The following is a 72089-nucleotide window of genomic DNA, read 5'->3' as shown; positions in this document are numbered from 1 at the left end:
AACTTATGATTTTACAACACCCTTTCCAAGCCAGAGGCTCTAATTTTAAATCCCTGGTAACCCCTCCAGTTTCCATTGCAATCCTCCTTCTGAGGCATTATACAGCTGACATGCTTCTCTAATATTTTGGCTTTCTCTTGATGTAGAGTGGACATTTACAGTTAAGAATAAAATTTGGATAATTTATACTTTAATACAATTTGTCTTGGAAAAATAGATGCTTCACTGTACACCATGCCAGCACAACACAGATAAAGCTGGAACATGCTAGGGTTTGCCTCAGTCCAGTGTCACATTAAGAATCCTAATTTAATATGAACAAACATTTGAAAATTTAACAGGCTATTTAAATCTGCAATTAAGTTTCAAAAAATAAAAATGTGCCAATCATAATACTAAGAAAAAGAGTACCTCCTTAAAATAATTTTTCAAAGTGTATTTTCCTTATACTTCAATGAAGGGTAGCTGCCCAGTAAATATTTTCTTTTCAAAAGTCCCAACCTCTTCAAACTCCAGCCCATGCCAAACTTTCCCACTCTCTTATGAGTCTCCTTTTTTATCCTAAGGGCACCTCCCCTCTCTTTCTTGTTTAAAACAAGTTGATGAACATTTTTTCTTCTTCCATTTCAACATTTTCACTCACTAACCTTTAGAAGGCAGGAAAGAAGGGTCTGAATATTCATGTTTCATTGTCAAACTTTAGTGATATCTTCACAGACTCCACCAAAGAAAGCAATATGTCTATTATGCCATCTGTAGATCCTTATCATCTACCACCTGAACCTCTTCTTCCTGAACGTTCTTCTCATATTTTACAGTGGAATCATGTGGGATCTTCTACAGGCTGAGCTTTGACTGTATCCATTAAAATTACTTCTAATAATCCCAGGTATGAGTAACTGAAACCTAAGTTCAGAGTAGCAATCATGTTGTTTTGGGGTTCAATTACCTCCCAATCCTGGCACTTTACTCCTAAGAAAAAAAAAAAAATTGAAGGTTGGTCGACTTTGTTGCCACACAGTTACAGTGCATGTCTTGATGCTACTCTTCATCTTTACTTTGACCTTGATATTGTCTTTTCCATGCTGGGGCCTAGAGTAGACCAGGGAGTATCTTCCCTTGGGACTGATTTTATCATAGTGAAAGCAACTTAGGAGATGCAGCTTCTGACTGCTCCTGAAGCATCATTTTTGGAGCTGAAATCACTAACCTGTGTCTACCTGGGTCACACGTTGCAGGATCCAGATTCAGGAGGCTGTAACATGCCCTTAGCACCTCATATTCTCATGTCTTACCTGGAGTGTTAGTCTGAGTTTTGCTATTTGATTTGTTACCAGGGAAACATGATAGTCACCTTTTTCCCTTTTTCTCCTTTATCTAATTGGCTTTAGTAACAGCAAGAATTCAGACATCTCCTCATATAGGTGGTGAAGTCTGAAATAGTTTTTTAAACTCTTGGCTATAAATTGCTACTGTACTGACCTGATCTAGGGGTTTCTGATCCTCCAAGCCACCTTCCACCACCTGCTGCCCAATTACCAGTTACGGATCTACCTCCAGTCTGGAAGAGAATGCAGCTTATAAGTTACTTTTCTGTCAACGTGCAGATATCAACTAAATACAGACATTTCAGCCCCTATTCACTATTACTAGGAGGTTCAGTCAGGCAGTTCACCAGCAAAATAGGTCACAAAAAGTTCATAAATAAATCCTAATCTGGGACTCTATAAACTCTTAATTGCCAACATCTCTCCTCTTCCCTGCACTTCTTAGTTCACTGCACGTTTATTTACAACTCAATGTTTCATTTGTCTGTTATTTTATTCCCACATTGTCATTATCATGTTCCCCGCACATTGTCGAGTTTCTTGAAGTAATAGTACACTCAGGGTTATTTTGGTACAGGAATCGTAACTTTACAAACATCCTATAATTAAAGATTAATCTTGACACAGGCTATCAGGTCTCCCATTTAACAGCTGAAGTCATGCTGCTCTTTGGCTCTCTCTAAGACAGTTTATAATTCATTGAGCCAACTTTGAAATTATGAAAATCTTGATGAATTGTTTTTAATTTGGATGAGTAACAGAGTGTTAAACATTGTGCATAAAGTAAGACTTATTGATACTTTATATGATAGTATGTATAATTTGCAGAATTCAAATGTACATAAAATGCCTGTAATGTAGATTCTGCAACGTGGGTGATGGAGCAGCATGGAGCTGGAGCTTAATTCTCAGGGATTTTGTCTCAAAAAGTTGTTCTAGGCAAAAAGCCTTGAGTTAATACATGATGCCTTCTACTGACTATCTCTCTCTTTTAGAAAGATCTATGACTCTTTAAGATATTGAACATCTAGAGCAACCAGGTAAAAATAATAGACACATATAGCCTAAAATTTACTTCAGTAGCCGTGAAAGTGCAAGGCAGAAGTGGGAGTGGAGAAGCAATGTTGATAGATAGCCCCAGTGGTTGTACTAACGAATCTCCAGCACCTCTGAAGCCACGCATTTCACAGGATGCTCTCAGCTGATGACCAAGGTCAGTGAAGGGGCTAACATAGAGTCCATTTCTGTGCATAGCAGGACTCCTCTAACAGGTGATTTGGCTCTTCTTGGAACTTCCTTAAGCCACCTAATCTAAGACTGTTTTTACCCAATCCTCCCAATCCTTTCCTTCTGTTCTCGTGTCAGACCTGCCATCCCAACTGGAAATCTCTCCCGGCCTTCTCTGCTTTTTCCCCTTTACCCTTCCTAGACATTTCTCTTCCAATAAGTCTTTTGCAGATCTAAACTTATCTTTCCTTCTGCTGCTCTACCATCATCTTCTTTCCACTTACTCAGTTTAGTGAACATCCACTTTTTCTTTTCAAAAGTCCCAACCTCCTCAAACTCCAGTCCATGCTAAACTTTCCCACTCTTTTATGAGTCTACCATTTTATCCTTAGTGGTCAACAGTGTCCCTCTAAAACTAATGACCCGCCGATGGACCTATAGCACTCGGACACATCTGAGGATCACTACAGGACCACTGTGGCTCATATTGGATAAATATATATCCATATGCCACACATCCATCAATTTGGCAGTCATGATGAAAACACATTCTTAGCTTCATTTCAGGATGAGGATTTGAGTTGAGTTGAAGCTGAGCATTGCACTTTTTATTCTAATTCCAAGATGAGTTTTCCATGATGAACCCAAATAATGTATTAATACTCCATTTGAATACAATGATATCTTTATAAGAAACTTGGATCTGACCTTTTAAAAATGAAATGTATACCTTATTTTTGTGGTCATTCATAATACTTGAAATGGAGGTATGAATTAAGAAAACACAAACATTTTGAAATAGCAGTTGTTTAACTTTTCCAACAACTGCTACATGCCCTCTCCTCTTTCTCTCCAAACTTTCTGTTGATTTCATACTTACTGACCATGAATGCTTATATTGTTCTCAGTCCCTTCACACATTTTACTAGATCCTTCCTCTCTCCCACAAGAAGCCCTGCTCTTTCCAGTGTAAATAAAGCTAGCATTTTTGTTTTTCATTTCGCACTTTACTCATGGCCTTTTTTTTCCTTAGGAAACAAAAAAAAAATGAGAAAAAAAAGTCAGCATTATATATGAACAATTGTCTTTTTCCTGTCTCTACATAAGTAAATGTTCCCCACGTCTAAGTGCTTTTACTGTAGCATCTTCTCATTCTCCTAGCATCTTTCATGCCTGTGAAAAACTCAGACTGGCGTTTGGTTCCTTCCAAGTGAGGATATCATAAAACTAGCCCAAACATTAGCAATTCAGCACCTTTCATGATGAAAAATCTTTTCATCCAAGCAAATTTAGGAGGCAGCAGAATGTCTGGCCTTGTGGCTAATTTAGCAGTGATCTCACATTCACACTACTGAGGTCTGGCAGCTCAGCTGGGAGTTGGCTAAGGCTAGAGGGAAAGAAGTACATCCCTGCAGCTAGTCATGGTCCCCCTCCTGTCACCCCTCCCTACTTCACACCCCATAATCAATCCTGGCTACCATTGCCAGCTTGCTACCACCTAGCCTGAGTTGGTATTCTTCCTGCCTTACCAGTCTGCACTTAGATTTATGATTTATTTAGAATTGGATTACATCGAGGCTCAAGGCCAAGGCTCCATAATCCGTCACCGCCTCCAATGTGGCCAAACACAAACATTTGTTTTAGCTGCATCAGCATCTCTAAACCCTGCTGAAGGATACCCATGGTTAATTGCTATAGCAACTGCATGCTTTTGTGTTTTTTTTCTTCCCTAACTGCAACCCCTTTGCCTCTCTCCTTTCCTATTCCAAATGAAAGCATTGACTCCATCAAGTAATAGATATTCATAATTTAACAGAATGGTGGCAAGTCTAAGCTATGCTGTTGAAATACATCACACCCAGGGTTGCTTTGCTATTTGTTTTTGTGCTGAATATCAGCAAGTGTTTTAAGTTATGGGTCTTTCACACATATAACGAGGAGGGAGGAGTGTCACCAATACTGATGATGGCTTCTAGCCTGCTGGGTAAAGTTCCAAGCCGCAAAATTAGGATACTTCTTCTTTAACTAGTGTTCATGTCTTTTATATTTTATTATTGTTTATTAATACTAGTAAAACTATTTGATGTATCAGTAGTTCATCAAAGTTAACAGAAAGTAAATATTACCCCACGTAAACTTTACAACGTTTTGTTAAATGAGGATATTTATGTTCTGTTTTATTGATGAGGTAAGAGGCTCAGAAAAGTGAAGTAGTGAACCTAAGCTCACAGAGGGAGAACTGAAGGCTGACCTTCAGATTCTAAGCCGACAGTTTGTTCTGCTACACTATCATTACCTCCTTAACAAAGGAGGCATCTATGTGGACTAATTAGCTCACACATAAATTTAAAATGAATTTCCTGAAGGGCAGCAAGTATGTATCTCAATGAGGTACAGCTCTGTTAAGTTACACAGAAGTGGAAGTACAATGGGTTAAGCAACCAACACTTCTGAGGATCTGAGGCATGCCTAGGCATTGGAAAAACAAATCAAACAACAGATTATATAGAAAATGAAATGGACCGAGGAGGCCCAGCTTCTAGTCAAGCTCTGCTATTAACTCACTGCAAGCTATCTTTCTTCCCTGAGTTTTGGTTTCTTTGTGGGTAAAATGTGGGAGTTGAAATAGATTATCTCTAAGCTTAAAAAGTTTTATGTTGTTTAAGTGTCTCTTAAGCACACATTGCATGCTTAACCTTGAGCTTGTCACCTTCAGGAATAGAAACAGAAGAAAAAAACTGGTGTTTCTATCCTTCATCTCATATAATATAACTAATGTTCACAAGGCTCAGATAGTGTCACAAACACATACCACCAAATAAAGCAACGGAAAGATTTTTTTTAAGTATTATATTTTAAAGTTCATATGTAAACATTGTAGTTGGCCAAAGAAAGGGAGTTCAGAGAGAGCTAGAATGATCAAGAAAAATATTTACGGTATAAAAAAATTCTCAGCTGAATGATGATGGGTAAGAGAAATTTGAAGGATAATGTATTTGTTGGTTCTTGTATTGCTGTAAAGAAATACCTGAGACTGGGAAATGTGTAAAGAAAATGAGTTCAATTGGCTCATGGTTCTATAGGTTATTCAGGGAGCACGATGCCAGCATCTGCTTGGCTCCTGGGGAGGCCTCAGGAAACCTACAATCATGGTGGAAGGGGAAGGGGAAGCAGGCATGTCAGATGGCAAAAGCATGAGCAAGAGGGGAGATGTTACACACTTTTAAATGTCCAGATCTCACAAGACCTCAGTCATCATCATGAGGCTAGTACCAAGGTGGGTGGTGCTAAACCATTTGATGTGGTTTGGCTCTGTGTCCCCACTGAAATCTCACCTTGAATCGTAATAACTCTCATGTGTCAAAAGCAAGACCAGGTGAAGGTAATTTAATCACAGGAGTGCTTTTCCCCATTCTGTTCTCATGACAGTGAATGAGTTTTCACAAGATCTGACTGTTTTATAAGCATCTGGCATTTCTCCTGCTGGCACTCATTCTCTCTTCTGCCACCTGTGAAGAGGTGCCTTCCACCATGATTGTAAGTTTCCTGAAACCTCCCCACCAATGAGGAATGGAGACAATTAAACTTCCTTATAAATTACTCATTCTTGGGTATTTCTTCATAGCAGTATGAGAACAAACTAATATACTATCCATGAGAAATTCACTCCCATGATTCAATCACCTTCCCCCAGGCCTTACCTCTAACATTGTGGATTACATTTCAATATGAGATTTGGACAGGGACACACATTCAAACTATTAATATATCAGGTAGGAAAATGAAAGTCCATACCCAATGAAGGAGATAATGTAAGTGAAAGCTCAGTAAAGGGAGTGAACTAAAACATTTCCATCTAGCTATGAGTATTGACTTTACTGTACCATAGCTTTGCTGTGAACTTTTGAAATTGGACCAAAAGTAGGTATATAGGGGACTAAAATAATCATCCACCATTTACTTAAAATTCAACTTTCAGAAGCTTATACAGGGAGAGGATGTAAAGAAAAGGAAAGAAGAATAGAAAAGAATAAAATAAAAAACATAGCAAACTATGAAATTTTAATATTGTAGGGAGATGTGATCCTATCTAGTCCAATCAACTAAATACATATGGATAAAGGGGGCCACCAAAATGAAGTGACTCTTCAATGGCATACAGTAATCACAACCACAGTGTGCCCCATATACTCTGTGGTCCCCATTCTGGTGTTCCATAACTACTCTATGGAAGTAGTAAAATAAAACCAGAAAGGAAGACAGAAAAAAAAAATAAGTAAAAAGGAATAGAAGCGAGAGGGGAGGACAAGAAAAATATGCCAGTAGGAGTTCCTACAGATGTCTGTGCTCACCCAGACTTAGGAGGTCTGATTCAAAGCCACCCAAAACAACGGAAAACTGGAATAAGGTTCCTGCTCTTTCCTTATGATGTCAAGTTATTCTTCAAGTATTTAGATGACTGACAAGGAGAAGATGTCACCATAGCTAAAACTTCATCTATTCATCTTTCTGCTTCTGTCTGTAACGGGCCCCCTGTTTGGAGAACTTCAGGTGGCTAAGCCCTTGAATCAGAACAAAGCCAATTTCAACAAATGGTGACCTAAACCACTGGTTCTCATTCTGAACATTGAAATACCTCAGGAGATTTTGTTTTAATAATCAGTACAATTTGTTTGTTGGTTGGTTTGTTTTTATTTCTCCAGACTATTATAATGTACACCTAAGTTTGAATGTCTTTGGTTTTAAGGGGAGAAAATGAAACAGAGTAATCTCAGTCAGAACCAATATCTGATTATCCCAGGTAGCTGTATCTGGAACATGAGCCAGGCACTGCCATAAATGGGTATGAGGATTAAGATTAGAGGAGTGTCCTGACAATTTACTTCACGCTGGGAAATTAAGTGGGAGCTATGTATCCACATTCTATGTAATCCTTCTTGTCAGCATTTAAGACCCTTCCAGAGATTATGAGCTTCCTAAGAAGGTGTTTTCCTAAGAAAACACCGTAAGAAATGAACACTAAAGCCTCCAGAAAACAGTGCCCCCAAAGGGACAAAATCTCTATGAAAAGGACTATTGGGCTCAATAATAATCTGTTAGTTAATGTGTGGATTGGGAAATATGTGGCTTGCTAAAGTCACTTAGCCCTGGTGCTGACTGATTTGAACCAAAAATTTGAAATGATTCAAGCAGGAAGTGGAGACCTTGAGTGTCCCTCAGCTGGTCAACCCTTTCACTTTCCCAGGTTGGCCTAGTGGAGCAGGGCTGGCTTTTCTAGAGCCCAGACCGTGTGCCTAAATTGGACCTGTAGAGTGAAAATGAAAAAAGAGAATGACGTTTGTCTCTGAGTCAGAGAGTTAAGTAAGCTCCTGTGGGTTGGTGGAATTCCTCTACCTGTGTTTTGGGCTGAGAACATTAGCACCTTTATAAGAGCTGTCAATGCCTCTGACCTTTCACGCACTCTTAAATCTGGAGTCCCTATCTCTCTTCTGGGGAACAATGATCTCAGCCAGTCTCCTTCTACCTAAAGAAAGCTGCACGGAAACTTTTCCCATGAACTGAACAGAGACATCATTGATGAAGGGAATGAGGACTGTGCTTGAGGACATTCTGAAGGCAAAACATGCCAGCTCCCACCATGGCACACAAGAAGATTCCTTTTCTGAAAAATTCTTAAGTTTTCTTCTGTTGGTCAAATTGATGATGATGATTCTAAACCAGGCATCCCCAAACTTTTTACACAGGGGGCCAGTTCACTGTCCCTCAGACCGTTGGAGGGCCACCACATACTGTGCTCCTCTCACTGACCACCAATGAAAGAGGTGCCCCTTCCTGAAGTGTGGCGGGGGGCCGGATAAATGGCCTCAGGGGGCCACATGCGGCCCACAGGCCGTAGTTTGGGGACGCCTGTACTATTTGTAAATGCTTACTGTTTTCTAAGCACCATGCTGAGTATATATACAACAACTTGGGAACAATGAAAGCTTTACTATTAACGTGAATGTCTTGAGTATTGAACTGGAGAACTGAACAAAATGTTTTAGAAGCATTCATTGTGGGGGGCGGTGACCCATTTTTATAAGAAAGCTGTGGAGGGGGAAAAAAAACACATTCCACAGAGGCAATGATTTCTGCATTAGACTTTGAGGGTGAGGTATTAAGCTGGGCTGGGAATACTAGTAGAAACAAGCTGATTAGAGGTGAGATTAGGAAGATAACTCAAGATTTGTCTGATGACCCAACTAACTTGGAGAGATTTTCTAGCATGGCTTGGGAACACAGCTGGGGCAGCATAAACCACAGTGGTCTCCTCGCTCCCTGAAACCCTTTCATGGCTCTCTGCTATCCTTAGTACAAAGCTCAAACTTCTTAACTTGGAATACAAGGTCTTCGGGATTTTAGTCTGTGTTTCTTTGCCTAGATTCATCTTTTTCCTCATTTATGTTAGCTCCATTTAGGCCCATGCTTTTAGGTATTTCAAACAGTTCGTGTGTTCCTTAATTTCTACAATTTCTAAAAGGCTTTTACATAAAATAATCATCCTCCTCAATCTTCATCTTGTTGATCCTTAGCCCTGATATTTCAGTTTAATCACTTTCTTAAAAGGGCATTCCTAAGTCTTCAGATCAAGCTAGCTTTTCCTTCCACTTCCCCTTTTATAACATGTATCATCTTTAAAATTACTTTTTCAATTCCCACTAGACTTCAAAATAGGCTACGTCTTAGTTACCAATGTGCCCTTGTTACCTGGTATTTTCCCTAGCATCTAGTAGGTTTTCAGTAATACTTGTTTAAAAGAGAGGGTAAGGTAAGATTGCAAAGGTTGTTGAATGTCAGGGTCCGGATATAATCCTACAGCTGGCAGGGATATGCTGCAGATTGGTTTAAACTAGGAAGAATGCACTATTGAAGCCGAGTACTGACAGCCATCACTGTTTACTGTGTAGATGATGCTGGAATGAGTAGAGTCTGAGTGTTCTTGCATAGAGAAATGCCTTGACTGTATCTCTGATTTTAGAAGCCATATTAACCAGTCTATCCCTGGACCAAACCCTGTTGTTATTGTTTTTACTGCAGAAAATGATCCTGCTTCAGCATCCCTATCATGGTCCCAACTGATGAAAAACAGCCAATCAGGTGAAGTAGGGATGAGGAAGGAAAAGGAAAAACCCGTTCTTCAATCACTTTCAAAATCTCCCCTGTGCTTTGATTTGTTTTCAGAGAACACTTTAGCTCAACAAACAATTGCAAAATACCCAGTTGCAAGGTAAAATGAAAAGCCCACAGGCATTAATTATATATAGAGATATTAAAAAAGAAGCTACTGCTTAATTATTGTTTGCAAATCTCGGTATTTAAATTGACTTATTTGCAAATGTCTGTTTAGAAATTGACTTGGTAATTATAAAGTCAGTGCAGGGATGTCTCAGGCCCTGGAGGAGTCTCTAACGAGGAATGATAATGTAACAGCCAGAGTGAGACACAGTGAGCTGCATTTTAATAACTAAAAGTGGTTGGTAGGGGGCTGAGATGCTTAATGTAAAATCCCTAAACTGGCAAATTAAGGGGCCAGGGTCTCTCTCTTTGGTTGGCAAGGGATCATTGGAGGAGACATGAGGGGGAAGGAAGGGAGCAAAGAATTTGAAGGTGGGTGAGGCTGGGGGCAACTGGGAGAGAGAACCACAGTGTGTTGTGTTCTGTGTGAAAAGAAGTCCTCCTTTGAAACCAATTACAGAGGTTTCAGGAAATCATCTAACACCAATAATGCTCTGCCCAATTGTTGAAATCTAGAGGTACTATGGTAATATTTATTTCAAAATGAGCTGTGTCCCTCCAGAGTTCACATGCTCAAGTCCTAACTCTCAGTACTTCAGTTTGTGTCGTTATTTGGAAATAGGGTTCCTGTAGATGTTATTAGTTTAGATGTAGCCATATAGAAATAGGGTGGGCCCTTAATCCAATATGATTATTTTCTTTACAAAAATAAGGAAATGTGAATACAGACACACACACAAGGAGAATACCATGTGAAGATGAAGGCAGATATTAGGCCAATGCTTCTACCAGCCAATAAAGATTGATGGCAAACTACCAGAAGCTAGGGGAAAAGACGTAACACAGAATCTTCCTTACAGCTCTTATGAGGAACCAATTCTGTCAACACCTGGGACTCAGACTTCTAAGCCTCCAGAATTGTGCAACAAGAAATTTCTGTTGTGTGAGCTGCCCAGTTTGTGGTACTTTGTAACCCTAGGAAACTAACAAAGCTGGCAGAGTGGACTCACAGTGGCACTACCTAGCTCTATGAAGAAATGGGGAGATGCACCAATCTGGAGCTAACAAGAAGTTCTTTCAAAATACTAGAGTAGTAGACATGGAAGGGCTTGACCTTGACACCTTCTAGAGTGATCAATGGATCTTGAACATGGTTACATTTTGGAATTACCTGGGGAGTTTAAAAGTACCAGTGCCTATATTCTATACTCAGAGATTCTGATTTAATTAATCTGGGGTACCTCCTGGATATCAGGCTTTTAAAAGCATCCCAGGAGAGCTCATTTGTAGCCAAGGTTGAGAACCAACCTTCTAGATTTTGCATTATCTCCCTCATTTAACAGGAGAGGAAATTAAGGCTCAGAGAGGTGAAGGAATAATTGCCAAGGGTCACATTGTTAATAAGTGGAAGAAATGAGAAGTGACCCAGACACTTGGACTTTCTGTTCACTGTTCTTCCCGATGAGCAGGATTTCTGTCCCCTTGGCTCTGGATACAGAATACATGTACTGATTTCTGTTTCCTTGGGAGTCCTCTCGTCCTAGGCAAATGGTGACCTTGGCCATTAATATTAAAGGAAAGTTGTCAACTGTCCATGTGCACAGTGAGTTTACAAAATATTACACACATACCTCATCCTATTTCTTTATAACAACTTTATGATATTAAATGGGGCAAGTAAGTTCCACCTGTTAAAGAAGATTAAGTATAGAGATGACACTGGCTCTCAGATTCTACTGTTGGTTAAAGACAGAACCAGGATTCAAACTCAGGCCTTTTTGAAATGACTCAATTATTTTTTCTCACCACTTGCCCAGTGAAAGTGAAGTTAAACCATATTGGTCTAATCTTTGTTCAAATATTTCTAAACAACCTTGGCCACATTTCTGCTTTGATTCTACTTATGTCAATGTAATCCATTTACTCTGGAAAGTTAAAAGACTTGCATGAACTTTGGGCCTTCCCTCAAATATATTGCAAGGCTGAGTGGCGACGGAGAATGTGGGCATCACAACATTAGAGAAAGTAGCTTTGAAGAAGGGTAATGTTCTCGTTTTCCATCTAAAGATAGGTCTGTTATCCTGCTTTAAAATGACCACCCTGGACATTCCACGTATCCCCACCACCAATCGACACAGATATCAAATTAGAGCCATTGGATTTCTATCTGTAATCCAAGTTGCACACCAATTTTTTGTACTTATACAGATACAGGTCCAAGGTCCAAGTCTTGAAGCTACTATTCATGAATTATGGGACTGTAGGGAAGTCAAATACTTTTGAGTTTTAATTTTCTCAACTATAGAATGGAGAGAGGAATGCCTATTTCTTGTCTGGTGAGTAAAGCTGAGACAGCCAGGTGTAAAGAGGTCCGTGGTGGACCCATAACTGGCCTGTGTCCTGGGAGAATGGGGTGGAGTCTCAGGAAGTTCACAGCCTTTGGAAGGGGGAGGAGCCTGGCCTCTCCTGTTACTGGGTGGTTACTTGGAATTCAGTCTGTGAGATGGGGGCCTGTTAACAGCAACTTCTCTCGCTTTGTTTAGGGTTTTTTTTTTTTTTTTCCTTTTTACCTAATACATTTCATTTTTCTCATACTTCAAAGTGTCTACGAGCCTGATCTTTCATGGTCGTGTGACAAGGACCCTGTTTTTAGCTGAACTAAGGAGAAAGTCCTACAACAAAGTGACCTTGGGTAAATAATATTTCTTATACAGACACACCTTGAATTATAATGAGATTATATCCAGAAAAAAGCAATCATGAATCAAAACATTATAAGTTAAACCATTGTAACTCAGGGACTATGTATATGTATTATGCCCTCAATGATGTGAGTTTCAAACTTTTCTTCCACATAAGTAGCTAACAACAATGGTTTCAAAACAATCAATGTCTTGCCATGCTTTGGACCATTAGCTGTATTGTTCCTATTCCCAAGTCCTATTTTGCAATTGCACTTTGTTTGTGTCCCAGTTTTAAAGTCTTTGCTTCAGCAAACTAGCCAGGTCTCCATTTATTTGCATTGAGCCCAAGCTTTTTCTTACTAATTCTTCCAGTGACTTACATTTTGCTGATGATCCAGCTCCCGTTTTTAACTTCTGTGTTACTCCTCTGGAACATCACTAAGAAAACTATTCGTACTCTGCCTGCCTTCCATGATTCTGCCTATTGCCTCACAGTAGGTCTCCCTGGTCTTGACAACCTGAAGAGGCTTAGGTTTTAGATATTTCTCAAAGAGCAAGAGCATAAATGGAGTAACAACAGTAGAATGAAAACCCTCATGCTCTTCAGGAAGACTTATCTCTAGAGGGCAAAGAGCAAAGTAAAGAAAGTGGGACACATATTGTTAAGGATCAAGTGCCCAGAATAACACTCTGGGTCCATGTTATAGGTCCAAAGCCCAAGTCTTGGATCCACTATGCATTAATTATGGAATTGTGGGGAAGTCCAATACTTTTAATTTTCTCAACTGTACAATGGAAAGAGTAATGCCTATTCCTTGTCTCGTGAATAAAGTGACCTCATGCAAATAATAGTCCTTATACAGATGCACCTTGATTTACAATGAGATTATACCAGAAAACCAGATCATTAATCAAATCATAAGTTGAACCATTGCAAATCAGGGACTGTGATTTACAATTATGGGAGAGGTGGTCTTTGGTATCTCTTGAGTGATATCCCTCTTCTAAGAAGCCTCTGGACTTACGTCCTTTTACTGTACTAATCCAGCCTGAGGAAAGTCATCAAATCAAGGTGGTCTGGCCCTCAGATACTGCATAATTGGAAGGTGATGTGTACTGTATATAATGTCATCACTTTTAATATCCTGCAATCTGACTTGATTCCTTGAAAAATATTAAAAATGTTTTAAATAAAGCTCAAAATTCCAATGAATATTCCCAACAATATTTATGCATTTCATTTCTTTCTAGTATACAGGACATAACACTGGGGAATTGCACATAAAATAATGTTAGAACCTGCAATTTGTAGGGCACTTCCCATGGGCCAAATATATGCTGAATCTTTATAATATTGTATGACAACATATGTATTATTACTGATTCTATTTTGCAGATGAGAAAACTGAGGCTTAAAAAAACAGTTACTAAGTTATTCAATACCAACTTAGCTCATCCAAAATCATGCAGTTAGCAAACAATAAAAGTGCAGTTTGATGCAGCCCTGTTAGTTTTCAATATCTATTCTCAGAACTTCTAAATGATCCTATTTAGAAAACCAAAGAAAATCCGCTTTCTCCAAACCCCTCACTTACTTTCTTCAGAAGAGAACAAGATAGAGATTCGCCACTATTATTTATTTATATGTATGGATATTTCCAAGACTATTTCATTATCTGTAAAAGTAGAAGGCTGATCTCATCTAGAAAACCCTTTGAAGCACCAATGTTTTATTATTCTGATACAAATGCTGCCAGTAAAAGCAAGCAGCCACTGCTGAAGGGAAGACATTAATGCTCTACAATTAATACCCCATTTCATTAACAATTAGATATGTTAAATGCCATTCCATTTTGTTTGCACCATCAAGTTCTGGGAAGATGTCTATGCTTCTTATAACTTCCCAGTAGTTCTTCATCACCAACTGGGTTAACTTTCCAAGCAGGCAGACAACAGATTTTAATTCTCAACCTTTAATATTTTCCAGCCCTTGGGACACTGGAGGACCTACATGAACTGATTCAGCTACATCCTAATCCAAGACTAGGATACTTCCTTTGGGGTGAAGTCTATGTGGGCCCCTCCATGTACTAAAAAAATTAAAAACCCTAACAAAGCCTATATATGGGGTGGTCTCCATATCCACCCCATACCCACAGCTACTGATTTTCTGATGGAAGATGCTGTAAATTTATGAGAGAGTAGGTTTTCAGACTATATATAAATATCACTTATTCACTTAAGGCTTCTCCTATCATAGTCTTAAGTAAAAGAATCATAGAAGATCAAGTTTTAAAGAAGATACTGTAATAACAATAGTAATCATCCTAACAGCAAAGCAGCAAGGGAAACATTCATCTTTGCAGCTAACACATGCTAAATATAATGGCTATGTGCTTTATATACATTTTTACTCTTAATCTTAATCTAAGTAAGTGGGTATTATGGTCATCCCCATTTTACGTGTGAGAAAATTGATTATTTACTTTATTGGTTATTTAAATATTGGTTATTGGTTACTGATTGTTATATAATGAATTTAGCAGCTTAAAACAATACATATCATTTCACTCAGTTTCTAAGTGTCATGAGCCTGGGAGTGTCTTAGGTGGATGATTCTGGCTTAAAGTCTCTCATAGGTTTGCAAGCAAGATGTTGCACAGAACTGAGTCATACGAAGGTTTGACTGGGGCTGGAGGATTGACTTTGAAATTCAGTCACATGGTTGTTAGTAAAAGGCTAATCCTACCATGTGGGCTTCTCCTAACCAAATGACCACTAGTCTCCCTAGAATGAGTAAACCAAGAGAGGGAGAGGCAGAAGCTGTAGTGTCTCTTACCGACATACCATCTATTGTGCGTTATTCTATTAATCACATACCCCATCTCTGTTATGGTATGGGAGGGGATACACAAGGGCATAATACCAGGAGGCAGAAGTCACTGGGGACTACGTTGGAGTCTGTCTATTACACAAACTAAGATTACACAAGCAGTAAAGTAGCAGTAAAGAAGTGAGTTTATAAACTCAAGTTATGTCAACATTATAACCCATGCTTTACATGTTTTTTGGCTTCTTAAAATGTCTTTTATCTACCTCACTCTCTAAGCCTTTCACTTCAGGTCAGGGTTTGATCAGAGAAACAGAATCACTAGGAGTGATATAGAATTAGGTATAGTAAGTTGTATAGCAAGTTGACATTTAGTATAATACAGTAAATTGGCATTATATAGTTCTTGATGCTGATTATGAAGTCTTTGTGTGGGCTGGAGTCCACATGGCAGCCACTAGAGGAAGAGGAAGAACAAGAAGAGGAGAAGGGAGGGAAGGAGGAAGGGAGGGAGGGAAGGGAAGGATAAAATGTAGGAGGAGGAGGGGCAGAGTAGGTGGGCAAGAGGGGAGTAGGGGAGGAGGTGGAGGAGAGGAAGGAAAGGAGGATATAAAGTGGAGAAGAGAAAGGATAAACTACGACCTGAGAAGACAAACTATAACCCACAAGGATGAAGTGGAACCTGCGTTAGGCTCCCAGTGCCTGCAAGCTTACAAATTTGATGGGGTATGTAGGTGATCTGCAGGAAAAGCTAGAGCTCTTTGTCATGGGAAGCTTGAGAAGATTAAGGAAGAGATCTGATGGTAGGTGAAGGAATTACAGGGGTGCTGCTGCCCCATACCACAAGATAAACTAGGAGTAAGGAATAATGTGGGTAATCTGCAGTAACCTCTTGCACCCTGCACGGACCTACCAAGTCTAAACACAATATAGTTCCTATTTCCCTTCCTCTTTTCAAATCTCATATAAACTGTCTCTTGTGGCCCACAGTATACCTGAATTATGCAGGGTAGGGATTCCTTGGAAAGTCGATACCAGCTTAACTCAATTGACACAATGCAAACCCCTATCTCCTCTGCTGTGTTGTCCTTTTCCATAGCAGCATCTGCAAGCCCATATCCACATTGTACCCATAGACACACACTATCACAGTCTTGTAATTTTTAATAATTTTTGTGCAAGACACCACAAGGTGTCATTTTGCACCAGGCCCCATAAATTAGATAAATAATGCTGCCCCAATCTATCCCTCATCCTCTGGCAGATATTTTTTCTTTAAAACTCACTTGTCAAACTCACCAAACTTGTCACTTAGGAAAAGTTTTCCCACCCAACAATTCTACTCCCCTAAACACACCACACACACACACACACACACACACACACACACACACACATGTCCACAGTTAAAAATCATTCCTCTGAACTACTTCTGTGTGGTTGTTAGCTACTGCTTTGCACTTATCATCATGAAAGGTCATCATCTACTTCTCCAGCTTTACTGTAAGTTCTTCAAGAGGCTCATCTTTGTATTCCTATGCCCAGCGCAGAGCTCAGCCCACCAGATGAGTTGAATACTTTACAGCACCTGTATCAACTCACTTTCCAGCCTCTGCATCAATGTCTTTACTGTGAGCTATCTCATTACTTCACTAAGGAGCCAACTTTCAACAGCTATCAGCAGCTGTGAGAGCTAGAAAATTCTTTCTCATAAAGAAATCTAATTTTATCTACATTTGTCTTCCTGTAGATTCTACATACTGATCATAATTTTATTCATTGAACATAGACAAAATGAATCTGCTCTCTTCTAATGATAGCTCTCAGGTATGTGAAGGCTACTTACTATTCTGCTAATATTTGCATACTTGTACCTCTCTGTGGCCTGGATCCATGACTAATCTATCTCTATGTTACCCGCAAGGTCTAAGAGTCCTTATATTAGGAGCATATCTACACTGTCTGGGTCTGGGGCAACTGGAATGACTTGGCTCTCCTCCTTGTGTTTCTTACTCTTCTGCAGGGTATTCTGGATATGTTTTCATGGTCATAGAAGAGTTATAATAATGGTGACAAGCCTACCTAGCAAGTGCATTGCTAGTCTCTGCTTGTGTCACATCTACTGACCTCCCACTGGCAAGTGGAGTGACCAGCCATCTTTACTTTTGTGTAGCTGAAGGATTTCCCTGGGCCCAAGGGGCTTCCTATGGTATAGGATCTTCAGTGTTAAAATGAGGATAATTGTTTACCTATCCAGTCATGTGACTAGGCTCAGAATCAGAGTGATAGACACTGCAAATTGGATGTGTAGATTATCTGCTCATACACTTTGTTATGGGAACCACATTTCTAGGTGCTGGGGTAGAGCATTAAGCCATGTCTCATTGCTCATGGAGCCTGTGTTCTAGTGTAATAAGAACTTTCACTCCCAAACAAGTTGTTAGACCAAATCAATGCATGTTGCATTCATTCTTCCTCTTAAACTAAAAAGAGACCAGACAAGGCCACAGAAAATGAAAGGCATATTGCTGAAGAACACAGTGGGGTTTGTTTATTTTAAAAATTCTCATACAGCTATCTTTCAAGTTGATAGCAGAAGTCTCTTGCTCAGCTTCTCCCTAGAGCATTCCCAAAACAAGCCTATGTGCTTTCCAATTAAACCCAGGTGAACTTAGCCCCGACCTGTAGCTCAAATGTCAGTGCAATGCCAAAACAACTGGATGAAAAATGTAAACTGCACTGAGCAGAGTTTTGTTTTTGTGTTTGTTTTGCCTCCATGATTGCAAGCGATATTTGATCAGGTTTTTCTCAAATCAGGTCAAATTCATGCATGATGACCTAGTGGGCAGACCCTTCAACTGCTGCCACCCACCTCTCCCACTTATTTCCCTTTGCTCTGCCTCGTTGACACTCTGCTCAAAACAGGAAGTGCTGCTTCAGCCAGGTCATTCAGTCATTAGTCACTTATTGGAAACCCATCATTGGCTGGTTATTGTGCTAGGCCCAGGGAATGTGGGGAAGAATAACTCTTAATTAGTAACCTGAAACAAGCCAACAACAGATACAGACATCTATACAAACAACAAGTGAAAATATTTATATAAGATAAATGCAAAAGGCACCACCATGGACATATATGTAAGGTAAATGCAAAGGAACAAACCACTCTCTTTGCCTAGGCAAGTCAAGAAAGATTTCAGAGATGAAGTGCCCTTGGATTAAGTCTTGAACAATGATAGAAGCTCACTTGTCTTAGAGCAGAGCAGTTAAACACATGGACTTTGGAGTCAAACAGGCTTCTGAATGGTATTCTGTTACTGGCTATCTGCATGACCTTGGGCAAGTTAATTAATTTCCCATTTTTCTGAATTTTAAATGTTCTCATAAATAAAATGGTCTTTTAAGAATTACATGAGATGAAATTACGTGTGAGTGTATAAAAGTACACCCACATACAGTTCTTAGCATTGTGCTTCTCAGCAATAAGTCCCTCAAAGTACAGCTATTACCATTGTAATCACTTCTGATAGTGGCAAAAGTGAATTGAGCAGAATATTCCAGAAAGATAATACAGTAAGTTCATGAGTATCAAAAAGGATAACATGTTTTCGGCTTTATAAAACAGAAATTTAACTTGGGCATTGAGTGTTATATGGCAAAATTGGTGGCAGAAAGCCCAATAGATTGTTAAGAAGATAAGGCTGGAGAGGCAAAGGATATCTGAGGCTGAAGGATTTAAAATTGTATGTCAAGCAATACTGTATGCAACTGGGAGGAGTTCATCACTAAGCAATAGAAAGAGGTAAACTTAATATCCCAAGAGGATCCACTACAATGGAAGGTGGATAAATACAAGGACCATATCTGGCTTACCACTTCCCGTAGGGACCTAACAATGCCTTTCTCCTTGTAGAAGCTCTACAAACTTTTGCAGAATGAGCAAGGGAAGAAGTGGCAGTGGTACGTGAAAGACAGTCAGACAGAAGTTTCCTACAGCAGTTTGAGTAAAGAATATCAATCACTTGGCCTATGGCAGAGGAATAGTTTCAGAAAAGTTAGGAGGCACAGCTGCGAGGACTGGGTCACTGGCTGTATATGCTGAAAAGAAGGGAAGCATCAAGAGTGATCTGGACTCTACCATGGGTCTCCAGAAACAGGATTAATGATTAATTTACATACATATATATATATATATATATATATATATATATAATTATATATATATATAATTTTTTTTCAACTGGTCCAGTCAGGTGTTTCTGACATATTTGTGTACAACAATGTTGACAGAATGAAATGAGATCATAGGTTTGCAAGTGCTTTGTAAATTGTAAAGTAACAGTGTAATGGTAAATGATATTATCCATCCACAGATAACTGGATAGCTATCGTGGGCAAGGCACCATTCTAGGTGCTGGGGTAGAGCATTAAGCAATGTCTTAGTGCTCATGGAGCCTACATTCTGGTATAATAAGAATCTTTCTGATTTTAAGTTAGCCAAGAGTTACACATTCTCCTCCACTCACTAATAACTAACATGGATTAAATTATTTCATTATACCAGAAGTTTCACAAAAAGAATATTTAATTCTGGGAGAAAACTTGAGATGACCATATCATTCCTTATGTTGAAGATGAGAAAGCTAAGACTTCAAATATTTGAGTAGCATTTCAAGGTACTCAACTCATAGATTCAAAGCGGTAAAGCCAGTATTTGAAACTGGGCGGAGAAGGGGTTACTACAGACTCTTTGGGGTAATGTAAGAACAGCAAAATTCCATATAATTTGGAAAGGCATCATAAACAATACAAATGCATATTTGGAAATTAAAATAAGACACTTTTTATTTTTATAATATAAACTACAAATCTAAAGCTAAACCAGTCTGAGGTGAGAAGGCTGTTGTGGGTATGAGTTTAGAAGTCTAGGAAATTCTTTCCTAGTTAAAATTTTGATAGGACTTTCATAAGGCCCCTTCCCAGTTAAGAAATCCAGCCACTTACATCTTCAACCTAAAACTATTAAAAACAACATCTCTACAACCCCATGAAGTTAAATACCCTTGTTAAAGTGATCACATATATTTCAGTTAAATAATAGCCGTGGGAGAGGGCAATTAGCAGATGCGGTCAGGAGAGAAAAAGATACGTTTTCAGATGAGATTGGAAATGAGATGGAGAATCAATGAGGCAGAAATATACAAGACACTTTTTTTACCCTGAGGTTTCTTAAATTCTGTTGCTAATGATACCTTAAGATTCTTAAAGCTCTTACCAGAAAAGACACATTGTGATTAAGGAGGTTCAAGGAGACTTTCAAAAAGTCCAACCACAACTGGTTTCTACCTAACTCTTTCTAGAAAGCAGTGTTCTTCCTCCATCCTTGTTGCATTTATTGACCACTTGAACAGAGAAAGAATCAGTCATTCTGGATGAAAGAAGGCACAAGTCTGGTTTCTTGAAAAGGAGAAGGCCGTCAACCTGAAACAGCAGGCAAGGTACTCAACTCAAAGTCTATTCCCTGATTCCTGCAAGTCTGCTTCAAATTCCACCACTATTTGCCATCATTCTGGATTTTGATGGATTTTGGTCTTCTAGTCTGGCTGCAGAAATATAAATATCTATTTGTGGTCTTTCAGAGGATGCATTGTACTTTTAGTTAAAAAGATGAAGAAAGATGGTAGAAATCTCTGTGGGTGAATGAGGAGGGAAAAAGGATTTTATGTTCATGTGAACCTAGGTTTAATTTCTGACCTATAAATTTATTAACGCTTGCTCAACTTGTCCATCACTGTTTTTAGGGAACCAGGAATACCTGATGACAACTCAATAAATATTTGTTAGAAAATAAATGGGTGACTTTGAATAGCTCTCTTCCTCTCTCATTTTCATTCTCACCTACTCATTTCTCTCTCATCTCATAGCAAAAGCCCATCAGTAATAGAATGTGAAGCACTGAATGAAATAATATGGACAATTCTGAGCCAGCTCCTGGTCCAGAATAAATATTTAAAAAATTACATTTCTCTTCCTCTAGAATTAAGAAAATTTAATTTCCAACTACACAATGCAGCAGCCATTTCTTCGACCAGATCAACAATTCTCTGAGACGTGGTTTCATCACTGATACAAAGGGAGGGATAAAGATCTGTTCCCATTCACCTCTCAGTAGCTCTGAAGATTACAAGAGTTTATGGAATTAGATACATTTGGTAAACAGCACAGCACTGTTTAAATGTTCATTATCATTATCCCTATCATAATTGTATAGATGTGGGTCAAATTCTCACTGGAGGCCCATCTTTCTTTGGTTGTGAGAGCATCTACTGTGTCCATGGCAATCTTAGAGTCATTATTTTTAAAATCCCACTATGTTTTCATTAACTAAGTCTACCTTTAAGAAGCCGGATGCTTTCCAGTGCATCTAATTGCATAAAGTGTAAGATCCTAAAGGAATTTATGTGGCCTCAAGGAGCATTATTAATGGATGTCCCTTCTAGAGATGTAATTTTGGAAGCAATTTTCCATGAAATTGCTGAATGTGTGCATCCATATAAATTTGAGCCCATTTGGTACAATTATAATTTAGCCCAATGATTGCACTAATGACATTTTCAGTAGATGTTCTGGTTTAAAAGAAGGAACACATTTATTACATGTGTATGTAAAACATACTTCAAACTGGATTGTCAGATAAATATTTCCATGAGGGCTTCCATATGTCTTTTTTATTCATATTCACTGACACACAACCACAGTGGGTTCTACAATTGAGTAAGGAAAATAAGTGAGTCTGAATTGTCTTTCGTTAGGGCTGAAATATATCTCAAAAAAAAAGGAATTACATTTCATCACACTTGTGACCTGACAGACTAACAAACAAGTGGTTTATAGGATGGATTTTGGAAACAACCAGGGCCAGTTTTGAATTCTGGATCTGCCCCACACAGCAGATGGCACTGAGCTTTAGCTTTCCACCCTTGAAAAGGAAGATAGTAGTATCAATCCTTAAATGTTTCTCAGGGTTGTCAGAATAACAACAGCAATATGTACAAATGTAGATAAAGTTCTTAACAAGCCTGGCATATAATGTACTCTTTAAGTGATTAACGTATATGACATCTTCCTAAGATACTGATGTCAGCTGGAACCAAATTCAAGTGTGTATGTGTGTGTGTGTGCATGTGTGTGTGCAATGCATACTTCTCTGTGTGTGTGTATAACCTGAGGTTCAGAATGGTTGTGCAACAAGTTCCAAAGGGTCCAAAGATACACAATTCATTAGGCAGTTGTGCTGGAGGCAGAATGAGCTTTGAGTGACCTCAGAGATGAGTCAGTCCAGTCTCTTACATTTCAAGGACACTGAATTCAGAAGGAATAACTGACTTGCCATAGCTAGTGGAAGCAACAAGACTAGCCTATTAGACTTCCCTAGTTGAATTCAATATTATCTGATTAAAACACACCTTTTCTCAGAGTGCCACACAGCCTATTCTCCAACTGCCTGCTGTCAGCTTATCTTTGCTTCATGTACCCAGGTTATTGGGCTTCTCTTTTACAAACAAAATACATATGCAACTCAAAACCATATGTCTTTTCTATTTTTTTCCCATGACAGCAGGAAGGTGTGGGTGTTGGAGAGTGTTTTTCATGTCTTCCACTTTCAGAAGTTCAAAATACAGCCTTAGCAGCCTGTGTATGTGTGTGTGTGCACATACACATGCATGTACATGTGTGATGTTCCTTTTCAATTATGCTTCTGTAGGACATCAAGAGCAACTTACAGGTTACCATGCTCCTCCATTGTCCTCAAAGATAAGTATCAGAGGTGATCATGGTAGTGACAATGATTCTATACATATTGGATATTCACAGTTATTTTGCTACTTTGATTCTACAATCAGGTTCTCTTGCCCTCAGTCAGCAATCATGATGGAAACACCGTTTTTAATTTCCACACATGGCTCTCTTATGCCCTTGAACCGCTCACCAAGCCAGTCTACAACCTTCCATCTTCAGATGCTTCCAAAGTAAACCATTCTACCTATTATGTCTTCTCCATCATCCTTCAAAAGCTGATGGGGCTGACTTTATCCATAGGAAACGTAACGTGTTGCCCCTGCATCCTCCCCACTTACTTCCTCTAACTCTGTAGGCGTGGCTTGTGCCTCTTTCTCCTTTCTGGTGTTGCTGTCTCTCAAGAGAGCAGTGACTCCCCATTGGTAGGCAATTACTTTGGGAATCCCTTATTTACTTTTCCCTTTAGAAGATGTGGCACTAATGATCATGTTAACTCCACTGCTTTCTAACTTTGAGTCTTATACAGAAAAGAAGGGTGCTCATGAAGGAAAAAGAATAAAAATGTGCTGATATGAGTTACCAAGAAGACTGACAAGAAAAAAAAATATTATTTTGATGCATTGCAGTTAAAATGATCCTCAAACTTAAACATGTACTCCAGTGTTGCAGTTCTTTCCTGTTATCCAAAATTATCACAATCATGGTGTTACCACTCTCCACTCCAGGGTTTATACTTCTCCCAGCCTTTTTGACACTCACTTTAAAATTAGAGAGCCTTATGCCATACTAAAGACACAGCATTGGTAGCAGAGGCTGAATCTTCTGTTTGGGATTTATTTGCTTGTTTAATTTCATATATGGTTTACTTTTATACAATTTATGTTAAACATATATTTTTTCTCTAGTTGGATTTTGTTGACAAGGATTTCTAGTGCCTTAGTGTTGCTGCTTTGTTTGGACTTGAACACCTGACTTTTGTGTCTGCAAGTTCTCGTTTACCCCTACCTGTGAAATGGAATGAGCTAACGGGTTTTCAAAATGTTTAACAATAAAATCATTTTTAATAACAGGTTTTAGTCCACAATATTGAAATTTTACTGAGCTTCTTATTTCATTTCCGATTTAATTATTTGATAAGATAATATAATCAGTATAGTGGATAATTATTTGGAATTTGCTGAAACATTTGGATTTTATATCATTAGATGAGACAAAATCATAAATGATTCATTTTCTTTGTATATTGCTAGGTTTATTAACATGAAATATTCTCTTTTCTCCATTATAATAAAACTTTTTGCCCTAAATTTCAGTTTACCTGATAGAAATATTGCTATTCAAGCTTTCTCTTGGTTTGTATATTTCGGTATTTGTTTTTCTCGTTTATTTTGAGATAAACAGTTCTTGTAAGTAACATATTACTGGCTGTCTTTACTATTAATTTTTTAGTTTACCTAACTTCCTCTTTTTAAAATTATCACTTTCCTGTTCTTCCCTGTTTCTCTTAAATTGATAAAGTTTGGGTTTCTGTTTTTTCTTATTCTAGTTTGAAAGTTACCTGTTTTGTTTCTATTATTTGTTTCCCACAATTGTTATCAAATATTCTATTAATTTATTTTTTCTAGCAACATCTAAGATTAATCAGTTATATATTCAAGACACAAAATTCAGTTATGCTTTCATCTCTGACTTGCATCACCTGGTTGGAAGGATTGGAATTTGAATTCCAGATCGTTATAGAGAAAAAAGTACATAGGTATGCATTTCATGTCTAATCTAGACATGAATGTGTTATTTTCTTTACTTACAATCACTTATTGCCTATCATTTCTTCCTTTCACATTCATTAGTCTTATACCTGTGGAGTATCTTTAATCTAAAAAACCAAAATCCAAAAAGTTTCAGAACAGAACTTTTTCAGTGCTTACATGACACTCAAAGAAATGCTAATCAGAAAATTTGTATATTTTATATTTTCAAATTGGGGATGTTCAATTGGTAAGTATCTGCAAACATTTCAATATCAAAAAAATACAAAATCTTAAACACTTATTTTCCCAAGTATTTTGGTTAAGGAATATTCAACCTATGGTATATTCTTTAATCATTCTTTAGAAACTTTTTTTGCTAGTGATTTTTTAAGTTCTTGTCTGTCCATAAATTTCATTATTTATCTCTCATATTCAAGTTATAATTTAGTTGCATTTAGCATTCTTATTTTACATTTATTTTGTGATATAGTTACACATTCTGGGGATTAAGTTGTGGATTGGGGACATTATTCCCCAATACCTGTGAGTCCTTGCTTGCCCCATGTTTCTTGGCTTCTCTTTTGTGCTTTAAATCTTCCTATAACTTTCAGATGCTGTGGTAGCTTTGGTTTTCCAGGAACAGGATGCTGTGGCAGAGTTGAAAAGCTTGAATGGTGAGTAACACCTGTGAAATTAAAAGGGCGTGGCAGGACTGGATGGGTGAGGGACCTGTCAGCATACTATTTTTACCTGGCAGCCCCTGATAGCCTGTCAGGGACCTGTCAAGGTCACCCATGAGAGAATCCCCAGCTTCGCACTGTCTTGCTTAGTCTCTGGCTAAGGCTGCCCTGAGAATAGCATGATCTTGACTCAAAAGCTGGGGTGGATGCTTACGAAGCTCCTAGCTGAAGACTGTCAGCAAAGCACAGTCCCGCAGCTGGACAGTGAGTTGATCTGGAGGTGCATCTCATGTTACAGAAATTCATTCTGAGATATTTTTACTCTTCCAGATCACCAGTTTCTCCTTGACTCTGCCCATCCTGCTATTCAGTCTCTCTCTTCTGTGGTTCCTGTTATTCTTTCCATTATATAACCATGTCAATTTCATTACTAAGACCTCCTGCTTCTTCTTTTATACAACCTCTTAATTTTGCTTCATGGAAGCTCCACTTTCCTATTTTGTTGATGGTATTAATTATGCTTATTCTAAATTTCTTTTCTGCATTTTACATCAGCATTTTTTCCTCTTTATTCTCTCTCTTTCGTTGTGCTAGTTCTCACGTATCTTGTAATTCTTGTCGATAGCTTATGTTTATAGTTGACCTTAACTTCAAGACCATCAGCTAACTTTTTAAAAGGTGGAAGCTTCTACTGAAGTCTTTCCCTTGCTGTTTGCAGTAGGATTAAGAAATGGGTGGAATGCAGCAGGAAGAGAGAGATTTTTCCCCCTGATCTCTCCAGATTGCTGGTCACTCAGGGTCTGCCTTGTCTCCTACCTGGAAATGGTCCCTCTGTTTACAACTTCTCATTACTAAAAGCTTAGAGTGGGGATGGATCCCAGAGCCTGGGAACCTCTCAGCCCCATCAATATCATTCTGCCCCTTGTGTGCCTGGCATTCCCAGCCAGAAGTAGGAAATGCTCATGGTACCACCTCTATGCCCTTCAGTGCTGTTATTCATAGTTTCAAGTCTCTGTAGCTTCTGCTTCCTTTAGTCAAATCCCATCTATTCTTGGCCTCTGATTCCTCCTACTCTTTATTCTGAACATGGTGCTGTTCTTACTCAATTAAAACCCTATTTTTGACATTTCAGGTCTTAGATGCAGGTTACAGAGGCAATAGCATGAACTCCAAATGCTATGTTGACTAGAAGACCCAGATTAATACAATTTTATCTTGCACCCCAAGTAGGAACATGGAGCTGCTCTCCCTGAAGTGAAAGATGGGGCTAGGATCCCTTAACCCCAGAGGTCCCTTTTCCATAGTCATCTCCCCACTATGACTGCATGGAACATGGTATTTTAAATCATTAGACTGGATGACTTCCAGGGTCACTTTTACTCATACATTTTATGATTCCAGGGTCTAAGAATGATGGTATTATAGTAAGAACTCTGAAGCCTCAAAGAGAAGGGCAAGTAGAATTCTTTCTTTCCTATTGTTCCATATATAGGCTATTGAAATGACTACTAAAGAGCAGGAACATCTCATAGGCTGTTTCCTAGTTCCAATACTATACAAAGACAGAACACCCTATCCTCACTTCCCTTTTAACATTTCACGTCTCTTCCTTCATCTGTCAGTGAAAATTTCTCCATTTTTCCATATTCAATATTTATCCCGCTTTATTTAATTATTAATTTTCTACATTGTGAGTATTGTCACCAAGTTGAGGGGAACCTGCAGAGAAGCAAGTTGTAAATATCAGTAATATGTTTGGTCCACGTCGGGGAAACTGCTTTAGAAACGACTGGTCTCTGGTGAGAAACTTGGCAACATTTCATTCTCATTTTGATGAAAAGTATAAAGTCAAGTCTTGTTTCACTTTTATTTTTGGTAACTTTAACACAGTTTTATTTTGAAAGCTTAGTTCAAGAAAAGGCCTTGAAAATACCAATTAAGTGCCTCTATTAAAAGCCACTGGTAGAAAAAAAAGTAAAACAGAGAATCACAAAATTTCTATGGGAAAAACTCTGGGCACCATTAACCTTCCCCACACAACATGGAATGATATGAAGACAGGTTTCTTCTAGATGTTCATTGAAACTCAGCGTATATGCATCTGGAAACAAGGTTGGCCAAAGTAATACTCTCTAAGGAGGCTGATTACCTGATTCTGTCCATTCTGGAATCCTACATGCTAGTTGTAATTAAGTAGGCTTTGTTCCAGTGAGACAGCAGCCTATGAAAGCATTTCCCAATGTGTGCTTTATAGAACAGTTATCTTACAAGATATGCTGTAAAAAAAGACCCTGTGATCAAACAAATTTGAGAAATACACCATATTCTCTACTCCTCTTGGAGATTTACTATGCATATTATCATGTCATGTAGTTTAATTATCTTAACCCAGCATTTCTCAAAACTATTTCCCATAGCATCCTCTTTGTTCTGGTTATTTGACACCTGTTGCTAAGGGCAGGTGATATAGCACAGCAGGTAAGAGCAAAGCTATAGAAAATGAAGAACCTGATTTCAAATTTTGGTTCTTCTGCTTAACAAGTGAATCTCTTTTGGTTTCACTTCCTTTGCCTGTAAAAGAGAGACAATAATCATGATCTTGTGGAATTATGTTCACAGGCAATACTACATCTAAAGAAACCATCTCTGTACCAGCCATGTGTGAAGTCCTCTGAAAATAGTAGCTAAAAGAGTATATAGTGATTTTTTGCTTGAACCTGGGAGGCGGAGGTTGCAGTGAGCCGAGATCACACCATTGCACTCCAGCCTGGGTAACAGAGTGAGACTCCATCTCAAAAAAAAAAAAAAAAAAAAGAGTATATAGTGATTCTTGACATTAGATTGATAACAATAATAGTAACCCAACAATGACAAAAAGATCTGGAAGCCTAGAGGGTTTTAAATATTAATGCATGGACTATTTTGTTCTTCCCTCCCTTAGTCCTAGAAAAATGTTAGAATAAGAATAGTGACCTGTAAAAAGCTTTGCTTTAGAGAGACAGATTTTTAAGTACTTCTTAAAGTTAGTTTTTGTTATTGCCCTTTAGTGGAGCCCTTTCTGCACCCATGTCCTTTCTACCAATATCCATCCAACAGAATATTTCCTGTTTCTTTTCTGCCATTTCCATTTTTTAATATTTTTTTGAGACAGAGTCTCTCTCTGTCGCCCAGGCTGGAGTGCATGCTCTCAGCTCACTGCAATCTCTGCCTCCTGGATTCAAGCAATTCTCCTGCCTCAGCTTCCCCAGTAGCTGGGCCTATAGGCATCTGCCAGCTCGACTGGGTATTTTTGTATTTTTAGTAGAGTCAGGGTTTCTCCATGTTGGCCAGGCAGGTTTTGAACCCTTGACCTCCAGTGATTCTTCTGCCTTGACCTCCCAAAGTGCTGGGAATAGAGGTGTAAGCCACTATGCCTGGCCCTCTGCCATTTACTTTTACACCTACCCCAACAAGGGAGTTGCTTTCTATAACCCCTATGTCCTTGTCCCACTATCACTTTCTCAGTGAAGAACTCTAAAAGTTCTCAAACATAGTCGCTGCTCTGTGTAGCGGTGCCAGAGGAGCCTGAGGAGAGACACATTTTTGCCATACATTGAACCTCAAGTGAAATTTTAAGTGAGAGTTTTCAGCAGCCATGTTTTCATAGAACAGCGGACCCTAGCAGGGGGTGGTAGGTTTGAATTTCACTGTTAGTTTCTTTATTGCTAGATTAGGTTAAAAAAAAAATGAAGAAACAAAACATTCAAATGCATTTGGCAGGTGGTCTTATAACTCCAGCATGGGTGCTCAGGATTTCAATGTTAAGCTTGGAATGACTCAGAATTCAAGGAAGGGAATATCGCGAAGTATAGAGATAGAATCCATGAGCTTCGATGTTAAAATCTGGAATCTGCTTACATGTAGATAAAATAGCTTCTACAGGCCTCATTTCTCCTGTCTTTAATTTTAAAAAATAAAATGATATCTAAATCTTAAGATTTCTGTTAAGTTTAAATGAAATAATGGAGAGTATTTGGAGTATTTGCTATTCTGTCAGTTTAGGAGGCTTTCAGGAAAAATGTGTAAGTTGATAGACTTAGGAGTTTTTGTGTGAGTTAGACTGCCATCCTAAAATGGGAATTTTGCTGTTCATCCATATATTAATGCATCCTCCGTCCCTAAAGTAAGTGTCATAGCAGGCCATAAACAAGACGTTATGTTCCAAAGTCCAAAATGTTAGACTAGAAGATCAAATCTTTCCTAATATTTGACAGATTTTACCATCCCAGAGTCCATTAACAGGTGACTATTTGCTTCTGAGGAAAAGTTACAGAAGATTTCTAACATCAAAGAATTTGAAGGCTGTTCTGCTAAATGAATGATTCAGAGCAGCTGTATAGGGATGTACTCAGGAAGCTGTGCTTGCTCTAATCTTGTTCTCCTTGACCCAGTCTAGTTTCAAGTACAGGAGAGGGAGAGAAAAAAGCCGCACAATAAAGCTTGGTCCATAGTTTTCAAATAAGGGACCCAAGGCCCTACTCAACCCATTCCCTCTTTGGTTGTGTCTAATGTGCTATTTAATTGCTGTATTTTGTATCAGATGACTATTTTAATTTTGATTTTATCTACCTGCTATATTTCCTTGTATTTTAGTCATTTCTTATGGTTTTCATGCAACTTTGCGTCTGTTTTTTTTTCCTTAAAAAAAAAAACCATACTGATTTTGTAGTTATATCATATGGTTCCATTAATTGAAATGGTAGCAGATCTTTATCAGCTGTTTCTTACATCTGTTCCCTCTTACTCATGGTGGATCATTTTCTTTTATGTTTTTTGCTTTGGGATAGTAATCTCATCTTCCTGTGCAGCCTGAGGTGAGGGTATATCTCTCCAGAGAGTAACTGTGTTGGAATTTTCCAGGTGCCCAAAGGGGACCACAGACCTGGGATCATCTGTATGTTAATAGTAAAGCTTGTGGCTTCACAAACCATAACGAAAATTTAAATTCAAACCTGACTCCCAAAAGTGAAACAGGATTATGATTTTAATTTCACAGATTCTTGAAGAATTTTTTACCACTCAAAGACTAGAGAGAGTTGGATATGTTTTCTTGAATTCATTCTATGCTGAGAGGTGGTTTTATACACTCCCTTCCTTCCATGAAAAAGTACCACTTTAATGGATTTTACAATCAATTTTCAGGTAGACCTCTGGGGAGCCCAAGGTCATGTCTTCTGTTTCATGTCTTCTAATATGTGTTAAACACCTAGTCCCTAGTTTAAAGGCCACCCTTACCCCAACAGCAGTATTAGCTCACGCACTTCTACTCTCATTTATAGTTCTATATTTACTCATAGCACTAGGGGATTTTTCTTTTGTTATGACTAGTTGGGCTATGCATGTAAAAGTTTGCACCATTTTGTTGACAATGTCTAAGTGTTTATTGCAAGAGGGTGCTATGATCTAAATGTTTGCATTCTCCTAAAATGTATATGTTGAAACACTGTGTTAGTAGGGGTTCTCTAGAGGGACAGAACTAATAGAATATATATATATATATATATATATATATATATATATATATATATATGGGAATTTATTAACACACAGAATCACAAGGTCCCACAATAGGTTGTTGGCAGGCTGAGGAGCAAGGAACACTAACTAGCCTGCGTTCCAAAACTGAAGAACTTGGAGCCTGATGTTTGAGGGCAGGAAGCATCCAGCACAGGAGAAAGACATAGGGTGGGAAGCTAGGCCAGTCTCTTTTTTCACATTTTTCTGCCTGCTTATATTCTAGCTGAGTGGGCAGCTGATTAGATTGTGCCCACCCAGATTAAGAGTGGGTCTGCCTTTCCCAGCCCACTGACTCAGATGTTAACCTCCTTTGGCAACACTCTCATGGACACACCCACTATCAATACTTTATATCTTTCAATCAAATCAAGTTGACACTAAGTATTAACCATTACAAAATCCTAATCCTCAAAGTGATGATATGTGGAGGAGGGGCCTTTGGGAGAGGATTGGGTTATAAAGGTGGAGCCCTCATTGATGAAATTAGTGCCCTTATAAAAAAGACTTGAAAGAGCTCCCTCATTCCTTCTACCATGTGAAGACACAGCAAGAAGGCACCATCTATGAACCAGAGAGTAGGCCCTCACCAGACACCAAATACGTTGGCACCTTGATCTTGGCCTTCCAGTCTCCAGAACTATCAGAAATAAATATTTATTGTTTATAAGCCAACCAGTCAAGGGTATTTTGTTATGGGAGCTTGAATGAACTAAGACAAAGGGTCTTGAGTTTTTGTTGTCAACCTTATTGCCCTAACTCAGATTCAAGTCGTGTTGTTTCAACCTAAAGTCCTTCAGTGGATTCTGGGGACTTAGCAGTGCTAAAAAAGATATCCAACATGCCAGTTCTCAGTCCTTCCCCTGCTCTCAGCTGCACTTCTTTGCTCTTGTCTGTTTTATATACCGGACTTCTGAATGACAATTAGTTATACATAATGACTTACTCCTTCAAAATAAAGTTTTAAAATTCTGCATTTAACATCATAATAGAAAACATCAAGATGTGATGTGACAAACACAAATCTCAATGAACAATGACATGAGCAATTAACAAATTTCAAACCACCATGATTATTTTACAAATAAACTTGGACTCTCTTTGAGTACCTGAACAGAAATTACCTCCCAGCTTGAGTTGCAGTTGAGACAATCACACTTCCCAAGGGAGTAAGCCACTCTAGGAAGAAGTTGAGCAATACTGGAGGCCTGTTAACACTTGTGAACTAGGGCAAGTTTCTCCATTAATGCTGGCAGCAGTAGGGACCTTATATCTGGAGTCAATAATGCATTACACTACTTAAGCTGTAGAAAGAGTTCATTGACTATGTCTTTTTAAAGGCTCTCTTCAAGGGACTTCACCCAGGGAGGTAAAAACTCCTTGAGTCCCAAACTCTAAATAAGGTAGAATATTGGCTTTGAGGACCCTGTCCTAGAAAAAGCATAGGAAGGGGAACAGAACAAACACAGGGAGTTGAAGAAACTTTGTAAAATAAAAGAGAAAAGTAGGAAGAGGGAGCATATGGCTCCAGAAGAGGAGTCAGAAGTAGACACTAATACGGGCATCATCTTTGGACATCAAATGTGAGAGGCTATTAATACACACATATTAGAGTCTAAGACATGCTAGTATCAGAAAAAAAAGTCTGATGCAACTAACCTCCAGGTATAAATACTCACCACGTCTGACAAAGTCAGACTAATCCCAGCCCTGCCTACCTCCAGCAAAACTCCCTCCCGATGGCTGGTTATTCTGGATTGGCCATCTCTCTGTCCTGGCAGCAAGCCAAGCTCCTTCTGACACTGAGCACTGTACACGCTATCACTTCTACCAGTGGCACCTCTCCACTTGGACTTCTGGTCTTACTTTAAATGCTGCCTGTCCACACACCTGCACTCAAAGTCAAATGTGGTTCTCCCTTGACCCATTTTCTTAGAATTTTAGAATTGTTGTTTTAACACACTTAACAAAACTGCAGTGGTATAATTATGCCTGCCATTTAAAAAAATATATATTTTTCCTTACTAGAGTATATATTTCATAAAGGTAGAAATAGTTTGTTTTCCATGTCTAGGATGGTTCTTGGCACTCAGTAAATATGTCTTGGGAGAATAAATAAAGAGACAAAAAACAGAAAAACAGGTTTTAAGAAAGTTAAATACAATTAGTCTTGTAATAAAGTACTTTACAGAGTCAACCATTGATTCCCCAAGGATCATCAGAAAAGTCTATTGATCAAGAAAAGCTCAGCTTATTAGATTTACTGCAGTAAAGGAGACAGTCTTAGTAGTGTCTCAAAATAGAAATATATATGGTTTGGGAGTCAGGGGTGACTGGATTTAAGGAGAGTCTTACAAGATAGAAACTATTTGGGATTGAACAGAGATTATGCCATGATAGCTTTGGATTGATGGTCACAGTGCAGAGGGTCTTGAAGTAATTCTGGATGAGTCAAGTGTTATTCATGATAAGTAAGCTGTTTAGTTTGTTGCCAGACTTATCTTCCAGAAGCAGGTATTTCCTAGAGCAAGCAGCTAAATTATTTTTGTTTATTCTCAGCATTGCTTAGCGAAGAAAGAGGTAGAATCCATCATCCTAGACTTGTTTAGTTCAGAGAGAGGGATATATGCCTGTTTCCAGTGTTGTCAAACACAGGGACAGAGAATTATTGTGTGTTCTTAATCCACCTTTTAGTTGCACTGCAGCCTGAGCTTGGGAATAGGTTATAATTGTCTTGAGATGTGATCAATCTAGACCTCCAGTGCTGTTTGATTGTTGTGTCACCTTATAGAGTGTCTGGTGGTAATCTTTTTGATACTGAAATGTATCAGATTATCTTATATTTTCTTGCTGGAAGTTTATGTGTCCTCTCATTTGATGGGACAGTGGCTTCATTTGAGCACAGTGACACAATTCTGAAGATAAAGATTATAGTTAGATGGTGCAGTCCACTTTTAAACCAGGAACAATGAGGTCTGAATTAAACCAGGACACAGGTCCCATCCCTATTTGAAAGAGCCCACAACAAACTACATGTGGGGAATTTTGATTAAAAATCTAATTTTAGTTATTTGCTCCAGCAAATCCCACCTCCAACGTAAGACTGTAAGTACTCCAAAATCTTTTCTTTACATTGCCCAATTATTCATATTTAGATTCAACCCTGTAAGCCTTGAGGGTTGCCCCTACATGAAATACCCAGGGGAAGAAGTTAGAGAAAAGGGAAATTTGTCTTTTCATAACCTACTATGTGCTGCCATAGCAACCCCATTAGTTCTGACAATAAAAATTGAGGCATAGAAAAGGGAACCAATTTTCTAGAAATAGGGAAAGTAATAAATATTGAATAATGGATATTAATCTGAGTCCTTCCAACTCCAAAGACTGTGTACACCCCACTGTGCCATAAAATCTCCCTTTGAGGAATACCACCACAAGCCATTGTAAGTAAACTCTGGGTATTTTTTTCTAATAATATAGTTGTATCACTCTTGCTTGATATTTAAACAATTTATCTTTTGAAGGATAAATGGGGGCTTGGATTCTTCTTGGAAGCAATGGGAAGCCACTAGGAGGGCTGAGACAGCACTCACAGAATCAGTTTTGCTCTTATTGTAGCCACAAATGGGATGATAGCAAACAAAACTGGAGTCAAAGAGATCTCTAATTATACCCATAGAGGGTTAAAAACAAACTTTTTCTCCTTAGAGAGAAGGGTATCAGCATAGATTCATTGTCAGATGGGATAAGCTGTTGTTTTCCAACTTTAAGAAGGATGCATAATTTAGGCCAAGATAATCACCAGTGATGCATACAGCAGAGATTAATTTGAAAATTTAATATCAAACAATTGGAGGACTTGCTTATGAAGCCACAGCTTCTAAATTATAGTGAGGCATTGGTTGGTAACAAGTACTCAGGAGCCTCAATGTGCAGAAGAATATTAAAAGATACCACATGCCCTCTAATTAAAATCACATGATTGCAGATATATTAGCAAAAGGTAGGAGGAGGATTGGAAAGCAGTGCCAGGAAGGCAACGGGGGCTGGAAACCGTGGCCTCCATGGGGAGAGGCCTTTTCCAAATTGCAGCCAAATCCCTGGAAATTAGCAAGAGCTAGAGGGAAAGCTAATGCGAGTTGCTGGCATTATAGGAAATAAAAATACTTCTCTATCACACATGATTTGGACAAAGGTTTGGTCTGTTCAGTGCAAAGTGACAACTGGGAATAATTAAAAACTGAGCCCGAGTTTCAAGTGACTCACACGCAATAACGGCAATGAGATGGTCACATGTACGTGATGCTTTAGGAATGTTAGGTTGGTTGATTGTAATGTCTTCTATTGTTTTTGTTTGTTTGCTTTGTGATTATTTGTGTTTGTTTTTCATAAGGAGGGGTTGGGGGGAAAACCCAGCAAAAATGGGAAAAGTTTCCATTCATTACTAAAAAGACAATATTGGGGCAAATCAAGAGGACTGGCAGACTTTTTACATTTATATCTATCCCTTTATGAAGCAGGAATTAAAAGCTGTGTTATTAGAATGTGCTCAGAATTTTAGAGGTATGCATTTGTAAGGCAGGGGAATGTATTTGGTATGATGTCAGAGAGTAAGGCATAATGGCTTTTTCTGGGGGAAAGGCGGGTTGTGGGGAGGGTAGTGGTTGTGTGTTTTGTGTTTGTTTGTTTTGATTGTTTCTCTGCAAATTCATGAAACCTGATGGAAATTAGAATGAATAATGGCCAATGAGGTAATATTAAGGCATGTGAGAATAATCATTCCTCTCCTCATCAACCCACCCCTATTTAATCCTCCTAACTGAATGCTACTCTTCCATAGCTTGTACTTATCAGGGCCTAGCCAAATAATGCAGAGAAGCCCACAACAAGATCATATATTGTTAGCAGGGTATATCATACATATTACACATACACTGTCATTTCCCCATCTGATGCTCACTGCAGATAGTAACAATCCATTACAGCATTTTTTCCTACTGACTCCAAATACATCCTAAGGATCCTTTTCAACAGAGAGTCCCAAAAATTGCTATCAGTATTCAGAGGTGACATGCAAGATGCCAACTTCTGCTAGGGAAACTCTGTAAGTTTAAGAGATTTCTGAATACTTCTCATCAACAGGAAAGGAAGACAGAGAGAAAGGTGTAACAGTCAGAGTCTGGAGCTTCTATTTCCTCTTCTGCTCACTATCCTTGTAATTTTGGACAAGTAATAGTACTTCTTTGATTGATAATTGCGTCACCTATAAAACTGAAGTAATATGTACTGGTAATAGTTCTGAAAGTAATATAACAACAAAATGCAGTAATTGAATAATATGTCATGAGTCATGAGATGATAGGAAAGAGAGCTGTTATTAGTATTAAACTGGTAATCACGAATTCTCAGTTGCTTGCCTCTTTTCTCAGTTGTAGCAGAGCTGCTGGTAGAAGCTCTTCAGTTATCCTAAAACTACTTCAGTTATCCTCAAACTTGAATGGCCATCAGAATCACCTGGGACCACTTGTTAAAATACAAATTGCTGCCTGGGCACAGTGGCTCATGCCTGTAATTCCAGCACTTTGGGAAGCTGAGGCGGGCAGATCACCTGAGGTTGGGAGTTCGAGACCAGCCTGACCAACATGAAGAAACCCTGTCTCTACTAAAAATACAAAATTAGCTGGACATGGTGACACATGCCTGTAATCCCAACTACTCGGGAGGCTGAGGCAGGACAATCACTTCAACCCAGGAGGTGGAGGTTGCAGTGAGCCAAGATAACACCATTGCACTCCAGCCTGGGCAACAAGAACAAAACTCCATCTCAAAAAAAAAAAAAAAAAAAAAAAAACCCACACAGATTGCTGGGCCCCACCCTCAGAAGAACTGATGTGGAGCCCAAGAATTTGCAGTTCTAACAAGAATTCCCTTTTTCAAGCATCCTCTGCAATGCTCACGGTTGCACTTTCAGGGACATTACTGCAGGAACCTCTGCATCATCTAAATTCTGCATTACAAGGTTTAGCTCATTTTCCATATCTTTTAGGAAGCATCTGCAATAAACCTAACCCCAGTTCTCATTTCTCAGAACTACTACACCATCAACAGTTTTCTACCATTCCTGTGAGGCTTAGCGGGCTTATGTTTTTTTAGGAACCTTTTTATTTGTACTTGTTTTGGCTTCCCAGAGAGACTGGGAAGTTCCTCTAGGCTTCAGCTTTATGCATCTTTGTATCTTTTTCTCTCACTATTGACACTGCTCCAAGCATTCATCTGTTTTATTGCTCTCAAAGTACTTTTCTCAACATATCTCCTGGATGATTCTGAAGATCCCCTAGACTGTGGTCTAAAGGGTCCAGAGAACAGCCCTCAACCATCCTTTTTAAACCCCTGCCACTCCTGTCACCACACTGCTGCCATGAGAGAGGTTATTCTTCCATTGGACATAGCTGCCCTTTGCTGGTGACCCTTCTGCTACCGTAGCTCTGGTCCCCCAACTGCCAGTCACCTTTACCTTGAGATTCCCATAATTAGGTCTGGCCCTTTAGAAAATGTTCTTGGCAGAGAGGAGGCTATTCTGATGTAAATGAGTTCCCTAAAGAGATAAAATATATACAAATAAGTAACTGCAAAAGTTAATTCATAATTACAGCCTTGGCCCAGACTATAATCTTGGCTGTCTGACTGGCTCCCAGGGAGTTTCCACCTGGCCGGGTCCTGCCCCTCACAAGAAGTAATCCTATCTTCTTTGTAGGTTGGACTCCTAGATCCAGGGAATGAAGGACCATCCCCCCTCACTACAGTCCCAGTCACCCCAAGTCCTGGTTTTTTAGTCGCTGTCTCTTCCCAGGGCTCTTTAAAAGTGGAAATATCCAATTCTGCAGGGAAAGCCTTGCCTCTACCCAAAAAGAATGATTTGGCTCCACAATCCTGGTGACAAAGTCATAGTAGCTGGACATCAATGCAGTTCTGAAATACCTATTACTGATTCTTACAAACTACCACATGTGCCTTATTAATATGTATACAATCACGATGTATCAATGAAAACTCAAAAAAATAAAATATGTGAAACATTTTTTAAACTTTTATTTAAAATATCAATTTTTAAAACAAAATTTTTAGAACAAGTATTATTTAAACTATCAATGGCCATTCCTTTCTCAATCTCTCTTTACCTAGATTTAAAAAAAAAAAAAAAAAAAAAAAAAAAAACAAGAAAAAAACTTGGTGTTCAATTTTACCAAGTCACGTTGTTACATGCATTGAATTGCACTGAGAATGTATTAATGAATAAATGCATATACATAAATGCTTATTAATTTGATCTATTAGTATTCACTTATAGGCCACTGTGTGTTGGGAAACAGATTTAAATAGTTAAAACAGAACTGTAGGCTCTCCAGTCTTTCCTCTGCTCCTAATGTTCTTCCTGTTTACATGTAGCCAACTCCCACTGTATCAAGGTAGTTCGGTAGCAGATGAAAGTCCTTGAGCCCATTTGGTCACATAATGGGCCAGCCCTTTACTAATTCTACTCCCCTACTGAATAATTCTCTGCTTTCATCTGCCACTGTTGTTCCCCAGGCACCCGCAGGTCCTTGCTTGGAAGGGCCTGCCTTGAGCAGAGACTGCTGGTTGAGCCAGAGCAGTTTGTCCCCTTTGCTTATTTGTTAAGATGAGCCTGTCCATCTGTCTGCATGCCACAGACCCTGGGTGGCAAAAAGCAATAAAAGGAACGCAGTCTTTGACAGCCCTCTCGGCATAATGCCGTTTTGAACAGAGGTTATTATCTTGTAATGTCACTGTTATTTCCAACAGCCCCCAGTGGGTCTGCTGACTGTGGCTAGACAAAAGGGGAGGTGCTGTTAACACAGCCCCTACACTTCCTAGGGGCAGCACTGTGCTGGGCTATCAGAGTGGCTTTTACTGCCTATCGATTGGAGTATCGACTGCAATTAAAGGCCCCTTCTCCCATTGAAGTTGCCATTGGTGTATTTATTTAATAAATCCCAGCTTGGTCCCTGACCACTGCAGGGCTGACCTAGCTTCTGTGCTTCTTGATACACTCTGGACACAAACGGGCTAAAAATGTGAAGATGTCCTCTAGCCCCAGGCTTGCCACTAAATTGCTATGTGACCTTGAATGAATCACTTCTCTCTGGGTCTCAAGTCCCTCCTTATGTCCCAGGTCTGACCCAAGAGCAGCCAAAAATTCTGTGATTCTTATTTCAAGATGTCTAGCTCCCGTGGGTTGTGGCATGAACTGGTTGAGAAAGCCCCCAAAAAAGCAGCAAAGCAATTGCAATGTATATTCTAATAGCAGCAGCTGTAGTAACAGAACCACCTCCCTCCCTGGGCTTCCTCTTTAGGGGTGATATGCCAGAATGAGAAACAAAATTACTGTGTCTGTTCAGCAAATTCCTCCTGACAAAATCTTTAAGCGTTGACAAGAGTAATATACTGAAAATTAGTTTAGAAGTGTTTCAAGTTTCAAAAATCAATCAAAATCAAATTAGGTTCTGAAGATGCTGTCTGTTGAGTTTTAGGAAAAAATAAAGATTCGCTTCAGCAACTCGGGGAAGTGGCTTTGACCCTGAAAGAGGTGACTCTTTCACACAAAGTGATTGTTCTTCTTTACATCTTCCTTTAAGGCCTTTGCCAAGGACTTGCCCAAGTATGTCCTTGTTCTATTCTCTCAACCATTTGTAAATAACTTACCAGCTGACCTACATTTTAATCCCATTTCTCTCTCTTCTGTCTCCCAACCCCCAAGCCCCATCCAAAGCTAAATGAAGGAAAAAAATTAAAAAGTAAAAAACCTAGTCTTAATTCCAAGGATGGTTAAAAAAAAGAAAAAAAAAAAAGGCCTCAAGATAGTGGGGAAAGGGAACTAATAGCCTGTGGCCTTTCTTAACTTGGTCTAATTGACAAGTGCAAAAGAGCTATATTCCACATGTAGGCATGCATGCCTCTGTGGGGTTCAATGATGAACAGGAATTTAAGCTTTGGCTTCATTCTTTTATTCCTTTTGTAGCCTGAGAGGACAGTAGTAATCACTTTGACATTTATGCTTAAATGACAGTGGCTCATTGTTTCCTACATAAAATGACTTACCCCACCCACCCTACTTGCCCTTCTTCTGTTCTTAGTGGTTTTGGGGACTTCTCAGAAAGTTTACCACATGTTCACAAACCAGGCTGGCAGCCACAGTCACCACAAACAGGCCCTTGTGTCCTTTTCGCTTCTGTTTTTCAATGTCTATTATCTATGAAGCTGTCATAGCTGGCATACCTCCTGAGAGCTACCATTGCCTGGGCCAAGGATGTCATTACTCGATGCTTCCAAAGTCTTTTATCCTCTGAGTAGAGCTGAGAGAGTGGCCTCCCCCTACTCTGTGCAATACGGATCTCCAAGCATTTCTTTTTGGATCTAGAATCTCTTTGTTTACAAATATTTTTTAAAACAGTGCATTTAGTTTCTAGCAAAACTCCTCTAACCATCAAGACTCAGACAAGGGATTTGATGGTGGGTATATGTATGGAGGATGTGTCTATGTGAGTGTGCGTGTATACATGGGTATTGGCTGTGTGTGGGTTGAGTGATTAGAATTGATACTCTGCCTTGCTATGTCCACTTCATTCTCATCTAAGCTCAAAGCTTAACTTTGGATATATTAACATGGGCTATTAATACTCAATATAAATGATTGGCAGTGGAGTTTGCTTTGTCTCATAATAAAGCTCTTTCAGCTAGTCACTTGGGAAAAGAGAACAGTCTGCTCCAGATAATAAACTTCTCCAACTATTGAGGAAAAAGAGAGAGAGAGAGAAAGAAAGAGAGAGAGAGAGAGAGAGAGAGAGAGAGAGGGAGGGAGAGAAAGAGAGAGAGAGAGAGAGAGAGAGAGAGAGAGAGAGAAAAGAAAAGAAATGCTGTTTATTTGGAAATGATAGATTTCCAAGTTTCAAAGTCTCAACAATCTTAGGACTCTTAGAACCAAATTTCAGATGTTGCCTCCACTATATATGAGATTTCCATGGTGGCCTCTTCATGGTCAAATCAGTAGTTTCTAACCTATTCATTCAGAGCTGTATGCTCTGCCTATTCTCTATCCTACCCCAAAGGCATATACCTACACACGAATGCACCTGCACCCAAAGAGCTGCATTGTCAGATCTATGGACCCATAATTTCAAATCATCCTATCTCCCTGTCCTCTGCATAGCTGATATTTCTGAAGGTTCCACTGATGTTTTAAGTTAGTAACAACTTCCCTTAGACCCACATAGTGGATCTCACTTTTGGTGTATATCTCACTTTTGGTATTTGTAGAGGGATTTGCTTTTGGTATTTATCTCAATTGCTTTTAATTCCACACATGAGTTGCAGCTTCTCTACTACACCAAAGACATTTTCCCTTTCTCCTCCCAAGCCCCCAGCAGTTACTTCAGATACATGTGGAGGACTTTCTTAGCATCTTCCCCCTCTGCATAGCTAGCTCTATTTTTTGACGAATATCTCGAGAGCCAAATGACCCCTCTTTTGTCCTAATGCACTTTCTTCCTTTGGCAAAATCTGAGGTCACTGTATTACTTGATGCTAGCTCTCCACCAGTGACTTTGTGGCTTAGAACATCTAGAAGGAAGACTCAAAAAGTTGCTCATATTCTATCCCAGCAGCCTAGAAACGAACTTGGCACACAATGTATACTTGATCAATGTTCCTTGATTAAACTAATGTAATTAAGGAAATAAAGAAGGAAGAAAGGATAGAAAAGGGAATGACAAATTTAGTATGTATTTTCTGGCAATAATAATCATAATGGTATCATGTTAAATAAAACACTGCCCTATTAAAAACATAATTTTGTCTGCTTAATAAGTACCACGTGGGCATTTGGGAAATTTAAATATACAGACAAAACTAAAAGTTGCAATTAACTCACTGTCCAAGTAAAGCTATTGTTAAATTGTTTTTGTTTTCTTAACCAAATACCACATGTTCTTGCACATAGGTGGGTGTTGAACAATGAGAACATATGAGCACATGGAAGGGAGCATCACACACTGACAGAGGGAGGTGGGGAGGTTGGGGAGGGATAACAAGGGGAGAAATGCCAGATATAGGTGACAGGGGGATGGAGGCAGCAAACCACCTTGCCATGTATGTACCTATGCAACAATCCTGCATGATCTGCACATGTACCCCAGAACCTAAAGTACAATAAGCAAACCAAAAAAATTAATTAAAAAAAATATTTTTGTGTTTTCTTTTTTTAATTCTTTAAGTTCTTGGATACATGTGCAGATCATGCAGATTTGTTACATAGGTCTACATGTGCCATGGTGGTTTGCGGCATCCATCCCCCCATCATTTACATTAGGTATTTCCCCTAATGTTACACAATCCCTGTTATCCTTCCTTTAGTTCCCCCGCCCCCCAACAGGCCACGGTATATGGTGTTCCCCTCCCTGTGTCCATGTGTTCTCATTGTTCAACTCCCACTTATGAGTGAGAACATGCAGTGTTTGGTTTTCTGTTCTTGTGTCATTTTGCTGAGAATAATTTCCAGCTTCATCCATGTTCCTGCAAAGGACATGAACTCATCCTTTTTATGGCTGCATAGTATACCATGGTATATATGTGCCATATTTTATTTATCCAATCTATTATTGATGGGCATTTGGGTTGGTTCCAAGTTTTTGCTATTATAAACAGTGCCACAATAAACAGATGTGTGCATGTGTCTTTATAATTGAATGTTTTATAGTACTTCGGATATATATCCAATAGTGGGATTGCTGAGTCAAATGGTATTTTAGTTTTAGATCCTTAAGGAATTGCCACACTGTCTTCCACAATGGTTGAACTAATTTACACTCTTGCCAACAGTGAAAAAGTGTTCCTATTTCTCCACATCCTCTTCAGCATCTGTTGTCTCCTAATTTTTTAATGATTGCCATTGTAACTGTTGTGAGATGGTATCTCAGTTTGGTTTTGATTTGCATTTCTCTACTGACCAGTGATGATGAGCTTTTTATTTTCATTTATTTATTGGCTACATAAATGTCTTCTTTTGAAAAGTGTCTGTTCGTATCTTTCATCCACTTTTTGATAGAGTTGTTTGTTTTTATCTTATAAATTTGTTTAAGTTCTTTGTAGATTCTGGTTATTAGTCCTTTGTCAGATGGGTAGATTGTGAACATTTTTTCCCATTCTGTTGGTTGGTGGTTCACTCTAATGATAGTTTCTTTTGCTGTGCAGAAACTCTTAAGTTTAATTATATCCCATTTGTCTATTTTGGCTTTTGTTGACATTGATTTTGGTGTTTCAGTCATGAAGTCCTTGTCTATGCCTATGTCCTGAATGGTATTGCCTAGGTTTCCTTCTAGGGTTTTTATGGTGTTAGGTCTTATGTTTAATTCTTTAATTCATCTGGAGTTGTGTTTTCATATGTTCATTTTTCTCTAAGTATCAGCAACATATTTTTCTTAACAAAATTCTTATTAGTATATTTTGCTTTATAACCTCCCTTCTTTTTCTATACTTATACCATAAGAGGTTTTTGTTATCTAATATGTTTTGAAGTTTTCTTGTAAAATATGGTTTTTAATGCATAGTATTCTATCTTAATATGCTCAGATTAATATACAAAGGTATATTGAACTAATTTCTTATTCTTTGATATTTTGTTTTTTCACTTAGTTATAGGCAAAGATGTCATTATACATTTCTGCGCATCTATGATAGTTTTTAAATAAAATATTAGGTCAAAGGTTCTAAAGGGTAGACAGATGTCATGCAGGCAAGGGCCAGTGTTAGACATTCTCACTTTTCTCACATTTGGGTACTCTTTGAATGCAATGGAAAAATGAACAAGACTTCAATTATAATCGATTTTTATAAATCAATTACTTAATAGTTATATAAATAGAATAAGCTCACAATTTCCCTGCACTTTAAAAGCTGGGAATAATTTTGATTCCTCTATCACATTTCCTGACCTACAATGAATCATTAAGTCCTGTCCATCTCACTTTCATAGTGAGTTTCCCAAACATTCCTTCTTCTCCAACCCATCTGGCACTGTTATAGTCTAGGTCCCCTGTTTACTTTTCTGAGTTATCAAAAATGTGCTTTGCTGAGATATTTTGCCTCTTAACTTTCTTTTTACTGTAACGTTTCCCAAAGTGTTTTCCATGAGACACTGGTCCTATGAGATACATGATGAAAGAAATCCCATGACAAAATTATTCAATCTTACTTATTCTCTTCTCTCTTGGAGATATACCAAGCATATCAGTTTGCTAGATTTTCTAAAAAATCCTACAGTTAAACAATCAAAACAAACAAAAACACTAAGAACATTCTTATTTAGCTTGCTTGAACAAAAAATATACTAATCCTAACTCAGTCATTATTTCAACAAACGGTTGTTTGTATGATTACCATGGGTGATAGCCAGTGTGTGAGCGTGTGAGTGTAGAGGTATGTGTGTGTGTGACATCTTCTAACCATCAGTTGAACCTGTGCCTTAAGCATACAGTTTGGGTGATACTTTTACGTTGCATTTCACACACTGATCAAATAATTTTTAAAAGAATAGATATAATTATATATTTTCAAAAAACTCTCCAGTAGACATTCCAAATTACTACAATGGCACTCAAGATCCCTTAGAGTTTGCCTTAATCATAATTTTGGTTTTATGTCCCATTGTGCCCCTGCATCATCAGAAAATCAAAATGTATCAAAATTCTCTCTCCTTTCCAAATGTGAAATAGTTTCTCAGCTTTTTATGCCTGATTTTTGCTATTTCTTCTGTTGACCTTCTCCAGTGATACTTGGTTTACCACCAATAGCAAATATTAAAATCTTGCAAAATTGTGCCTGTCTTCTCCAGTGGTCCCTTCACCCATATCCTTCAAGTTACAATGATGGCTTCTCAACAAAACATTTTCTAATGCCCTGAAAAAGCTGCCTCTTCTGCCTTAATAGCCTCCAAGTAGGCAGACTAGTACTGCTTGCCTTCCTTTTGTATATGAGAAAACTGTTTGCATAATTGTGTGTTCTCTGCATGTTCTATGGTCTTTGCTAACCATCTGATTACATTTCAGAAGATAAGAGGTTAGAGAGTGAGGAGGGTCGAGGGAGGGAGTGTCTAGAGACTTCTGGAATCTCAAAGGGGATGAACATTTGGCTAAGACACAAGAGGCCTTAAGTAAATCTCAAGTTTGTTTATGGCTGTCAGAACTGTACCTGGCATGTTCAGTTCTGATTTTCAGGGATTTAATTTTAGCTGGCAAAGGAAGTTGTGTAAATTAAGGAAATAGGACAGGAAATAGTATGAAAGAAAGCTAACTAACCAGAACCTATTAAATTCACCAAAATGTGTTGGCTTGAATTATACTTTTCAGGGTGACATTATTAGTAACCATTGGCCTTTTGGGTCCCTAAATTAACTGTTTACTGACATATTTAAGGAAATCATAAAAATTTCCACATTCTGACAAACTGCGAGAATTTTGGGGCAAGCTTGATGAGTACGGTTATTAACAGCCTATATTTTATTGATGTGTAACACTATATAGAATGGTTTTACATCTAGAACACTCATCATAATACCCATTTTATAGAATGGAAAGCTAAAACCAGCTTCTGATAATGTTAATTAATTCTTCAGAGCTAACAGAAATAGGAGTGACAAAGTTAGGGCTTGAAGCCGTATACTATAGATCCTAGTGATGTCAAGAGGGTTCTCATAGCTTGGAATGTTTTAGTAAGCACCTACTTGTTAGTTTTTAGGACCCCTGAGGTATGAGGAAGCAGAGGCACCCATGAGACAGAGGGAGGAAACTCCGAGGGCATGAAGCTCTCCAGACATAACGCTGGGGACAAGTGTAGGGGTCAGAGCCTGTCTTCCTGGTTTGTTCTTCCTCCTTCTGAATCTTGTTTGTTTGTTTGTTTGTTTTAATGTCAGGAATGAAAGCATTACCTGTGTTCTCTGAACAATGCTCTAATCTCTTTCAGTACTTGGTGCTGAGATTGATTTGCTAGAACACATTGGGAAGGGATTGAGTAGGACTTGAATATGTTATTAACTGTGGGTAGCTGGATTTTTAGATAAATGATGGTGAAATATGTTTATTATCTTGATCTCTTATTTTATAATGTTTATTAAAACTTGACACTGTTTCAGACATCATGCATAGCTCTCAGATGTATGAAACCGATGAAGCCCTTTGTATTTAAGGGGCGCAGATTCCCTCCAGCAGACATAGTGGTAAGGTAAATCTTAATCTATCTGGGGCATCTGGAACCTTTCAGTAGACAAAAGTTATAGATATGTTTCCTGGAAACACAGACACACACATATATGTACTCGTACACTTTTATTTCTGGGCATGAAATGACAAATTCAGAATCTATTTAGATTTCTCTAAAAATCTCACATTTCCCTCCTAGATATCCATAAACTTCAGGTGAAGGATTCTAGGACAGAGCATCATTACTATGAACAAATTTTTATTGCCTCCTAGAGTATTTAGGGCAGTAGAAATAAAAGGGTAATGTCCCACTGACTTTTGTCAACTCACATCACTACCACACCCTTCTAAGTCTCCCTGGCATTGTGGAAGGGCAGCCAAATTACATTTTTAAGAACATATTTGCCCAGTGTGGTAGTAGTTCTAGATTAGAGTTTGACAGACATTAGACATTAGATCTGGAAAGCACAATAGAGAAAGAATCCATTATTAACTGAGATATTTCTAGCCAGTTTACATTGAGAAGTCATGAGATTTACAATGGCTTGCCAGGAAGCTCTTGAAAAACAAATATACTTCAGCTTTGTTCTTTTTGCTTAGGATTGTCTTGGCTAGGCAGGCTCTTTTTTGGTTCCATATGAAGTTTAAAGTGTTTTTTTCCAGTTCTGTGAAGAAGGTCAGTGGTAGCTTGATAGAGATAGCATTGGATCTATAAATTACTTAGGGCAGTATGGCCATTTTCACAATATTGATTCTTCCTAACCAGGAGCATGGAATGCTTTTCCATCTGTTTGTATCCTCTCTTATTCCTTGAGCAGTGCTTTGTAGTTCTCTTTGAAGAGATCTCTTTGAAGAGCAATTCCAATGCTGGATATATACCCAAAGGATTATAAATCATTCTATCATATTTGTATTTCTAGGTATTTTATTCTTTTTGTGGTAATTGTGAATGGGAATTTGCTCATGATTTAGCTCTCTGTTATTGGTGTGTAGGAATGCTTGATTTCTGCACATTGTTTATATCTTGAGACTGCTGAAGTTGCTTATCAGCATAAGGAGATTTTGGGCTGAGACAATGGGGTCTTCTAAATGTACAATCACGTCATCTGAAAATAGAGAAAATTTGACTTCCTCTTTTCCTAATTGAATACCCTTTCTTTTTTTCTCTTGCCTGATTGCTCTGGCCAGAACTTCCACTACTGCGTTGAATAGGAATGGTGAGAGAGGGCATCCTTGTCTAGAGCTAGTTTTCAAAGGCAATGCCTCCAGTTTTTGCCCATTCAGTATGATATTGGCTGTGAGTTTGTCATAAATAGCTTTTATTATTTTGAGATACGTTCCATCAATACATAATTTATTGAGAGTTTTTAGCAGAAAGGGCTGTTGAATTTTGTTGAAAGCCTTCTCTAAATCATGGAGCATCATGCTACCTGACTTCAAGCTATACTATGAGGCTACAGTAATCAAAACAGTTTGGCACTGGTACCAAAACAGATAAATAGACCAATGGAACAGAACAGAGGCCTCAGAAGCAACATCACACATCTACAATCATCTGATCTTTGACAAACCTGATGAAAACAAGTAATGGGGAAAGGATTCCCTGTTTAATAAATGGTATTGGGAAAACTGGCTAGCCATGTGCAAAAAGCAGAAACTGGACCCTTTCCTGACACCTTACACTACAATTAACTCCAGATGGATTAAAGACTTAAATATAAGACCTAATATCATAAAAATCGTAGAAGAAAACCTAGGCAATACCATTCAGGACATAGACGTAGGCAAGGACTTCATAACTAAAACACCAAAAACATTGGCAACAAAGCCAAAATATACAAATGGGATCTAATTAAACTCCAGAGCTTCTGTACCACAAAAGAAACAATCATTAGAGTGAACCAGCAACCAACAGAATGGAAAAAAAAATTTTTTACAATCCACTCATCTGACAAAGGGCTAATATCCAGAATCTACAGAGAACTAAAACAGATTTATAAGAAAAAAAACCAACAACAAATAAACCCATTCGAAAGTAGGTGAAGGAAATGAACAGATGCTTTTCAAAAGAAGACATATAGCCGGGCGCGGTGGCTCAAGCCTGTAATCCCAGCACTTTGGGAGGCTGAGGCTGGTGGATCACGAGGTCGAGAGTTCGAGACCATCCTGGTCAACCTGGTGAAACCCCGTCTCTACTAAAAATACAAAAAAATTAGCTGGGCATGGTGGCACATGCCTGTAATCCCAGCTACTCAGGAGGCTGAGGCAGGAGAATTGCTTGAACCCAGGAGGCAGAGATTGCGGTGAGCCGAGATCGCGCCATTGCACTCCAGCCTGGGTAAAAAGAGCGAAACTCCGTCTCAAAAAAAAAAAAAAAAAAAAAAAAGAAGACATATATGAGGCCAACAAACGTGAAAAAATGCTCATCATCACTGATCATTAAAGAAATGCAAATCAAAACCAAATTGAGGTATCATCTCACACCAGGTAGAATGGCAATCATTAAAAAATCTGGAGACAGCAGATGCTGGAGAAGATGCGGAGAAATGGGAATATTTTTACACTGTTGGTGGGAGTGTAAATTAGTGCAATCATTGTGGAAGACAGAGTGACAATTCCTCAAGGATCTAGCAATTTGACCCAGCAATCCCATTACTGGGTATATACCCAAAGGATTAAAATTGTTCTATTGTTAAGACACATGCACATGTATGTTCATTGTGGCACTATTTACAATGGCAAAGACTTGGAATCAACCCAAATGCCCATCAATGATAAACTGGACAAGGAAAATGTGGCACATATACAGCATGGAATACTATGCAGCCATAAAAAAAATGATGAGTTCGTGTCCTTCATAGGAACATGGATGAATCTGGAAACCAGTATTCTCAGCAAACTGACACAAGAACACAAAACCAAACACCACACGTTCTCACTCATAAGTGGGTATTGAACAGTTAGAACACATGGACACAGGGAGGGTAGCATCACAAACTTGGGCCTGTTTGGGAGGCAAGGGGAGGGACAGCAGGGGTATGGAGATTGGGGAGAGATAACATGGGGAGAAATGCCAAATATAGGCAATGGGGGGGATGGAGGCAGCAAACCACCTTGCCATGTATTTACCTATGCAACAATCCTGCATGATCTGCACATGTACACTAGAACCTAAAATACAATAAAAGAAAGAAAGAAAGAAAGAAACCTTTCCAATACCCAGGTTATAAAGACATTATCCTATTAAAAAAAAAAAAAAAAAAAAAAGACAAAGTTGACATTACAACTGATCCCAAAGAAATACAAAAGACCTTCAGAGATAATTATCAACACCTCTATAAACAAAACCAGAAAAATATAGAAGAAATGGATAAATTGCCAGAAACACACAACCTCCCAAGATTCAATCAGACAGAAATTGAAATGCTAAACAGAACCAAAGCTGAGTTTTAAAATTGAATCAGTAATAAAAGACCTACCAACCATAAAAAGCCCTTGACTAGATGGATTCACAGCCAAATTATACTAGACATACAAAGAAGAGCTGGTTCCAATTCACCTGAAACTATTCCAAAAAAAAATGAGGAGGGGGGACAGCTCCCTAGCTCATTCTATGAAGCCAAGATTATCCTGATACAAAAACGTGGCAAAGATACAACAAAAGAAAACTGCAAGCCAATATCCCTGATGAGGTGCAAAAATCCTCAACAACATACCAGGAAACCAAATACAACAGTTCATCAAAATGTTAATTCACCACAATTAAATAGGCTTTCTTCCTGGACAGCAAGGTTAGTTCAACATATGCAAATCAATAAATGTGATTTGTCACATAAGCAGAATTAAAAACAAAAACCATATGATCATTTTAGTAGACACAGAAAAAGCTTCTGATAAAATCCAACATCCATTCATGATAAAAACTCTAAAAAATCTGGGCATGGAAAGAACATACTCAAAATACTAAGAGCCATCCATGATAAGCCCACAGTTGCCATCATATTGAATGGGAAAAACTGGAAGCATTCTCCTTAAGAATAAGAAGATGACAAGTATACCCACTTTCAAAACTCCTATTAAGATAGAATAGAAAAAAATTATTATTTTTTATTTTTTTTTATACTTTAATTTCTAAGGTACATGTGCAGATCGCGCAGGTTTGTTCTACAGGTATACACATGTCATGGTGGTTTGCTACATTCATCCCCGTCATCTACATTAGGTGTTTCTCCTAATATTATCCCTCCCCAATCCCCCTACCTCCTGCCATCCCTCCCCTAGACACTCCCAACCCCTCGACAGGCCTTGGTGTGTGATGTTCCCCTTATTCTCAGCAAATTGACACAAGAACAGAAAACCAGATAACACGTTCTCACTCGTAAGTGGGTGTTGAACAATGAGAACACATGGACACAGGGAGGGGAAGAATAAAATAATTATTTGGATTCAACAATCCAAATAAGAAAAGAAAGTGTTAAATAATGTATCTTCAATGGTGATAGGATTTTATACCTATTAAGCCCAAGAAACTCCACCAAAAGGCTTCTACAACTAAAAAATGCTTTCAGCTAAAAAAAGCAAAAAGAACAAAGCTGGAGGCATCACATTATCTGACTTCAAACTATACTATAAGGCTATAGCATAACACTGTTACAAAAATGGACACCTAGACCAATGGTAATCATTACAGAACCCAGAAATAAAGCTATGCACCTACAGTTATTTGATCTTCAACAAAAATAAACAATAGAAAAAGGACTTCCCAGTCAATAAATGATGCCAGGATCACAGGTTAGACATATGTAGAAGAAAAAAAACAGAACCCTACATTTCATCATATAAAAAACTAACTCAAAATAGATTAAATATTTAAATATGAGACCTTAAACTATAAAATCCTTAGAAGATAACTTAGAAAATACTCTTTTTGACACATGCCTTGGGAAATAATTTATGGCTAAGTCCTCAAAAGTTACTGTAACAAAAACAAAAATTGACAAATGGGACCTAATTAAACTAAAGAGCTTATTTTGCACAGCAAAATAAACCATCAACAAAGTAAACAGACAGCCTCCACAATGGGAGAAAATATTAGCAAACTATGCATCTCACAAAGGTTTAATATCCAGGATCAATAAGGAACTTAAGCGACTCAAAAACCAAAATACAAATAACACCACTAAAAAGTGGGCAAAGGACATGAACCGATACTTCTCACAAGAAAACACACATGCAGGCGACAAACATGAAAAAATGTTCAGCATCACTAATTATCATAGAAATGCAAATCAAAACCACAATGAGATATCATCTCACATGAGTCAGAATGGCTATAACTAAAACATCAAAAAATAACAGACGCTGGCAAGGCCCTGGAGAAAAAAGAATGTTTACCTACTGTGGGTAGGAATGTAAATTAGTTCAACCACTGTAGAAAGTAGTTTGGAGGTTTCTCAAAGAACTTAGAACTGCCATTTAACCAGTAATCCCATTATTTGAGATGCACCCCAAAGGAAAATAAATTATTTTACCAAAACTACACACATATGTTCATGTGTATGTTCTTCACACCACTATTCACAATATCAAAGACATGGACTCAGCCTAGGTTCCCATCAACAGTGGACTGAATAAAGAAAGTGCAGTACATATATGCCACAGAATACTATGCAACTATAAAGTAGAATAAAATCATGGTTTTTTTTTGAAGCATATGGTTGGAGCTGGAGGCCATTTTCCTAAATGAATTAACATGGAAACAGAACATCAAATACAGTATGTTCTCTTCTACAAATGAGGCCTAAACATTGGGTACACATGGGCATAAAGATTGGAACAATAGGCACTGGTGACTCCTATAGAAGGAAGAGTGGGAGGAGGTCAGAGGTTGAAAAACTACCTATTGGGTACCATGCCTACTACCCGGGTGACCGCCTTACTCACAGTCCAAACCACAGCATCATGCAGTAAACGCATAACAAACCCACATGCATGCCTCCTAAATCTAAAATAAAAGTAGAAATTGTTAAAAAACAAAACAAAATGTATTGTACCCTACCCAAAATAATTTTGGCATTGTTTCTTACAACAATTTTAGTTGGATTTTAGCTCTCCACCATTCATGTTTCATTGTTTTATTGAGTTTAATTATAAACCCATACATATTTGTTAAGAAATGCTGGTTTGATGTTTTCCAATGACAATTACATTTTATCCAAAGGGAAAAAAAAAAAGTATTCAAATAAAAACTGCAAAAAACTTTACACATAAAAAGAGTGAGCAGGCCAGATTTGGCAGGCAGGCAACATTTTGCCAACTCCTACTTTAGAAGACTGAGTTAATAATATTTCTCAGTTCACGGCTTACAGTCCCACGGATCCATGCAAGTTCTCTCTACAAGTTTTCTCATTTGATTTTTTAAAATTTATTTATTTCTTATATACATATTCACCTCCTCCATTCCCTTCCTCACTAGCCATTCTTATATGAGATTTACAAAATAGGTAGATAGATAGATAGATAGTAGATGATTGATATAAAAAGGGTATACATTCATTTTAATATGTTCAGTATAGATTTTTCCTTAGTGTAGGTCTTTACAAAATGTGTATAGATATTTCACACATTTTAACTTTAAGTGAAATTAACTTTTATATTATATTATTTCTTTCTTCATAAAATGTCATGTCTTTAATAGTACATTGTACAGTCATAATATATTAATTTAGTAGGTTAGTTCTAACTGATAAATAGGTAGGAGTGGTAGACGTTAGTATTGCTCACCAATAACTAGTTCTCATTTCCAGAGATATCAAATAAAGTGATTGTTGACCCAGAATGTTTGTCTAGACTCTCACTGGATTCTGCATCAGTAAAATTATATATGTTAGTGTTCATTTACTACCACAATATTACCTATCCTATCCTTTTATGTTGCTTTTAAGTATTCCATCGTGTACGTCCAAACCATCAAACCCATCTAACATCCTAGGAATGGATCATTGGTTTGCTTAGGCAGTGTAGCATACTGGTTAAACTCAGTCTCCGGAATCCAAGTGTTTGGTTAAAATCCTGGTGCCACCACTTACTAAACATGTAATTTAGGGCATGGTTGCTTACATTTTTGGCTTCAAGTTCTTTGTTCTTTGTCTGTAATACAGGGAAATTTATAATGCATACCGTGTGGGGTTATCATTAAGGTTAAATTATTAGAACCATACTTTAAAACCTTAAAGTAATTTTTAGCATTTAAAAAATTGTATGTGCTTTTAAATTTAAAAAATAAAATAAACTGCATACCATCAACATTTTTAAACTTAGGATTTAATCTGTAGGACCTTTCTGTAGTAAATATTTCATGCTTGCAGAGGATGAGCACGGCAGGTATCGTTGCCCACAATTTGCGGAAAAGAAAACCAAGATTCAGAGAGGTTAGTTCTCTAAGATCATGCTGCTTGTAATAACAAAGCAAGATTCAAACCTCTGTCTTCCTGGCTCTAAAACAGTAACTCCTGAGTTTCTTTGGTCCATAGCAATAAGGGACTCTATGTATGGAAAAGCTATTCAGCAGAACCTGTTATGATGGTTATATGATGGATATAACACAAGAGCTCCAAGTGGAAGACTTGCTGAATTCTAACCAGGCAGTGGTGGAGGTGGGGAAGTTAAGGGAGGGGGAATGAAAGACAGGAGTGTGGGAGGGCAGAAGCTGCCAGTGAGGTGAGGAGAGATAGTTCCCCAAGGATAGAGGCAAGGAAGGTTAAAGGGATATTGATCTTGAGTGGGAAAACATTCTCCTGACTTTTTATCCTGCCTTCAGATCGTCTGGCATCAAAAAAGGGTCTGTTACCAAGCTCAGCTTTGGAGATGGGGCAAAAGATACAACAGAGCAACAACCATTTGCTGACATGGAGGGCACCAACGTGGTTTTTGATGATGTGAGCTAAGTTGCAAGATAGAGGCAATGTGGAACCTGATAAAACATACTTCTAGTGGTGGGCAGGCTGCAGCCAAGCTCATGCATCATCTCAAAAAATAACCCATTTCCTAAAGAAGTTGCAAAACCATCCAGGTCAAACACACATGGGCAACAGAGCATGTTATAATTTCCAAGGTGCTTCCCCGACAATTACCTTCTAGAATTCTCAGAGCTATCCTGTGATAGTAGGTTGGGCTCTGTTTATTGTTCTCGTTTTACAGATGATGAAACTGAGGATGAGAAAGGACAAGGACACAGGACCACAGAGACAGTGGGAGAGGTAGGAGCAGATCACGGCTTCCTTATAATTGCCCGATTATCTTCGCACCAGAGCACATTATATCTGGCCAAATTGACTTTTCACAAGGTAGGGTTGATGGTGTCCCTGTATGAATATATATGAATGCACTTATCAACCTAACTCAATTATATATTTATGTGTCTTCATTTACCATTCATCTTTATAATCTATCACCTATGATCAATTCCCATTACCTGTTAATATTTTTATAATTATCTGTATCCAAGTAGCTGTAAATTATCTGTCTGCTATATCTCCTGATTGGTCATCTTTACAAAGCTTTTACACTGACTCATGTGTTGTATGTATGATTAATCACACCATGAAGGAAAGCACAAGAGCATTGAAAACATCAATCTATGGTTATAACCCTTGTATTCTTAACATTGTCTCACTGATTTACTTAACCTACCTGAGCCTTAGTTTTCTACCTTTCCAAGTAGAGACAGAAATGCCCCTCTCCTGGGGCTGGGAAGGTCTCCCAAGATAGTGGTTATAGGATCCTGGGCAAAGTGCCTGAATCAGAGTAAACTCCCAGATGTAATTCTTCCTTTCTGCTTGCCTCCACCAGAACCTTGTTTTCTCTTATGGTTGTTTAGTTTTTCTATTATTTCTAGTTGGGCTTCATTTATCTTATCTCCTGAGCCTCAATGTCATATATTATATGAGTGGACTATTTCAGCATTTTTTCACACGGTTTTGAGAATTACCCATTTTAGGTCAGATGCCATGATTTGCCAATCAGGCTGGAAGCTTCCTGAGGGTAGAGCTTCCCATTTATCATTTAGAAAACTGAGAAGTAATCCTAAATTCCCTACTCTGAAACACCTGAAAAACTTTGCATAGAGCTTTCCTCCTAATCAGTATCAAGTGAATATTTAATAAATTATAGAGAAGCATTCTCAAGGAGCGTATTTGAGCTCAGGAGAATGTAGGAATATAGACATACAGGAGATGATTTTCCACATACATACAAGAACTAGGATGGCAGAGACCTCTGATGTTTTTGCAGAATAATTATTTAATCAGCTCCTTCAGTCTGTATTTCTTGACCAACTAATCTATGCTAGGTCCTGTGATATGTGCTGGGGTTACAAGGGTAAACCAGACACATGTCTGCAGTGTAAATAAAGAAAAAAATTCATTCTAATATGATGAGGGATGGGACAGAAGGATGCATTGGGAACATAAGCAGAGAGAGATAGAGGGTGTGATATTGGCCATCTGATATTTTCTGTCAGTATTTTTTTGTTTTTTTGCCCCTTCACCTTGTAAGAGCACAGCTTTATTTTGCAGAGCTGTTTCCATCATTTAATGGTGTTCCTGACATTCTTGTGACCATTGGCTAATTGTAAACTCCTCCACTCAAATTTGGGCATGTGATCCAAGGTGATCCAATAAGGTCCTTTCCAAGGTCCTTCCCTGGAAATTTATAAGCAGATACTAATAGGAAATCTTTCTTTCCTCTGAATGACCAAAATCACTCAACACAAGCTGGGAGATATGTGCTGCTTGACCCACCACTCTACCCATTGTATGGAAAGCTACTTCACGATATAAGAAAATGAAATCAAACCATAAGGTGAAGCAGGTAATTGTGATAAAGAATAAACAAGTTCTGGACTATTTTTAAGTGTCTAGAGCTCCCTGAGGGCATTCTATCTTTGTATTTCCCAACTACAGGAGACAGCAAACTCTCATGTTTATTCAAAATTTGAACTTCATAAACAGCTATTTTTCTATAGCTGTTTCACTACTTCAAATCTGCATAGTATTTTGTACAATTATCTTGTGAGAATTCCAAGACAATATTGTGAGATCATTTGGTATTACTTTCTAATTCTATTTTCATGAGAAAACTGAAATCAGAAAAGTAATGATGCAACTGAGTTTGGTGAAGGTAATTGTGGCTGAATATGAGAGATAAATAAAACTTTCTGGTGTTTAGGATAGGGTTTGAATCACATTCATCCTGAGGTCTGATTGTCAGACCACACATTTTAGTGTTCATTCTTGGCATTAATATGAAGCCTATCATAATAGCCTACTACTTCATATCCATAAATATTGGTTGGAGTTCAGTTAATACTTCCACATTGCTAACAATATGTGAGTTTAATGTTGCTCTCTCTCTCATATATATTTATAGCATATGAATATTTGTATGAGAGAGCCAGAGAAATGGCATGTATATACATGAGATACATATAAACACATATGTGTAAGTATATATAAATTACATAGTAAAATATATAATGTAACAAAATATGCATGTAAAATACATATATAATGTATACATATATGTATATTTGTATGCATATGCTATATTTATATGTATATCTGTGCATAGGTTATATTTATTATTCTGACTCAGAGAATTTCATTAAGAAGCATGCTTTAGAGGTGTTGAGCAGAATTCCCTAGATAAGTTCCATTGCAACTACCACTCAATAATGATACTTTTCCTGTGTTTCCAAAATGTGACCTGTCAGCCTTAAATTGAAACGGGTTGATGCAATGTGGTCACATTACATCAGTTTGAATTTAGATATAGTTGCAGGTTTGAAATGTAAATGTGTGATTGGTTTTAGTCATGTCTTTTAAAAGCTTGTGGTCACTTGTTTTGGACAACCCAGTTTCTAAATTACTGGATATGCTTAAAGTACCTAGTCAGCCCATCACTGACCATTGTTGAAAGAGGCCAATTACCTGATCGCAAGTGATGTCAAAAGGCTTTCAACTGACCTCACTCCTGGGAAGAAGCTAGTTAAAAAGCTTGTTATTGTTTTCTTTTTCCAAATATTCTATCTTTAAAATTTTATTAATTAGACTGTCAGAATCTTATTAATTTAGAGAGCATCCATATAAATTGATTCTTTTACAGTTTTAAAAATATGCATATATCTATTAAGATTTTAATGTCAATATCTGCAGTATTCTTGTTACTGCTGTTACGTGGATGTGGGGATGGGATTTCCTTGTTGGTTTGTTTGTTGATGTAAGGCAAGAGTATAAGAAAAAAACACTCTCAGAGGATTGATTTTTTTTTCCAGTCAAAGCCTTGTCTACGACATAATTTAAAGTGCTGTTCATTGACCCTTGTGAAACACCTAAGTGGTAACATCTATTTAATGTGTATCAGAAAAAAAATTATGTCAGGAATGGGTATGCTTACTGTGTCAAGCCAAGTTTTACCTATTTTATACTGTCTTCCTTGGAGGTAAAATACACATTTAATGCTAAATAGTGGTTTTTTTTTTCTCCAAACTGATTTATTCCATAATCACTATATCACAAGCACCACTCATTGAATGATGACAGTCTGCTAAGCGCTTTGCTGATTTATTCCATTCATTATCTCATTTATCCCCTCAATGGCAAATTTTTTTGGATTTTATAATTTAATCAAAATATATACATCCCCATGGTGTTAAAAAATGATCAGAATGGTTTATAACAAAAAAGAGGATTGCCATACTGCATTCTTTATTCCTGCTACTCAAAAGGAATCTCATTTCTCAAAATCAATGCTGCCATTGTTTCCTAGTATTTAGCAGCATGCTTCTAAAAGTTTATGTGCCTGATAATATTGTGTGACTTATGGACCTTGGGCATGTTTTTTTCCACACTTAACATCTTTCCATAAAATAAGCATAATTATAATAAGTTTCACTTAAAATAAAATACATATGTTCATATTATCATATTTACATAAATGAACATAAAATTTTGCTTTTTCTTTAGTACTTTAGTGGAGTTATTAATTGCCTATCTTTACTTTGACAATATTCTCTAGGCTAACATCTTTTTTTTTTTTTTTTGAGAAGGAATCTTACTGTGTTACCTAGACTGGAGTACAATGGCACAATCTCAGCTCACTGCAACCTCCACTTCCATGTTCAAGCGATTCTCCTCCTGCCTCAGACTCCCGATTAGCTGGGATTACAGGCACCCACATCATGCCTGGCTATTTTTTTTTTTTTTTGTATTTTTAGTAGAGATGTGGGTTTTGTATTTTTAGTAGAGATGTGGTTTCATTATGTTGGACGGACTGGTCTTGCACTCCTGACCTCAAATGATCCTCCCACCTCAGCTTCCCAAAGTGCTGGGATTATAGGCGTGAGCCACAGCACCCAGCCACATCATTTTTAATACATCATCACATATACATCACATTTTTTTCTCTTAAATGATTGTTTCAAATTATCTATAGTTTTTTTTTGTTGTTGTTATTTTTTTAATTCCATTGTCAGACCTATCTTATCTTGTTCTTTTGCTCCATTTTCAACAGTTTGTTCCCTGAGCCTGATACAAAATGATCCATCTAGAACTTCTTTCCAATATAACTGTATGACTTAGTTATGAGATTTTTCCAATATGAAGAATTATTAATTAAAACATGATATTGTAGTAATGAGGAATTAGCTGGTAAAAGGTAAAGAGACTAGATATAGGTAAGGGCCACAATCCCTAAGGTTATAATAGAACACCAAGGGAAAATATCTCCCCTACTTCTAAGGTGGATCTAGATTCCACTGGAGACAATGTGACCGTGGATAACTGAGTGGTAGAGAAGTTCAGAGAGGTGATTTACCAGCAGGACTTACCACAGTCTGTACTCTGCAGTGCCATGGTGTAGCCTTCCACAGAGAGGTGCCATGCCTACAAACACAACATAAAACCACATGAGAGAGTTCTGGAGAAGTGAGGGAGGTCCCCTGTACTACTGACCACTGGGCTACCACACTCTACAGGGGCTGGGTGCTGTAGAAGCTGTGTGTGCTACAGGAACCTAGGGAGAAGAGCAAACTAGAGCCTGGAAGAAAAGGCCCTTCATTCTCTAGTTTTCCTCCAGTTTCATGCCAACTGGCAAAGGGGAAATATTCATAAGGCCCATCTTCCTTGTCTTAGAGAAGGCTATAAAGGATACATTTAGATCTTACAGGCAGTACTTGAAAACTGTCCCACACTCTTTTTAACTTTTTGCCATTTTCTACTAACTGAATATTTTCTTAACTTTGCCTTGCAACTTTTTATTGGATTAAAAATTTCAGTCAATGTATGTATATGTACATATATATATATATATACACATAATTTAATAATTATTTCTGTTTTTTATTATCTTTTATGCCATCCTCTTTGTTTATACAGATACAGCTTCTAGGCTTACATTATTAATAAGCTTTGGTTCAGAATTTTTATTTCACTTCCTGTCGTATCTGTTTTCTTCCAGCTTTTCCTTTTGTTTTTATTGGTTTAGAATTTTCCCAGCCATGTTGGATGCCTCTAAACTATCAGTTGATCCTTTACCTGTTTTTTTACCTTCTAGGTATGAAAAAACTAATTTGAAGCTTTGAGCAAATTAGAGGGGTTTATGACTGGGCTTTATTATTAAAGTGAAAGAGTAGGAAATCGCTAATTTCACTGACTGATCACAGTAACCATATTTGAAAGTACTTTTTCTAGAGCCATTCAGATTTATTCCGTCCTCCTGCCTCTGGTCTCTGGGCACACTGCTGTGTGGCTTACGAGAACTCAGGAGATAGAGTGATGTTCAAATCCTTCATACATAGACATTTAATCAGCCCCCCAATTTTTATCATCCTCACATATCTGTTGTTATGTATTGACATCTTAGAATGAATTTGTCTTTCAACAGTGTCTCCCTCTGCAGGCACTTATTTTGTGGTTCTGTCTCTCTTTGTTGAATCTTCCATCTTCAATGCCTAAAACTTGTTGAAGTCTCTTACATAGTGCCCCTTCTTCTTGCATTCTACTGGTTCTTGTAGATTTATACAGTTTTTTATTTTTTTACTATCACTTGAGAGATGCATTCGGAAAGGAAAAGATAAATGTGTTCTTCTATTGTATGTTATTTTCTGATTTAACTGCCTTATTGAACAATTGTTTATTGAAGCCAAAATTATTCTTAGAAATGATCTAGTCACAAATAATAAATAGTTTTAGAAATTAATCTTGAGAAAATGATAATGTGGAACAGTAAGAGAATACATGAAGAAGAAAAAAGGGGTGAGTGAATGAGGAAAGGAATGAAAGCAGAAATAAACATTAGTCATATCGGTAGAGAGCTGGGTGTAGTAGAAAGGACAGTGGGCTGGCAGAATCTGAGTCCTTGGTTTGTGTCTCACTTGCTGTAAAGCCCTGGGCAAGTCAGCTCTTCAACTGATCTAAATTTTCTCATCTGTACAGTGGGTCAGGAAAGGTTGAGACCAGAAATACGAAGGCTCCTTTCAGAACTTACATTCACCTCTGCTCCTTATCTTCATCTTTTTTTTTTTTTTTTTTTTTTTTTTTGAGACAGAGTCTCGCTCTGTTACCAGGCACGAGGCACCAGGCTGGAGTGCAGTGGCGTGATCTCGGCTCACTGAAACTTCCGCCTCCCGGGTTCAAGCAATTCTCCTGCGTCAGCCTCCCAAGTAGCTGGGATTACAGGTTCACGCCACCACGCCCAGCTAATTTTTGTGTTTTTCGTAGAGACGGGGTTTCATCATGTTGGCCAGGATGGTCTCAATCTCTTGACCTCATGATCCACCTGCCTCTGCCTCCCAAAGTGCCGGGATTACAGGTGTGAGCCACCGTGCCCGGCCTTCATCTTCTTAAAAAAAAAAAAAAAAAAAAAAAAATAAGTTTAAGAATAAGGAAGCCTAGGATTATCTTAAAGCACTGGTTCTCAACAACTCGAGTGCCACAGACCCCAATGAGAAGCTGATAAATCTGATGTGGTCTTTAGGAGCATGTACATATATACAAGGAAACATGCTGTTTACAATTTCAGAGAATTCTCAGGCATCTGAAGGCTCACAAGAGGATTATCATTGTCATGAGGGAATGTTGACCTTAGAGCTTTTGTTCTCCTCCAAGGTGATCTCTGGTCTTTGTCTTCTGCCGGGGACTGGTGAGGTATGTTTCCTTGCGATTTTGAGGCAAACCAGAACATAGTGAGAAAATTGCAAAGAAGATTTTTCTTGCATATAAACCTTGTCATTCAGGTGAACCAATTTTCTCTTTGTAAATCAGGATATTTGCAAACGTTTCATTAGCTTTGGCCCAGATAACTCCATAACAAATGCATTTGCTGTGTGGTGCAGATGATGTATCGTTCAAACAGCTTACTGGGCCCCCATTAATTATACAGGGATAATGAAGGAATTATGAAGATGCAGTCACAAAAATTCCATTTAGGGTTACATTTCCCTGGGAGAACTAGGTACTCCACATTGAAAGAATCCTATAAGCTATCCGACCTATTTTTTTTTTTCAACAAACATGACAGTGCATCATTCATTCTTTGTTTCATTTACTTACCTAATATTTATTGAGCATCAAGTAAGGATGCTAGGTGCTAGAGATAAATAAATAAACAAAAGAGATATAGCCTTTGTCCTCATGGCATTAACATACAGAGGTAATAGTAAGAAAAGGATCGCAAAAAAGAATATGAAATTACCATAATTATTAGGAGTTAAAATATTTAGGGGGTGGAACACATCTGGTAAGGAGAGGTCAAGGACATTTTAGCAAACTAAGTCACCTTAGAACTGAATTCTAAAGGATAAGTTGGAAGTAAATGGGCTGAAAGGTTAGGGAGAGGGGAGGTGAAGAGTTCTAATATCTTGGGCTGAGGCACATGTACGATATTTGTTGAAAATAAAGTCCAGTGATGAACGAGTGTAAGAATATAATTAGAAGAGGTTGGAAAGGCATAGGGATTACCCATGCAAGGTCTATAAATATCTGAAATTTTTTATTTTTATTGCAGGGGCAATGAGAAGCCTATGGGGGAATTGAAAGGATACAAAAATTAATCAAAACACCAATGCAAAGAACTTCAGGTCAAGAACTGACATGGAAAAACCATTTTCCTGAATGTTTCCTGTGTGTATCGTTAGAGGAGCAATAGGCAAACTTTTCTATCAAAGGTCAGATGGTAAATATTTTAGGCTTTGTGGGCCATATTAATTTTTTTATTTTGCATTTATCTTTTTTTTTTACAACACTTTACAAATGTAAAGCCAATCTTCTCTCAAAGACAATGTTAAAATAGACTAAAGACAGGATTTGGGCCCCAAGTGTGTGCTGTAGTTTTCCAAACTTTGCACTAGATGAGCATAAGCTCTATGAGGAATGAAAGATAATAGTTATCTCATTTGTTATAGAATTTTCAGTGCCCGAAACAGCACCAGACACATTAATTTATTAAATTAATTAATGGATGAACCAGGTGTTTTAATTACTCAGTATATCTACTGATGACAAAGACAATATGCTAGTATCATTGTCATTGACGTTTTCATTATTGTTGCCATTGTCATTCTTGCTGTCATTATTCACAAGTCAAGGATAAGAAAATAGTTAAATTTGCCCGAGATCATAGAGCCAACAAGTGACAGAGCCCATAAAATTTCTAAACCTCTGCTCTTTCTTACGATTACTCTGCCTTTTTGTAAATGACACATAAACAAATAAAAAAGTGTCATATTAATAAACAGCAGATGACAGAAGCACCACCAAATACTAAGGGGAAAATGTGACATTCAGAATGGGGAACAGAGAACATCCACCAATCTCTTTCTTCCTCCTGAGATGGCAATGAATGTTAAAGAATGTTTATTCAAGAAAGCTTGAATGAAAGAGAGAGAGAGAGAGAGAGAGGGAGAGAGGGAGAGAGAGAGAGGGAGGAGAAAGAAAGGAAGAAAGAAAGAGAAAGAAAGAAAGAAAGAGAGAAGAAAGAAAGAGTGAGGGAGGGGAGAAGAGGGAAGAAAGGAGAGAACACAGGAGAGAATAAAATGAAAGAAAGTTTCATGGATGATAGAAGCCAAACACTTTTCAGGATCAGATGAGACTGCTCACTGATAAGGCAGAGTGTGTACGCATGAAAGGGATTTTCACTAAAGTAATAATTACCTGCCCAATATGTTACAGATATGAATCTCTCTTATAATCTCCTATGTCCATGTATTACTGCAGGCTCTGTGGATTTTATCTATCAGGGAAGGAAAGTGTCTGTCTCTTCTTGTAAGCATTTTAAATATTTAGGTTATTTTCTTGGCATTCCTATTACTTGGCTTGGAAGATGTTCCTTTTCCTTGTCTCATGGAAGAGGAGGAAACAACTTATCCAGAAAATTACACTTTTCACAATGGCAGCAAAAATTCAGGTGACTCAAACGCCTGCCTGCCATCCCCTTTATCTACCCTAGTTTTCTTATGCAGATTGAGGAATGAGGAAGAGGGATGCTAGTGCTGTAATTAGAGGGTTGTTTGCTGGTTCTTTGCAAGATCTAGGGGTCAGACATGAAGGAGTGTGGCCCTAGAGTTGATGATTCATAGGTTCTGTTTCGAATATACGTGACAGGATATTTTATCTTTAGCTTTGGGACTTAGATACAATTTAGACCACATGAATAAAAATTTCATCAAACATCTTATTATAGCAATATTCAGTCCAGTTTGGAAAAATAGCACTGAAAATTACAGGAGGACATTTTCTGAGGGTTACTGATAGTGGGAGTGATTTGACAGACAGTCTAGTATAATTGTTAGCTTGGAAAGACTTGAAGATATCATAAAAGGACAGAGCATAGGGAAAAAAAGATAATCAGAAATCCTGGAAATAAACACATACACCAAAAACAATAATATGCTTAAAATGTAAAGCTAGCTAAAGCATGACATAATTTTGAGCTATTTTATGATTGTTATCAGCAGAGTCTACAATTTTACTGGTGCTGTAAACATCCCCCTTGGCCTGTTGGTGGCCAGTGCCATTAGAAGCAATGTGAAAGCAAAGTCGTAGCATATTCTTTAGCTTTATATTAATTCAGTTTTCTTTTTTATTTTATTTTATTTTATTTTATTTTTTGAAATGGAGTCTTGCCTTATTGCCCAGGCTGGAGTGCAGTGGCACAATCTCAGCTCACCGCAACCTCCACCTCCCAGGTTCAAGTGATTCTCCTGCCTCAGCCTCCTTGAGTAGCTGGGATTAGAAGCACATGCCACCACGCCTGGCTAATTTTTTGTATCTTTAGATGAGACAGAGTTTCATCATGTTGGCCAGGCTGGTCTTGAACTCCTGACCTTGTGATCCACCTACCTTGACTTCCCGAAGTGCTAGGATTACAGGCATGAGCCACCACACCTGGCCAATTCAGTTTTCAAATTCAATTGTTTGAAGCAGACTAGAAACACACCACAGAGGACTGAATTAGGTGGCACTCTCAGGGTACAAGTTCAGCCTTTGCTCTACTTTCCCTCTTAAAATTTGCCCCCTAATTACCTTGCTTGCCTGACCTTAGTCTCAGTCCTCTTCTAGCATTCCTAACCACTGTGCAAGGTTGCATTATTTTATCTTCCTATCATCACCAAAGCAAAGTGACTGGCATCATATAAGCCCCTGCCACTCAAATAGTGGTCCAAGGACCAGCAGTATGAGCTTCCTCTGTAATCTTTCGTGAAATGCAGAATCTTCGGTGCTACCCCAGACCAACTATAAGAGTATTTGCATTTTAACATAATCCCTAAATCAGGCGTCCCCAAACAACTGCCCTAATGTGGCCCCCTGAGGCCATTTATCCGGCCCCCCGCCGCACTTCAGGAAGGGGCACCTCTTTCATTGGTGGTCAGTGAGAGGAGCACAGTATGTGGTGGCCCTCCAACGGTCTGAGGGACAGTGAACTGGCCCCCTGTGTAAAAAGTTTGGGGACGCCTGCCCTAAATAGTTTGTATGTTCATTGAAATTACAAATCACTGCCCTAGCTCAATTTTCTTCTTACCGAGAACCTACTTACTCTTATACCTATTTAAACTAGTTGGTTGAATTTTGTTGTTCTTGTTGTTATTTTAAAGCTGTCACTATAAAATACAGAAAAATCTCAGAATGAGAACTGGAAAGAAAGAGTAATACAATAGTGATGATCACACAATTTGGAGTAGGACAGCGTTGACTTCAAGTTTTCGTTTCACCACTATATAGCTGGTCACCTATTTACCTTTCCTTAACTTCAGTCTTCTCAAACGGGCACATTAGTCAGTTCAGGTTTGGCTACACTGTGTAACATATGGATCTCAAATTTCAGAATTCACATTTATATGTCTATGTATGGCTATGACTCTCCTCTGTGTTTTCTTTGCTTTGAAGAGTAGGCTGACTGGGCAGACTCAATCTCAGATCTTGCTAGTCTAATAGCAAAGAAAAATGAGATATGACAAAGTCCACTCAAAATCTTGAAGCTTCCACTCAACAGTGACATCTGTCATGGCTACTCACCTTCTACATTGCCAAGTCAGCTTTCAGTGATCAAGAAACATACTCCTCTCACAGGAAGAGGCACTGCAGAGAGGCAAATGGGGGTGCTAGGCAAAATAGTAATTAGCAATGGAAAGAATAACAATACTACCTACCTCTCATATTAGCTTGAGAACTGAACGCCTTAAGACAGAGAAAGTCCTTGATCCTTTATTCCATAGCTGGGTAGCCATTTCCCCTTTCAGAACTTCAGTTTTCTTACCCACAAAATGAGAATAATAAATAGTAGCACATAATAAAGCTTTAAAAGGCATGCCTGTGTGGCACATAGTAGGTACTAAGTGAAAAAAAGACTATGGACACAGCAGAAATAATTATCTTTTATTAATGCTTGCAGAAGTAGAAAATGCCTAATACAAAAAAAAATTCTGAGTTAGAGGTGCTGGAGGAGGCAGACAAAACTGAGAGTTGCTTCATTCTCTCTTCCTCTGGGTTTGCATCCTTCTTTGCAATAGCTTGTCAGGAAGCCTGACAATCCTTTGGAAGCACAGGATGGAAGAGAGTGTGTGTTTGCAGAGATAACATGGAGTGAGTTCAGGGGTTACTAATTGGGTTTCTGCTTACCTTTCATATTCATTCAGAATCCCAACCAGAACAGGTGTTACAGCAGCCTCCTTCCATCTCTCTCGATCCTCTCCCCGATCTGCTGACAGCACACACATGTCTCTTCCAAAGTCACTTCCCCACTTAACTTGTAAGTCTAATCAGAAACTGATGTGGCTGCAAAACTGGGGAGAGACAAACATGTTGCCTATGAAGATATTCTGAGGTTGGATTTGATTGTACCATAAAAGTCCACACAAGGAATGTTTAACTCTCTCCCGGAAGTGGAGTCTGACAGAGCCCTGACCCTCTATGTGGTCCACATAGTTACCCCTTACAGTCTGATACTAGTTCAGGGAATTTAGAAAATGATGTACAATTGCAAAATTCTTTCGAGTTTAAGAATTCCTTCCATGCAGTGCAGTTCCTTTAATCCTTCCTAGAACTCTAAGGAGATGAACGTAGCTATCATGGTCCTAGTCTACAGATGAGGACACAAACGGTCAGCAATTAATGTGACATGTTCTAGAACTCTTCATTTGTTGTTGTTGTTGTTGTTGTTGTTGTTTATCATTGTTGTTGTTTTGTGACAGAGTTTTGCTCTTGTTGCCCAGGCTGGAGTGCAATGGTGCGATCTCGGCTCACTGCAACCTCTGACTCCCAGGTTCAAGGGATCCTCCTGCCTCAGCCTCCTGTGTAGCTGGGATTACAGGCATGCACCACTGCACCCTGCTAATTTTGTATTTTTAGTAGAGACAGGGCTTCACCATATTGGCCAGAGTGGTCTCGAACTCCTGACCTCATGATCTGTCCACCTCAACCTCCCAAAGTACTGGGATTACAGTCATTTGCCCAGCCGTGTGACATGCTTTCAAGGGCACGATTAGAAAATGGTGAAGGCACGGGGAAAGCCCATATCCTTTTACTTCCTTGTCCTTCACATGGTGTACACATTCCCTATGCCATTTTTTTCTCCAGAATCCCATTACCCTTTGGTGCAGAGTTAAAGTAGAGTTTCTGAAGTCATAAATCTGAGAGACCAGACTCTAGACAGCACTGACCCCTCTGTCAACCCCTCCACTCTCATGATCCATTTGATGAGGATTTTCATTTTCCCATCACCTCTGTCACTACTGCCATTTAGTCTCCTGGCTTCCAGCCTTGACTATCCATATCCACAAAGCAACCAGAGGAAACTTTGTCATGCAAATCTGACATGTTACTTTCTTCTGTATTCCTTCAAAATGTTGCATTAAAAACAAAAACAAACAAACAAAAAACAGGTACTCTGTGATATGACCTACAGTGCTTATTTCCTGCTCCCCTCTCTGTGACCCTCTCCATTTTCTTTCTCACTTTTGTGCTTATACCAGATAGAACTGCTTGAAGAATCTGATTAACCCAAGTTTCTTCTCTCTTTGCATTTTGCAAATCCTGTTCCCTCTGCTATATGGTTCTCCCCTCACTTCTCTTTCTGTTCAATCACTCGTCACCTATAGAGACTCTACAAAAGTGGTGCCTAGAGCTGTCCATGATGTACTCCTCATCAGGGAGGGAGAATTTTCTGAAAGTACTCCATGTCCCCTGCAACTCGGTACTTCTTGCTATGCTAGCACTATTCCGCTACTTTCCCTACCCTTAACAGACACACTAGACTGGAAGATCCTTGAAGGCAGAAACTTTCCTTGCCCATTTCTATACTCACAGCTTCTAGTGCAGCACTGAGTAAAGCCCTACATCAGTCAATTTGTTAAAAACTAAAAATTCTTAGGATGAGAGATTCTTCCACTTAGTCCAGATCACAGAAAAGAAGACTGTGAAGCTATCTCAGTCTTTCTGTAATTCCCATGCTTTTAATCATCCAAATTGCCTTGAACTTAAGGCTTAAGAAGATTTATGTGCAATGCAGCCTTCCAGCTTCATCTTTCTCTCTCTTCCTTTATCTATCACATCCTCTATCTGAATAAGGGGACACGTATCTTATGAATATATAGAGGACTTTTTCTACTGTTTGCTTACTGTTTCACTTCTAGAACCAAGAAGAGTATTTTTCCACTCTGGCTGCATATTATCATTGCCTAGGAGCCTTTTAAAACATACTGATACCAGAGCCCCATGCCATGCCAATGAAATAGAATTACTTAGATGGGCCAAAGATCAGTATTTCTTAAAAATTACACCAGGTTATTTTAATATGCAGCCAGGATTGATAAACCCTGGAACAAAATAATGCCTGACAACAGAATGGGTATTTAATAAACATTTGTTTAAAGAATAAATGCATAAATACATAAACACCCTGTGTTAAGATGTACTTACTAATACGCATTCTTTATCAGCCCTAAGCCCCAAGTACACATGCATATACTGGCTGGGAGCTGCTTGAGGGTGATCGAACTGTATTACAAATTTTTGTTTCTTCAATTCTAACATATAATAGAAGCTCAATGTTTATTAAATGAATGTGCTATTGTGTATACCCAGGACAAGAAACAGGAAGATCTACTGGACAGATGGAGAAGAGTGATGTAAATGAGGATGCATGGAAAGAGGACACTTTTGAGTCAGATGGATCTGATTTTGAATTCCAACTTTATTACCTACCAACTCTGAACTTTAAGCAAGTTTCCTCATTTGTAAGTGGGGGTAAATTACCCCTCTCAGCATGATTGTGCATCTTAAATGGAAAAACCAGCATGGAAGTATTTATCCCAGTACCTCATACATTAAAGATACTTAGATAATGTCTCTTCCCTTCTTTTTTCTTTATCTTCCCTTTGACACAAGTCTAGCTAAGCTGATTATGTTGAACCTTTGAGAGATGATCAGAGAAAACTGGAGAGAGAGAGAGAGAGAGAGAGAGAGAGAGAGAGAGAGAGAGAGACAGGCAGACAGACAGACAGGCAGAGGAGGGCAGTGGGCAAAGATAGAAATGAGTCAGAGGAAAATCTGATGATGGTTACAGAATAATGAAATAACTGTTATTGACCACAGCCAAAACAAAGCCCAGTCATTAAGCCTTGCATTAGGAAGTCTTTTTCCTCTGCCCAATCCAGACTTGTAACATAGCCATAAATCACTGTCCTTCTTCATAAGCACCAGACAGTAAGTGCCATGAACTCTAGTGACACTATTTATCACTAGGTAAGCAATTCCATATAGGGGCTGCTTGGGGCAAGCTCCTAACCATTTGGAGGAACTTCAAACATGATGCCTCATACCTTCTGTCCTAGGCTTTCTTGGAACAAGGGTTGAGAAAACAATGCTGACCAGGGAATATAAAGCATCTGGGTTCTAGTTCACCTTTTATGTGGTCACAAATGTATTCACCTCTATAATGGAGGCAGGGGCTCAGTGAGATTGTCACTCAATGTGCCTTCCAGAATTTCATAGATCTGGGGCTCTGGGGCTCAGTGAAAGTGTATTTTATCTCATTTAAGCAGTTAATACATTTGACCAATGAGAGTACTTCTAAAGATATTTTACTTGATCTCATCTATGGTGACACTAAGACAAATTATTTTTTTGTAATGGGTTGAACTACAAGTTTGAAGTGAAAATAGGAACTTTGTAATAGTTCTAATAATTTGCACTAGTTCCCACTTGCCTTAATAACATGAATTCTAACTTTTGAGACCTCTCTCCTCTTCTAATTTGACCAGAACCTACAAGGCTCAAGTTTCCCAAAAAGAAAAGTTACTCCGAAGTGTAATATAGATCTGAAACTCTTCCAAAGGAGTTGTTACTAACTTCATCCTTTCAGGGCTGTTATCATTTTTCTTCTAAATCCAAGAAGCAATATCTCTCTCTCTCTCTCTCTCTCTCTCTCTCTCTCTCTCTCTCTCTCTCCTCTCCCTCTCTCTTGCTCTCTCTCTCTCGCTCTCTCTCTCTCTCTTCCTAATCGACCCTATATTTTTCCCTTTTTAAAATCTTTCCTTAAAAATGCTATATTAAAGTTTCCCAGCCTTCACCAAACTTGAAGCTAGGCAGAGCCAAGGAAATACCACATGTCAAGAAATTAGAGCAGCTAAACTTATGGAGAAAGTCCTTTACCTCTGATGTGTCTTTCTTTGAGTTTCTCTTTGGACATGGCTTTTCTCATCATGGTGGTGATGCATTGGTAAGGGCAAAAGTAGTCAACCGCATGGCCCAGTTTAGCTCACTATGTAATCATTCTGGAGGTTTGAATAAAGAATATCATGAAAGTACTCTGTTTCTTCTCTATTGTCCCCTGTAAAAATATGCATTTCTTAGTGCTCTCATGGGCATTGGCTGGGTCAAGAGAGAATTTCAACGTTCAAGAATCCAGGTTTGCATCAATTGCCACCATTCCCACTATAATTTACAGATACTAGAAGAAGATACTGAAGACTAGGAAGTGTACGTATGCACAAATGACAAGGATTTAGAAATCCAGTTGGTAACCAAATCTTTCCAAAGGAATTTATTCTACCCTACCAAATAAATACTCTATACATCTTTGGTTTTCCCTTCTCATTGCAATCTGCTCTCTCTGACACTTGCTAAAGCTTGCATCCCCTCTCTCCTAATCTGTCTCCTGCTTCCTTCTCTAGACTCATCTCCCAGTACACTCCCCTTGCCCAGTCCACCCCAGCCACACATCCTCCCTTGTCCACAAGCACTCCGAGACATTCCTACAACGAGGCCCTCAAGGTATGCTTTACCCACTATGGTGGAATATTTTAATGCTACTTTCCCTTTTTTGTCTGATCCTTTGCTCCATGAAGACTAAGATTTTTTTTTTTTTTCTGCTTTGTTGATATTGTTTCCATGTTCGTCCCTTCTAAATCTCATGCTGAAATGTGATTCCCAATTTTGGAGGTGGAGCCTGGTGAAAGGTGATTGGATCCTGGGGGTGAATCCTTCATGAATGCTTTAGCACCAAGACTGTCACCCCTTGTGATAAGTGAGTTCCTGCTCAGTTAGTTCATGTGAGATTTAACTGTTTTGATGTGTGGCACCTCCCTGCTCTTTAATGTTGCTCCTGCTCTCACCATGTGCCTACTCCCTCTTCACCTTCCACCATGATCGGAAGCTTCCTGAGACCTTGCCAGAAGCAGAGGCCAATGCCATGCTGCCTGTACAGGCTACAAAACTGTACAGGCCAATTAAACTTGTTTTCCTGATAGACTATCTAGCCTTAGGTATGCAAAAAGGACCTAATATATTCATTAGTGCTCTACGTCTGGTGTTTAGAACGGTTTACTGGCACACAGTAGGTATTTAACACATCTGTATTAAATGGATGAATGCCAGCACATTTTGATTTTCTATTTAGGAAATAAGGCAATTTAGCAATTGCACAGAATTTTAGAAAGCATGATACATTAAAACCAGGCAGAGGCAGCTGGGGAAAGGACAAGCAGACAAGCTCAGAGGTCATCTGCTCAGCCGAAAGGCCAGTGTTGGGAGTGGAGGCTCCTCCCAACCCCCCGGCACCAGTCAGAGTGACCAGACTTCTTTTCACAGGCAGCAAATTCATTTGGAAATGAAAATAAATAAAACTTTATTGAAATATGAAATT

The sequence above is a fragment of the Saimiri boliviensis genome, chromosome 2, assembly GCF_048565385.1.
Source record: "Saimiri boliviensis isolate mSaiBol1 chromosome 2, mSaiBol1.pri, whole genome shotgun sequence".
NCBI lineage: Eukaryota > Metazoa > Chordata > Mammalia > Primates > Cebidae > Saimiri > Saimiri boliviensis.
This window is presented reverse-complemented; position numbering follows the sequence as displayed.